The following is a 72,089-nucleotide window of genomic DNA, read 5'->3' on the forward strand; positions in this document are numbered from 1 at the left end:
ACACTAGGCGTCCTCAGAAGTACGAGGGATCGTCATGAACCTAATCGGTATTCACCTGATAGGTACGTCTTGATAATTGATCAAGAAGAGCCCTCAACCTACAAAACTGTGATTTCAGGTAACGAATCTGAAAAATGGCTCGAAGCCATGGGCGTCGAGATGCAATCCATGTATGACAACCAAGTTTGGGATTTGGTTGAACTTCCTCCCGAATGTCGGACTGTAGGGAGTAAATGGGTTTTCAAGTTGAAAACTGACATGGATGGGAATGTGCAAACCTATAAGGCTTGGTTGGTTGCTAAAGGTTTTACTCAGACTCAAGGAGTTGATTATGAGGAAACCTTCTCGCCAGTAGCCATGCTTAAGTCTATTAGGATTCTACTAACCATAGCCGCGTATTATGACTATGAGATATGGCAAATGGATGTTAAAACCGCGTTCCTAAATGGACATCTTGCAGAAGATGTCTATATAGAGTAGCCTTAAGGTTTTGTAGATCCTAAGAATCCTAAGAAAGTTTGCAAGTTGAATAAATCCATTTATGGATTGAAACAAGCATCTCGAAGCTGGAATCTTCGTTTTGATCAGAAAATCAAACAGTTTGGTTTCATTAAAAACGAAGATGAGCCGTGTGTTTACAAGAAGGCAAGTGGGAGTTCTATTACTTTTCTCATCCTGTATGTAGATGACATACTTCTCATTGGAAACAATATCCCGATGCTGCAGGACGTTAAATCCTGGCTTGGTAAATGTTTCTCAATGAAGGATCTTGGAGAAGCTGCTTACATTCTAGGAATAAAGATTTATAGAGATAGATCTAAGCGGGTACTTGGACTTAGTCAAAGTACATATATCGATAAGGTCATTCGGCGCTTTTCGATGCAAGATTCCAAGAAGGGTCTCTTGCCAATGGCAAGTGGAACTGTACTGAATAGTCATCAGTGTCCCAAATTGGACAAAGATAAAGAGGATATGAAAAAGGTTACATATGCCTCTGCTATCGGTTCCGTCATGTATGCCATGTTATGTACTAGACCGGACGCATCGTTTGCTCTGAGCTTGACTAGCAGATATCAACAGAATCCTGGTAAAAGTCACTGGATTGCTGTGAAAAATATCCTAAAGTACTTAAAAAGAACTAAGGATATGTTTCTGATATTTGGCGGTTTGGAAGAAGAGATGAAAGTAAAGTGTTACACTGACGCAAGCTTCCAAACAGATCGTGACGATTCACGATCTCAGACAGGCTATGTTTTTACTTTAAATGGTGGAGCTATAACTTGGAAGAGTTCTAAGCAAAGCGTGGTGGCCCAGTCGACCACTGAATCAGAATATATAGCGGCTTCAGAAGCTGCTAAGGAGGCTGTTTGGATGAAAAGTTCATTGCTGATCTCGAAGTTATACCAAGCATACAGAAGCCTATCGAGATATTTTGCGACAATACAGGTGCAATTGCTCAGGCAAAGGAACCAAGGTCGCATCACAGCACGAAGCATATTCTCAGAAAATTCCATTACATACGGGAAGTTTTGGAAAGAGGAGACATCGTAGTAGAGAAAATTGATACTGATCAGAATCTAGCGGACCCGTTTACTAAGCCTATACCTCAAGTGAAACACGAGAAGCATGCAGATAGTATAGGTCTTAGATATGCTAGACAGTGGGTCTGATTTTGTAATTTAGTAATTTGGTGCATTTTGAACTGTAAACAGTATTTTATGTTTATTTGAATTTAATGGTTGAATGTCTTTTAAACTATTATATCTGTGTTCAAATATTAGTACGTTAAGTATCTATGAATATTGTATTTTAAATGTCCGTAGTCTATCAGATTCGTGAGAACCAATCTGATAAAAGACTATTGTGAATTAGATGGTTGATCCATATAGTGGATACTCAAAGTGTTGAGAACCATATTCACTGATATGATTAGTTGAATCATATTGGGCGTAACTCGTTTCAAAATGATCTTCATGGATCTTAGTCATAAGACGTTTTGAATAGGTACGATCATTGTATCCTTAGACCTGCGGTACATACTAGAACTAACTTAAATGAATGGTTGCTCTTTGATTCTATCTAACGCTGTACGTAACTGGCAGTAATAAGGATAGTTTTGGGAATGATCTGAAGTTTAGTGGGAGTTGTTTGTAGCCAAAGGGATCTGTGCTTCTATACTTAGGAAAGGAACACTCTGGCGCCTTTCGTTGATTTGAACTGGTGTTAAACGCGTGGCCACGCTTGAACTAGTAATAGTTTGATAAACCACTTCAAATCAGGAACGAAATTAGAAATGGTTGAATGATATATGAGAATGAATTGGATCCATGTCTCATGTTCAACAAGTGTTCAATACAAAGGGATAAATGAGTCGATTACCAGGGCTATAGTATTTGCATAACCAAAGAATTGACTAGTGCAAAGAATTAGTTGACATAAATTTGTCATACCTTACCGGGGGCAATATGATGCAGCTAGGCACCCACTATTGTCTACATTGAAACTTAATCGGCCAATCGACCAAGTGGGAGATTGTTGGATATAATGTTCAATTGTCTGATTAAAATTCGAAGTTGCCGTCAAGGTACGATCCAAAGAGTTACACTTTGGGCAATGAACATTTAGCGGTGTTTTAATCGTTAATCACCGGATCACGAAATTATAAGCGTAATGAAAGAAACGAGTAATTATTTGGAATAATTACGGAGAGCCGATTTAATATTATAATTAATTTGTTAATTATAATAAATCGTGTATATATATTGTTAATTATCTAGATAATTAAAATGATTGATAATTGTTTTAATTATGAGATAATTGTGGAGGAATTGTGTTTAGAATACAATTGGTTTAAACTAAAAGATATATATATATATATATATATATATATCTTTTATATAATAAACTCCCACAGTAATCTCAAATTAAACTCTAATAATGATATATATACGGACTTTTCAAAAGGAATTGGTTTTTTTTGGGGTGCTAAGGTATATATCAAAAAGAAAAACTCTCAGTTCAAGGATATATAACAAAACGAATATATATGGTTGTTTTGGGGGCTCTCCTGCTAGTTTTTTTTACGGTGATTGTCACTTGCAATATATACAAGGGGATACATAAAGTTTTTCTTTCTTTGATTACGCAAAAAGGTAACTAAAGCTTTGAACTTTATTTCTTTAGATTATGGTTTCGTTTGAAATCGTTTCAAACGAACAAATATGATTTTGTGGTCAACGATCATCTAGCGAGATCGTTCGTTGAACCAAGGTGTCTCACTTGGTAGTCACGATTCTTTAATTTTATTATAACCTATTTTGATTGTAAAGAGATCACTGGTGGAAACGGTTTAGAACCGAACCTCGTGTACATGTTTTCCGCTGCGTTCAGTTTGTTTGACAAATTGACTAAAAATTATTTTCTAAAAGTTACACGAAAAATCCAACATTTTATTCATGAGAGGTCTTTCCGTCCTTTCCTAAACGGGAGGTTGGCACTGGGCGTATCCCCGTCTTCAGCCCCCTAGTCTGGGCTTTTGATAGGCATTGTCCTTTAATGGGCCAAACTTTTCAGAACTCACCAAAAAATCATGTGGTCCAGATGCTCCACCTCGCGCTACATTTCCTCCTCTAAGTTATGATGGTCTAGAGCCGTCTGCAGGACGCCTCTTCTCCCATTGGTGTCGGTTACTTATTATTTTCCCAGTTATTAATTAAAGTGACAAATAGCCATTTCACATTTTACACATCTCCTTCACCAAATTTTCTCCTTTTTCTCTGCATTTGAAGATCAAGCCAGGTTAGTATCTTCTTCTCTTTCGGTTCATTGTTATAATGGTTGGTATAAAGGATAAGAGCATTAGGTTTTCACGAATGACTAGTTCATCTTCGCCCGACCACTGTCTTCTTTACCGCATTACCGAGGAGTTTGATCCCAGACTTCCAGAAAAAATCATTGGGTTGAGTCGATTGTGGTTGACTTTGGCTCAGAAGAAGCTGGTGTTCACCAGGAACACCCGAGGTTAGTAATAGCGATATGGTTGTGTTTTGGTTCTTGCCTTGCTATGCTGCTTATGTTATTTTTCTTTGCCTGTTTTACAGAAATGAGTCTGTTGGAGATCATGTTCGATGAGGGTCTTGAAGACATTGAATTTGAATCTCGATATCTAGCCAGGGGGAAGCACATATTGACTTCCATGCAGGGTGCTTACTATGATAGTGGGTTATTTGAAAATGTATTTGCCCTTGTTGGGGATGGCGACCTTCCCAACCCTGACCTTATGTCAGTTGTTCCTGTTGGGGATCCTCGTGCTTCTTTTGATTTTGCTACGAAGAAATCAACTAAGAGGAAGAAAAAACGGCTCCTACTATGAGCCATGCACAAGCCAAGAAAATCAGGCCATCCAAGGTGAAGCTCAACCTGGTGGATGAGCCAAGTGACAATGTTCCAAATTAAGTCCATCGTTCCCGAATCTTCCGTTGTAAAGGAGAAGAAAGGCGAGTTTGTTCACGAGAGTGAGGGACACTTCTGTGCCAAGACTAATCAAGAACTTGAAGGGAACGTTGTGGATGATCTTCCTTTCGTCCATTCCTTCCTTGTCTTTGACATAGGAGCAGTTTTGGGTGTCGAGAAGCCGTTTTGGGTATGGTTCCTCCCGCTGAAAGGCTAGCCATTGGCAAGCTTGACCTGTCCACTATGATCTCTATGCCCGCATGGGGTCCGTCCTTTCTGAAGTTTTGAGGCTACCCTTTGTAGCCAAGGACGTGTTGAGAAGCAGAATTCCCGAGCATTTGTTCTTCAGGGCAGGCTTTCTTCCAGCGAGGCTACTGTTAAAGAATTGAAGGAAAAATCCAAGTTTTGGAAACTAGCCATGTTGATGATCTAGGTGTTGTTGAGAAGTTGAAGCGGGAATGTTCTTCCCAGGTTGAGAAGTTAAATGCCAAGATTGAAGGAAGAGAACTCTAAGTTCGACACTCAGGTTGCTGCTCTTGATCTTGAGAAGGATTCCGTTCAGGAGGTGAAAAAGATTTTAGAGGCTCGTGTATACGATTTGTTGAAGGAGAAGCGTTGGCTGGTTGAAGGTGGGTTTTTCCATGTTGTTGGTTACCTTCATCGTAGTCTTGAGCATGTTCACCCCATGTTCCTTGTTCAGAAATGTGCCAAAAGCTATGGTTTTAATGAGGGTTGGTTTTGAGGGAGCTGCTCAGACAGTTTCTCTGGAATTCATCAAGGGTTATGACCCTCGTGCTAAGGACAAGTTTGTCTCGAGTGCCCATGCCTATGAGGGGACATCCTTCACCTACCTTTCCTTGTTAGCCTCCTGCGCTAATAAGAAGGGGGTGTTTGGGATTGCTTATTTTAGGCAACTTATAACTTATTGAGTTTTTGAAAAGTTAAATGGTATTTGGTATTTGGTATTGTGAGTGTATGTGAGAAAAAAAGTTATAAGAACTTATGAAAAGTCACCGTCGTGATTTATTAACTTTTTGAAAAGTCATAAGAAATTTTCATAAGCAATCCTAAACACCCCAGAGTATTGCTGAAATTCAAAACATGGAGCCTATTGGTCTTAACAAAATACAAGAGCTGATAAACACCTACCTTTCCTTGTTGGCCTCCTGCGTTGATAAGAGTATCGTTGAAATTCAAGCCATGCAGCCTGTTGGTCTTACAAAGTGAAAGAGCTCATAAAATCTTGTCATCATTTGGCCGCTAACCTAATATTTTTTTCGTATATAAAATAGAAGTCGGAAATAGGTTAATTTACTAGAAAGGAGACACAAAGCTTAACGTCTCAAATTCAACCTTTTGGGCTTTAGGGATCTAAACATATAAAAAAAGCAATAAATTAAAATTTTGAAGAAAACTTGCAGCCTAAGTAACGCCAAAGAGAGTATTTTTGTAATATATGTCGCTAATTTTTGTTTCAAAATACATTGCCAAATATATAACTAGTATTATTAATTAACTAAAAGAGTAAATTGTCAAAATCGTTCCTGAGGTTTGGGCATGTTTGCCATTTTCATCCAAAACAACTTTTTTATACCATACAGTCCTTCACTTTTTGGATTTTTTGCCATTTTTATTCAAACGTTTGACTTTTTTGCCAAAATTGTCCCTGAGATTTGGGATTTTTTGTCATTTTCATCCAAATGTTTGATAGAAACAATAAAGAAAATTAGATGCTTGAATAAAAATGACAAAAAATCCCAAAAGTAAAGGACTATATTGTATAAAAAAAATATTTTGAATGAAAATCACAAACATGCCCAAAACTCATTGACGATTTTAACAATTTACTCTAACTAAAAACTAAGGATTCAATTACAAAATAAATGACATGAAAGGTGAGTGACTATTCAACTTAATATGACAAAGTGAAAAAAAACCAATTCATAAAATTTGTATAACACGTCAAAATAAATGACATGAAAGGTGAGTGACTATTCAACTTAATAGGACATAGTGCTAAAAAACCAATTCACAATATTACCTATATATATTAAAAACATAATTGAATAAATAGTAACACCACTAAGAAATAAGCAAATGATATCGGGTACTGGTAAAGCAAATGATATCGGGTACTGATACCGATATTAAATTTATCAAACCGGGTGTATTTTCGGTACTGGTTCAACACCGGTATTTATTTGTATAATACGTCTAAGATGATTATTTTTATATGGGGTTGAGTTATAATACAAAGGGGTTTAAAAATAAGAAGTGTAAGAAGTCACCATAGAGTGACAAGTGTCCACAAAAGAATAAAGTGGGAATGGTAATTTTGTCCCCAAGAGAAAAATAATATGCACATTGTCACATCCCAACCATGTGGAACAATCAAACGTGGCGGAAACGTCGGGGAGTGTTGTAACAGAATTAATTGTTTCACAACCACGGCATGCAAAGTTACGTTTTATTTATCAACAATAGAGTAACATTGTTTTAAACATGAAAACCAAAAGTACATAACATAGTTAAACTAGTTCTATCTTCATTTTAAGTCTCTAAGGCACAGGTCCGCCCTAGTGTCACGATCATCGTCCTACACAAAAGCTCCTGAAAACACATGTGAAAATAGGTACGTCAGCATAAAAATGCCTGTGAGATACATAGGTTTTGCGAAAATAGGATTCATGACTTAAGATTTAGAAATGTTTAATAAAATTCAGTCATGAACCTTGTAAATTGTTTTGTTTTGTAAATCATTTGAAAAGCGATAAGATCAGATGATATGTATACATAAAAGAATAATACATGGTTAAATAAATAACCAAGTAAAATGAGTTGTATAAAAGAAGTTGTTTGTAAAGCAATGTCTTGTGGAAGATATGTTATTTGTATAAAATGTTATATGTCTAAATTGAAATGATTCAAATAACGCTACGATATGTAATACCATACAAACACTTATATATAGGAAGTACCAGCGGCGTATCCACCATGCTTGTATCATATTACACACGTCTCGTTACTTAAATCACTTAAACAAACCACCAATGTATAAAGTCCATGTTTAAACCAATTGTCAAAAAGTCCTCGTATAAGCCAAGTCAAATGTTAAAAAGTCCAAATGTAGTCAAGTAATGTGTAACAAATGTTATGTATTGTAAGTAAAGTATTATCACAGATGTAGAAATGTACAAAACAAAGTATTTTGAATATATCAAAAAGTTATGTTTTGCAAAGTAAATGCATGTTACATTGATACAAACATTTATGTGGTAAGTTAACACATACATTCAAGCCTTGAGACAGTCGGATAACCCTAAGTCAAGGTTATCAAAAGAAATGTTTTCGGATTCAGTCATTCCTTACATCCAAACAAACCCGGGATGTCAGGAATGAGATTTGTCAAGTCCTATGGTACCACTACTTACTACCGAGAGGCGTAGCTAATGTTAATGAACGTATATAAGTCCCGTTTGTGCAAAGCAAATGTTATAGCAAATATAGACATGTTATACGAAAGCAATGTACTAAGTATGCTAAGTTAACATACAAAGCAGAAAAGTCATGCAAATCAATGTGCTAGCATGCTATCAGTCAACATACATAGCAGTAACGTAAAGTAAAACAATGTACTAAGTATGCTAAGTAAAAATACCTAGCGAAACAATGTAATGTAAATCATGTACTAATAGTGTACTAATGAGCATAGCAAGTATATGATGTGAAAACATGAAAGCATGAAAGTAACAAGTAGGCACATGTGTTTCACCCCAAAACAGTTTGGAAAACAGTAAAAGAGGGGTCTATGTACTCACTTGAGATTGCTTAGAAATCCTTGTGTAACAACCAAACAATGCTAGAGATCACGGATATCAAACGGCACCTAATATAGGTAACTATGTTAATATACCGGACCTAAAATCGGAGGATTGGATAGAATGAGGGTTCGTAAACCAAATGAGTATGGAAACTCATGCAACATGGTTTAGCAAAGCCCACATACTTAAATGAAACCTAACCTAAGTGCTTACGACCCATTACGACCCGTTTAGGTAGCTTATGCTACTTTAACGCGTCGTTCGCGTAAAACGCGTTCGGAACGCCTAACTAGCCCTATGATAAGTAAAATATGCCTTAACATGTCTAATATTGTTGCCAAATCAGTTTAGATACCAAAAGTTATGTTACATATGCTTAATATGAATTTTGGCGTAAAAAGGGCATTTTGGTAATTTACCTAAGGCATATATACTACCTATCATACAACTACTCAAATGATGTGACCATAAGGTATAACCTCGAAAGGTTATTCCCTATACAACTATGGTCACCTAATGCGTTTGGTCAGATCCTAATGATCGACCAAATGGGTCGGGTCCTAAAGTATAAGCGATTGTTTAGATCGCTTACCTTACGACCCTATATAAGCACTAAACTAAAAGTGACGAGCTAAGCATGTTAAAACATGCTTAACTAGGTTTAGAAAACAGGTTTGGTATCAAAACAAACGGTTTTGATACCTATGGGTAGTTTGGTTACAAAATACGCAAGAACGCGCATTTTGGCCGAAACTACGACTCGTCACTGAGCCTAGATAACGTGGTAATTAGTAGGTATAGTCGCTATGGACTATAACCATCGTGATCACGCTCACGTTATGAAGTTCAAACGAACTTCGCATTGACCATAAACTGGTCAATGCAGAAAGTCGAACAAAGTTTAACTTTCGGACTTGAAAAGCGATAAAAGAACGAAAGAACACTTACGAAGGGTCCCTGAAAGCTAATCTTGATCCAGGAGCTTAGGTATGAAGCAATGGCATCAACTTAGAGCTTTTAAATCAGATTTGTGGGTTTTAAACAAGAATGGGGGGGGGGGTATTTATAGGATATGCAAGGCCGTTAGGATCGTTTATCGATTTACGTGCTCGAATCTCGTCCGTACAAGTGTCGCAATGTTGTGGTATCATAATGTGACCCCAACCCTAGAGATTTGCAAGAGGCATTGCCCTTTGGAGGGTTGAAAAGCTGTTTACAGCAGTTAAAACGACCTTTGCTGGTCTGAAGGGCTGTCGCGGGCCGCGTAAAGGATTACCCTGGGCTTACGCGGGCCGCCTGGGTGTTCTGATCAGAAAACAACTTTCAAAAATGACAGTTTAGGTCCCTGTTGTGGTTTAAGGCTATTTCCGACATGTTTAAGGCCCGTTAAGCCATCTTTAAGGCCCTAAAATGATGCTTAAACATTGTGGACATGAAACATGCTCAAAAATATGCCGGATGTCGGTTTGTTTGGTCGTACGATCGCGATGTTCGGTTAATTACGATGGAATGCGCATAAGCGCGAAAAACGATCCAAATGACGCGACGAATGGATTTTTCTCATGCCAAACACTAAGGCATAATATTATGATGCTTACATAAATTTTTGGATGTCCGGATGTATTCAGAACGTAAGTTATGCGCGAAAGTGCAAACTTATGCGCTTTTTGACACTTTTAGTCCCTGAATGATCCAAAAGTTTATTTTAGCACACCGAACCCCTCAAAGCCTATTTCTAAGCTATATAAAGGATATTTAAGGTGTGTTTAACTCATGGTCATGTTCCGGAATGTCTGTTACAGTTCAAATTGGCATACTTTTACAGTTTGTCAAGTTTAGTCCCTGTAAGCGAATTAACTTGTTTTTGCCATACCAAAGCCTTCAAAACTTATTTCTAAGTTATGTAAAGGTTATTTAAGGTATGTTAAGTATATGTTGATGTTCCAGAGTATTTGTCGCATTAAACTGAGTACGTTTACGCACCAGTTTGCGTATAATTCTCCAGAAAACGATGTAGAGTTTAAAATCGAACAAAAGTCAAAACATGGAAAATGTAAAACATAAACAAACAAACAAACATAGGGATCAAATAACATTGTTTTATTGATAACTGAACTGTTCACAATGATTTTAAGCACAAATGTTACACACATGCAAGTCACATGTTATTTCTCCTTCCATTTTTTAAACATCTGTAACTTTTTTATACGTCACTTGTTTTTTTAAAAAAATATACCATAAAATCAAACGTCTTTTTATCTTTAATACGAGTACCATATTGTTATATTAAAAAAAATCAAAAACCCAGTTGCGTATTACACAATAGACATGACGTAAAACACAATGGAAAGTATACCAAAAACACAATCGATGACAACAGGTAAAAGACACATTAGACTAAAACACAATGGACATAACGTATAACACAATTGACATAAAATATAATACAACTGATGATCAAACTAAGGTGGTGTTTGTTTTTTCAGATGTAAAAGATCTGCAGTCTGCGGACCACATCTGCAAACGTCTGCACGAGAAGAGGTGGACCAAATGTCTGCAGAGTGTAATAAAAAGAGTGTTTGATTATCTCACCTCTTTTTAAAACCCCACATATGCAAACAGAGCATCACATTGTATCAGTAACCGAAAAGCTCTCCTTAAACACAATAGGCAACATCTCCCTCAACTCTTTCTTCACCCCTAACTCCACTTGCTCCTACACAGTCAACAACCAGATCACAAACAACATTCACAACATAATTAGGGTTACGGAGGAACAACAAAGTAGCAATAGGACAATTCGATAATCATCAGATAACGTACCTAATAGTGGTTTCGTTCTGTAAAATTGGGGAGTATATTTTTTATGAAGAAAACCTCAATCAAAGACTAGTAAACAATCACAGTCCATACATGTATATGATATTAACAGGAATAAAACAAACAGAGCATAAAACAAAATCAATCGATACCTGTTAACTCTGAACAGATGCTTTGATTGTGGAAGTTTTTGACTCGGTATTAGGTTCCGGCTGCTGTACGGACCAGGGCGACGTACGGTGGGGGCGGCGAAGGCGAAGGTAGAAGAGGTAGAAGGAGAGGATGATGATGGAAGTTTTTGACTCGGTATTAGGTTCCGGCTACTGTTGTATCGGTTGATTGAGATAAAGATGAAGTAGGTGTAGAACAAGCCATTTGGGATGTGGGGGGGGGGAGGTGTCTGTGTTTTGAGATTAGGAGGAGAGGGGTGGAGAGAGGGTTGGAAGAGGTTGGAAGAGATGGGAAGACATTGGACCATGTCTGCGTGGGGAAGAGGACACGCAAAGGTTTGAAGACATTTTTTTTAATGAAATCTCTTTTAAAAAACAAACGGTCTACAGAGCTAAACGTCTGCGCGTGGTCTGTGCGGCGCATACATAAGGGGTCAGAAGAGGTCTTTCTGAAAAAACAAACACCCCCTAAAAATTGCAATGGAAAGTAAACTAAAAACACAACTGATGATAGCAGATGAAAGACACAATTGATGTCAGCAGATAAAAGACATAATGGACAGTAGACTAAAACATAATGGATAATAGACTAAAAACATAATGAACAACAGACTAAAACACAATAACAATAGATTAAAACATAATGGATAACAAATTAAACACAATGACCTTAACCTATAACATAATGTATAAAAACCCAGATATAATACAATCTTCATTATGCCATACATTATGTTATTTGTTTTGATAAAAACGCAATTGATAGAATCCAAATTAACAGTGGGTTATAAGTTTTGATAATAACATAAGGTATAGAAACCCTGTTAAAAACGTATTGACCAAAACCCAACTGAAAGACACAATGAGCAAAACATTTAACACAATACAAAAAAAAACTCAGTTAAAATGATTTTTTTTATTTTATTTTTATATGATAATATCATACTCATATAAAAGATTAAAAATACCCATTATTATGGTGAAATTTTATTTTAAAAAGAATGTCGTATGAAAAAATTATGAATGTTTTAAATTGATGGGAGAGAGAGAAAATTCATAAATGTAGGATCCCCTTTATGCGTTTCCATTATATTCCTTTCCATAAAATTAATCTCAACCCTTCGAATACAAGATGAATGGATTATAATCCTTCTTACTTATTTTACCCTTTGTATTTGATCCTAATCAATACTTTTATATCCGATTAACTTTAGTTGTTAAATTTTATATCTGATTAACTTCAGTTTTCAAAGGATGTTATTATCGTTATGTGGTTTTAAAAAATAAAGTAGGTGTTACGTTTATACCTTGCAGAAAACGGTACTTATTTATTTAGGGTTCCGGTAGATGGATCCGGATCCGGATCCGGGTCACGAACCTTCTGGCAACGCAAACAATCCCCTAAAATTTGTAGGGAAAGACACATTCGCACGCCATCATATAAACCAACACCACCAACAAACTCCTCTTCTTAAAACAAACACATTCCAATCAATACATTCACACAATCTCCTCTTTCTATTCAATCTCCCCCAATTTTATACCCTAAATCTGTTATGGAACCCGTTACCAGCGATTTCCAACCGGAAGGAGCTGCTGCGGCGCCACCGCTGCCACCGCCGGAGCCCACTCCTCCGGCCGAAGACGACGAGGAAGACGACGAGTATGAGGATGATGAGGAAGAAGACGATGAGGATGATGACGAGGAGACTAATAACGAAGATGAAATTCTGATTGCGAAAGCTCAGGGACTGATAGACAAGATCACCGCCGCTCCTGATAACCCTAAGCCGCAGTCTCTTCATGCCCTAGCCTCTATTCTTGAAACTCAAGAAGCCAGGTCTCTATATCTCTCTCTATATATCTATACGTATTGTTGTTTGTATACCTATGGTCCTATATGCTTATTTAGGTTGAATGATTTTTTTTGGAAGTGTATTGATGTGAATTAGTTTTGTATTTTGTTTGTATACAATGTTTAGACGTTATGAATACTGGTGTTTCAAGTTGAAGCAAATTGAAGAGGTTCTCTGTGGTTTTTTATTATGCATATGACTTAGGGCATAGTGTATTGATATGAATTGATTGTGAATTTTGTTTGTATACACTGCTTAAACGTTATGAATGCTGGTATTTTAAGTTGAAGCACATTGAAGTGGTTTTATGTGTTTTTTTATATTATGCATCATATGATTTAGGGCATGGTTAGGGGTGGCTAGGATATAGGAGAAGGTTAAGGATGGGAAATTGAGATTGTTTGGGAATGTGAAGAGGAGGCAGAAAACGGAGCCGGTTAGAGCAGTGGAAACCTTACCGGGGAGGGGAGGAGTAGAGGCGGACTGAAATTGACTTTGGATGAGTGGATTAGGCAGGATTTGATAGAGTTGTACATCTTTGAGAACATGGTCCGGGGTAGGAGTTTGTGGAGATGTAGGATTAAGGTTAAGGACTTTTAGGAGAGTGTATAGACGTGTCTTAACGACTTAGCGACTTAGCGTTGTTTCAGGGGATTGGACTTTTCATATGCTTTATGTGGACTTTGAGTGTGATATATGTTGTTTGATGAAGTATATCTGTTTCTGTATTACTATGAGTCTATGATACGCTTTCACCACTTCTTTTGCTTTGGGTAGCTTTCTATTTCCATTAGCTTTGCACTTTGTGGGATTTAGTGGGTATAGTTGTTGTTATGTGACTTAAGGCATGGAAGACTTGGGTTGCTGATATATCTTCATGTATATGTATATATATAGGTACATGGAAGAGACTGGTCATACCTCTTTAAACAACGGTCGAGCTTCACATAATATAGGACGCCTGGGAAACTTACTTCGGGTAGTTTGCATTTCTTCTCTTTTCAGTTTGTTGTTTTGCTGTAAATGTTTTGTATTTGAAAAGGATCTTGTTTGTTGACCTGATTTTTTTTACAGGATAATGATGAGTTTTTCGAATTGATATCTGTGAAGTTTCTCTCTGAAACTCAATACTCAGTATCCGTTAAAGCAGCTGCTTTAAGACTTCTCTTTAGTTGTTCACTGACTTGGATGGTATGATCTTTAATCAAACTTGAAGTTATCTCTATATTTTCTCTATATGAATGAATTTATCATTGTTTTCTAATGAGCTACAATGGCATGCAGTATCCACATGTTTTTGAAGAAACTGTTTTGGATAACTTAAAGGGTTGGGTGATGGATGGGACATTAAGGTCTGTTACTGAAGATCTTAAAGGGAAAAACGGGTCTGGTGTAAGACAAGCATCGGATTCCGAAATGCTAAAGACCTATTCAACTGGCCTTCTAGCAGTATGTTTGGCTGGGTATGTCTTGTAACCTTCTTTTGTTTGTGTTATTACATTTTACCGATTACATTATGTTAACATTATGTTATGTTGACTGCAGTGGAGGTCAAGTAGTTGAAGATGTTCTTACATCTGGATTATCCGCCAAGCTTATGCGGTATCTTCGAGTTCGTGTTTTAGGAGAACCTAATACAAGCCAAAAAGATACTAATTATCTACCGGACAACAAAAGTTCATCAGCCGCTACTTCCATTAGGTCTAGAGAAGATAGTAGGGGTAGGTTTAGGCATGCTCTAGAGACATCTATGGTGGAACCTCCTAGACTAACCGAAGAAGGTTCGTCAGATGATCAAGTTATTGAAAGAGATCGGGTCAGAAGGTGGGCTGACCCACCTGATGGACTGGATGAGGATAACGAAACCCACGAGGGAGATATACGTGATGGTAAAACGAAGGTGAATGACAGAAGTAGATCTTTCCGGGAAGATGAACACAGGTCAAACCGTGGGTCAATAAGATCTAGAGGGAAAGGAAGGGTTAATGAAGGTGTTGTCGAGAACGAACATGTTTTAAACTCCCCGGGATCTGGAAGTAGAGTTGGAGGACAAGGAAGGAGCATTAAGGATAGGAGTTTGTTAAAAAGTTCAGAATCAAAACGTATGCCAGACAGTAAGAAGTCTACTGGAAGAAGTGGTGCTGATGATATGATTCTTGAAAGAGATGATAGCGATGATTGTTTTCAAGATTGTAAAGTTGGATCAAAGGATATTTCGGATTTGGTGAAGATGGCTGTAAGAGCCGCTGAAACTGAAGCCAGATCAGCAAATGCTTCTGTGGAGGCCATTAAAGCTGCTGGTGATGCTGCTGCTGAACTTGTTAAAACCGCAGCATTGGAGGTATGTATTTTAGGTTATAGTCTTGAACCCTGTGTTTTCCTTTCTAAATCTATGTATATGTAGTATGAATAAGCCATTAAGTTTTTTGTCTCTTATGATTAGGAATTTAAAAAGACAAATGATGAAGAAGCTGCAGTTCTGTCTGCATCAAAAGCTGCATCTACCGTTGTTGATGCAGCTAATGCTATTGAAGTGTCTAGGTTGGTTATTATATCTGTTCAATGTGTTTGTTTTATTTTAAAAGTAGTTTCTTTTTTCATAATTATCTAATTTCGTGTTGATGTATCATCGTTGATTATAGGGCCAGTGCTGATGTCAGCGAGCCAGCTAATTCGAAAGAGCCAGAACCCGAGGCCAATGAGGAAGTTGAGGAGTTCTTCATCCCCGATAGTGAGTTCCTGGCAAAGCTAAGGGAAAAGTTCTGTATTCAATGTCTGGAGATTTTAGGAGAGTATATTGAGGTTCTTGGTCCCGTGTTACACGAAAAAGGTGTTGATGTTTGTCTTGCATTGCTGCAAAGAAATTCTGATCTTAAAGAAGCATCACAGATTGCAGTGCATCTACCCGATGTATTAAAACTAATCTGTGCATTGGCTGCCCATCGTAAATTCGCTGCGTTATTTGTAGATCGCGGTGGGATACAAAAACTTCTTGCACTTCCAAGAAAGTCAGTCACCTTCTTTGGGCTTTCTTCTTGTCTATTTGCAATTGGGTCACTCCAGGTACTGTTGGAAAATAAGTTATTGAGTTAAATGCCATTTTCGGTTTGTCCAATTACGTCAGTCCAGGCCAAATTTCAAATTCGTACCATTTCCATCCGTGCCATTCTTGAAACATGTCAGTTTAATCCAACAAGTTAGCGGTCATTAACTTTTGACTGTTAAATGAGGGGTGAAAAGGTAATTTTTTATTTTTATTTTCTTTTTTAATTTTTTTACACCTTATCAATAGACACACATGTATATATATGTGTGTGTATAAATATATATTTTGTATAAATATTTATATATGTGTATGGTGTAAAAAATTAAAAAAGAAAATAAAATGGAAAATTACCTTTTCCCCTCATTTAATAATCAAAGTTTTCGACTGTTAACTTTTTGGATTAAACTGGCATGTTTCAAGAATGTCAGGGACGGAAATGGTACAAATTTGAAATTTGGCCTAGACTAACATAATTGGACAAACCACAGGGACAAAAATGACAGTTAACTCTAAGTAAGTTATTTAACTTTATTCAGTATGTATTTTCATGCTTATGTTTTAAAGTTTCTAATTTATGCTGGTGTTTAGGGAATAATGGAACGAGTATGTGCCTTACCTTCAGACGTGATTCATCAGTTGATTTCATTAGCTCTTCAGCTTTTAGAATGCTCTCAGGACCAAGCTAGAAAAAACGCAGCTTTGTTTTTCGCTGCTGCTTTTGTGTTTAGAGCAGTATTAGACGCTTTTGATAATCAAGATGGTCTTCAGAAACTTCTAAATCTGTTAGGTGAAGCAGCATCTGTTAGATCCGGAGCTAGCTCAGGTACGGTGGGCCAATCTACTTCAAATTCACTTAGAAATGAGCGGACCCCACCGGAGGTATTGACATCATCAGAAAAGCAGATTGCTTACCACACAACTGTCGCGTTGCGCCAGTATTTTAGAGCACACCTTTTATTGCTTGTGGATTCAATACGCCCTAGTAAGAACGTTCGAAGTGCAGCACGGGTTCCAAGTAGTCGGGCTGCTTATAAGCCGCTTGATATTAGTAACGAGGCTATAGATGCTGTTTTTCGTCAAGTACAGAAAGATCGTAAGCTGGGTCCTGCATTTGTGAGAGCTCGTTGGCCCGCAGTTGATAAGTTCTTGAGTTGCAATGGGCATATTACCATGTTGGAGTTATGTCAGGTGTGTTTTTTTATGAAGCTTTTATAGTTTGCTTTATTTCTTCTCAGTTATCTTCTACTGTCAGAGTTATAGTTTGCTTTATTTCTTCTCAGTTATCTTCTACTGTCAGAGATTTTTTACTTTTATTTTCATATTTCTGTTTAGGCACCACCTGTTGAACGATACTTGCATGACCTGCTTCAATATGCATTGGGTGTTCTGCACATTGTGACTCTGGTTCCTTACAGTCGCAAACTGGTTGTAAGTGCTACTTTGAGCAATGATCGTCTAGGTATAGCAGTTATTCTTGATGCGGCCAACGGTGCTGGTTTTGTTGACCCTGAGGTATGTACTTAATGAACTATGAGCTTTTGTTTTCTCTAAAACTTACATTATTGATCTATTTCAATAATTTGAGTAAAATGCCATTTTGCCCCTGAGGTGTGGTCGGTTTTGCAATTTTCGTCCAAAGGTTTGTTATTCCGCATCTTGATCCAAAAGGTTTGAAATCTTGTCATTTTCATTTTCGTCCGGCTTGTAACAAGCATTTAGCATAACGTGCAAGTATTCAAAATACCCTTACTATATAAAAAACAAAAAATAGGTAAAAAGACGGAAATACCCTAGACAAAACGTAGAAAAATGGATGGAGTTAACAAGCTGGATGAAAATGGCAAGATTTCAAACCTTTTGGATCCAGATGCGGAAATCAAACCTTTGGACGAAAGTCGCAAAACTGGCCAAACCTCAAGGACAAAATGACATTTTACTCATAATTTTATATTGAAATGTTTGACCCATTAGTCAACTCATATTCTTGTAACTATGATTTGTGGCTTTTTCTGTCCAATAAATGTAAAACTCATACTGCGTGCACAGATTATTCAGCCAGCACTGAACGTTCTAGTAAATCTTGTTTGCCCTCCGCCATCAATCAGTAACAAACCAACTATGCCAGCACAAGGACATACGTCTTCGTCTCAACCTCCAAACGCTCCTACAGAGGCAACTATCAACATTGCCAGCTTGAACGAGCCACGCGAACGGAACGGAGATTCCAGTCATGGTGCTTCATTTACAACTTCTGGATTAGTCGGTGACCGTAGGATATCCTTAGGTGCTGGCGCTGGTTGTGCGGGCCTTGCTGCTCAAATGGAACAAAGTTTTCGCCAGGCAAGGGAGGCGGTCCGGGCCAATAACGGTATCAAAGTTCTACTTCAGCTCTTACAGCCACGGATAATAACACCGTCAACCGCCCTTGATTGTCTTCGTGCTCTCGCATGTAGAGTCTTGCTTGGTTTAGCTAGAGATGATACAATTGCACACATTTTAACAAAACTTCAGGTATGATTATATAATTTATATCTACATAAAACTTGAATGATTTCTTTAGTTTCAAGTTTCATATCTTAAGATTTTTTTTTGTTTTAGGTTGGGAAGAAGTTATCAGAACTTATTAGGGATTCTGGTAGTCAGACGCCAGGTGGCGAACAGGGTAGGTGGCAAACGGAACTATCTCAGGTTGCAATTGAGCTGATGGCGGTATGTATATGAAGTCTTTTAAAAGCACTGAAGAGTTGATCACTCACCACTGCATCATTAAGTAAATTGATCGTGTTTTAATATCGCAGATTGTAACAAATTCAGGACGAGCAAGCACATTAGCTGCTACTGATGCTGCTACACCTACTCTTCGGCGCATTGAGAGAGCTGCAATCGCTGCTGCTACTCCTATTACTTATCATTCCAAGTACTTGCTAACATAATCTTTTAACTTTTTAAGTTGCTAAATATTTGTTTTTTCATCGACATGTTTTTGTTTTAAAATCTTTCAGGGAACTTTTACTGCTAATTCATGAGCACTTACAGGCATCTGGGCTATCAACAGCTGCATCTGCACTTCTTAAAGAGGCCCAGTTAACACCACTGCAATCATTAGCCACACCGTCATCTTTGACATATCAAGCCTCCGGTCAGGAGAATTCGTCTGTACAAATTCAATGGCCATCTGGACGGGCCCAATCTGGATTTCTCACTGCAGAAAAACCAAAACAACAAGAAGAAATTAACCTAAAACAAGATTCAGCTTTGTCTGCAAAGAGACGACCATTGGTTATATCATCTACATCTGGAGTCCAGTCAAAAATGACGTCTTACTTTAATGAGCATCCTTCTCCATCAAGCAACAAAGTTAATAATTCTTCTAAGAAACCGCCTGTTGGTCCAGTCGCATCAGAAGAAAATCAAGTGGAACCAGATAGTGTTATGAAAACTCCAATAATATTGCCATTAAAGCGTAAGTTGACTGAATTAAGAGAAGTTGGACCATCACAATCAAACAAACGTCTCAACACCGGCGACCTAGGGTTTCGTTCTCCTGTGTGTATAACGCCAAACACCAGCCGTAAAAATAGTTTACTAGGTGATACTCCTATGTTCTCCGCATCAGCTTCTTTTAAGGATCATTTAAGAACACCTGCAAGTGTCGGCATATCTGATGGTTTAGATGATAACCAGAACGCACAAAACGCTAATACTGAACGGTTGACTTTGGATTCCATTGTGGTTCAGTATCTTAAACACCAACACCGCCAATGTCCCGCTCCTATTACCACATTACCGCCTCTTTCCCTTTTGCACCCACACGTATGTCCGGAATCAAAGCGAAGCCTTGATGCACCATCAAACATCACCGCCAGGCTCAACACGCGTGAATTTAGGAACGTGTATGGTGGCATTCATGGTCGTCGAAGGGACCGCCAGTTTGTGTATAGTAGATTCAGACCATGGCGGACATGTCGGGACGACACTGGTATTCTGTTGACTTGTTTGACTTTTCTTGGCGATTCTTCCCAGATTGCCGCCGGTAGCCACTCTGGGGAGCTCAAGGTTTTCGATTCAAATACTAATAACATGTTAGAAAGCAGCGCGGGTCACCAGTTTCCTTTGACCATGGTCAAATCCTTCTTTTCTTCAGATACTCAATTACTTCTCTCTTCAAGTTCACATGATGTTAGATTGTGGGACGCACCTACGGTTTCAGCCGGACCTAAATATTCATTTGACGATATTAAGGCGGCAACGTTTAGTCATTGCGGGACCATGTTTGCAGCATTATCTTCTGAGTTATCAAGACGGGAGATCTTGTTATATGATGTTCAAACATGTAAATCTGATTTGAAACTCACTGATCAATCTTCTAGTGCTTCCAGTAAAGGGCATGCTTATTCTCAGGTTCACTTCAGCCCTTCGGATATTATGCTTCTATGGAATGGTGTTTTGTGGGACCGCCGGGTTCCGGGGCCCGTTCATCGGTTTGATCAGTTTACCGATTATGGAGGTGGCGGTTTTCATCCAGCGGGTAACGAGGTATGTTTTAAGTTGTTTACACCAGTAGTGAGTATTTTGCTGCTAAGTATGATAGATTTTTATAAAAACTTAAATGCATATTATTGTTTTAACAGGTGATTATAAATTCAGAAGTATGGGATCTTCGAAACTTTAGGCTTCTTCGAAGTGTACCGTCTTTGGATCAAACTGTAATAACTTTCAATGCTAGTGGTGATGTGATATACGCGATTCTAAGACGAAATCTAGAAGAAGTGACATCAGCATTCCAGACTCGACGTGTTAAGCACCCTCTATTCTCTGCTTTCCGGACACTAGATGCAGTCAACTACTCAGATATCGCCACCATTCCCGTTGACCGCTGCGTTCTCGATTTTGCAACCGATTCTACAGACTCCTTTGTTGGGCTGGTAACGATGGACGATCAAGACGAAATGTATTCATCAGCTCGAGTGTATGAAATCGGGCGGCGAAAACCTACAGATGATGATTCTGATCCCGATGATGCTGAAAGCGAGGAGGAAGACGAGGATGATGAGGACATTGACGACGAAGCGTTGTTGGGAAACGATGAAGACGGTGATGATATGAGTAACGATGAAGACAGTTTAAGCGATCTTGACGATGATGATGATGATGACGGGGATGAAGATGGTGATTTTGTGATGGATGGTGTCGACTTTGGCGGCGGGGGTGGGGGGATATTTGAGATTGTGAGTGAAGGGGAGGATGACGATGATGGTGAGGATGACGATGATGAGTTAATCGAGTCTTTGAGTAGCGGTGATGATGAAGAATTCTTTGGTGGATTCTAAGTTACAGTCTTCTGTATCATATCTATGATTATTTTGGTAAGCGACAGAAGAAGAAGAAGACTAAACAAAGACATTCGTATCTCCAAGTTTTGACACAATATCTACAAAATGATGTTTTTTATTTTTATTTTCGATGAAAAAGAAACGATACTGGTTGGTTGAGTTGTTCATGGTTTACATCATTGCTGTTTCAATCAAAGATGTTATTATATTAGCATTTGATAAAGTAGGTAAGTTCAACAGCAAACAATCGTTTCATTTCACATTCTTATATTTATTCTTCATAAACATAGATACTAAGTTATGTAATAAAATATATGAGAATTACATAACACTAGAAAAGTAAATAAAAAATAAGTGACTAATAAAATATATAAGAAACTTGGTTTGTATTATACAAAATCACCATTGTGGTTATCTAGTATTGATTTTCTAGTATTGATTATCTAGTTGGGCTCCTTGTCTGGGCTCTCATTATCCATAATCAAGCAGCCCATTATTACTGAACACCAATTGGGCCCAAGTCTGATAAAAGGACCAAAGGCCATAAGCTGAGCAGGAGACCTCAAGGAAAACACGACTCCCATAGCAGATCATTGTGCCGATGAGGATGACCGGTGACAGGACTTCTCATCAGCATTAATTGCATGTAAGAGAGAAGAAGTTGAGGGCGGCGAGGTTGCTGAGATCGGGATGCTTATCATATAATGAAAAGATCTTTTGAGATCCCATAAAGGAGACAGGGAACTGGCTTATGCCCAGGCATTCCTTATGCCCGGCGATTTGTCCGTCGGATCTTAACAGTAGTGGGTCCCGTCTGATAAGTGAATCTCCCCATATAAGCCAAGGAGGAGATCAACATGAGGCAGGTAACTCAAACCTTAAAAAAGCCATTTGTATTTACTCTCAAATACATTCTCTGAGGAATCACTGAATCAGCTTATAATAAATCCACACCATTTACTCCGACCGATTTATCATGTCTGAAACTCTGATTATTACCCCGGCAAGCTTTCTTATTCTCACACCGGAGTTTGGTCACGGATTCCCCCTCGGGGTCCTCCGTGACGAGGCTAACTGTGTTCTTTTTTTTAGTGATCTCGGAGCTAAACTTGAAAGTTGACGAATCTTCATAATCTGCTGAGCTCACTAATCCTTAGGGATTCAACAATTAGTAATACCATCATTTTGAAATTACAATCATTTCACTTTATCATTTTACCTTCTTACGTAACTTATGTAAAATATACAATGATAAACATCTAAAATATCGTATAAATTGATACAGATGTTATAAAAAGTGAATATCATCCCATACTTGTATGATTTATCAAATTACGTATACGTGTTTAGACAATGGCGTAGCTTTGTAGCGGCGGAAACGACCGACCCCCCGAAGTGTTCGCTCGTTAGTGGAGAGTATGTAGTTTTCGTATAGAAATTTTTGGATATATACATTTTTGACCCCCCGGTTTTTTAGAAATTTTTGGTATACACGTTTTCGACCCCCGGTCGGTAGGGGTGTTCATGAGCCGATCCGATCCGATCGAGGGTCTGCTCGTTCTCGGATTGAATTACAACTGATCCGATCCGATCGGATCGAATTTGCAAAACCAAGCACAAAAGTGATGCTCATGCTCGGATTGAGTTTGAATCGAGCGGATCATTTTCGCTCGGTTTCGCTCAGCACCGAAATTAAAACATGTGTAGCAAAAAAAAAAAAAACTGAAATCAAGACTATTATAAGGCTACATTCAACAAACACAAATCCTAACTTAATTAAAACATGTACAACACCTTACTAACAAAAACAATACATATCTAAAATCATGATTCTTAAAATGTTCTTAACAATGTTAAGAAGCACAAAATAAAGTGCGAAATACAAATTGTCATTTAGATCAAAAGTTACAAACTTCTTCTTTAAGCTTGATCATCACCATCCAAAAAATTTAACTTCAAATCAAAATATATAACCTATAAACACAAGCATTAAACAAAACCATTAAGTTCTACACATTACATAACAACTTTTATGGTTTGTAAATTATAAAAATACCTTTCATTTATTATCAGACTCGTCTGGAGTTAACACATCAATTTCCAATTTTTCTTCATCTCTTGCAGCTTGCTACACATTAACGACCAGAAGACTTCCTCAAATATTTGACACCTTCTCTAATTTTTACAAGACAAGATTCGATAGTTTCTAAACCATCTTGCACTACCAGGTTTAATTAAGATGTGAGCACAACATCTTACATGAAAAAAAACAAACCATCAAAGTAGCTTCCCCTTTCCCTTTGTACAAACCCTGGACATTTACAAAATGTAGATGCACATCGGAAGAATCCGGTCACTGTATCAGCTACATCGGTATCAGGGATTTAAGGTTAGATTTTGGTATTAAGTTAGGCTGGTCTTTTAATTTTGGTATTAAGTTGGGCTAAGATTTTAATATATATATAGGTAAAGAGTAAAATACAAATGCGCTTATCGTACGATACGTACGCGATCATCCCAGTCGTTCGATCAGGTGCAGATCTGGTGCGAATTCAATACATATCGCATGTGAAAAAATGGTTAACATGGGGTAGTGTGAAAAATGGCATGGGGTGTGTAGATGGACAAAATCGCATGTGGAAGATTTGAATATCGCATGTGAAAAAATGGCATGGGGTGATGTGAAAAATGGCATGGGGTGTGTAGAATCGCATGTGGAAGATTGAATATCGCATGTCAAAAAATGGCTAGCATGGGGTGTGTAGAATCGCATGTGAAAAAATGGCATGGGGTAATGTGAAAAATGGCATGGGGTGTGTAGAATCGCATGTGGAAAATTGAATATCGCATGTGAAAAAATGGCTAGCATGGGGTAATGTGAAAAATGGCATGGGGTGTGTAGAATCGCATGTGGAAAATTGAATATCGCATGTGAAAAAATGGTTAGCATGTGGTAATGTGAAAAATGGCATATGGTGTGTAGATGGAGAAAATCGAATGTGTAAGATTGAATTCGCACAGCTCGTACAATTCGCATGGAGGTATTAAATCGCATGGGAGATGAAGATCTGACGGCTGGGGTTATCGCGTACGTAATGTACGATAAGCCCTATTGTACGTTAACCGCCCTATATATATATATATATATATATATATATATATATATATATATATATATATATATATATATATATATAATTGTTTAATAAAAATAATTCGAGCGAAACCGAACGATCGACGAGCGAGCGGACCTTTGCTCATGTTTGGATTGAATTTGAATCGAAACGGTCCGAGCGGCTCATTTACAAACTGAGCGAGAACCGAACGAGCATTTTTTGAGCGATCATCGAACGATCCTCGATCGTCGAGCAATTTGGACAGCCATACTGGTCGGAAATCTCAAGCTTCACCACTGCGTTTAGAGACCTGTCGTAACATACGATTCCTCAACACTATTATTCAATAGTAATCAGTTTTTTCGTCTTAATTATTATAACATGTTGAAGTGCGAGGTTGGTTAAGCAATGATAAATACGATATAGATTAATAAACTGCTACTATATAATATTAGTAATTTTTTAAGGCTATAATACTTTTTTTCATATCCTCAGTTTATATATGTGATGAATAAATATTTTAAATATGTTTTTATACTTGTTACTATATATATATATATAGGAAGCCACTAAAATGAAAACCACCCCCAGTTGTAAGAACCGCGAGAACCATTCTCCACCAATCAGATTTTACCACCTCAAAGGGTATATTGGTCATTTACTTAAAACCTGTCATGTGTCATTTTTAGTCTGACTTACAGACATAAATCCGTCACCCCACAAAAAAGCTATTCATTTCTCTCTCTCCCAAATAAGCTTCGTTCACAAGTCCGGTACCCCCTTCCTTCTCCGCCCCTCCTCCCCTCCTGTACCCCTTCCTTCTCAGGTCCACTAGTCCGGTAAACTCTGTATATTTTTTTGCTTCACCACCATCTGATCACTACTACCACCCGGCTACCCCCCTCTTTCTACTTTCTCTCTCTTCGTTTCACCGTCAAACTTTATGGGGGGTTGCTCAGATCTGAACGGGTGTGGCGACAGTGGTTAGAAATGGGTTAGGGTTGCTCAGATCTGAACCGGTGGCCCAAAACAGAGGCGGAAGGCGGTGGTGGGGGCGGTGGTTTGGTGGTGGTTTTGTGGGGAGAACGATGGGGGTTTTGTGCAGAGATCGGTGGTTTTGTGGGGAGAACGGTGGCCCCTCCGTTTCTACAGTAGTCGGCCGGCCACCTAACCGTGGTGGCGGCGCGTGATGCCGGCGGTGGTCTGTGGGGGTTGCGGGCCTGTAACGATGCCGGCATAGGGTTAAAAATGGTGAGTTAAATTTACTTTTGTGTGTGATTATTGGATTATGTGGGGAGATTGAACGTTGCTTTTGTGTGTGTCAATTTTGATTTCAAAATAGATGGTTTTGCAAGTTGATTTCGAAGGAAAATTTTTGCAAATGGATTGTTTTTGCAATTGCTGTTGAGGTTGCTGTGTGACTTTTGATTTTCAAATATATATTCTTGATTTCATATAGATATTTGATGTTGTTGACATTTGCTGTCGAAGGGGAAATGATTTGAATGTCAATTTTGATGCTCTTGACATTTGCTGTTGACATTTGCTGTCGAAGGGGAAATGATTTGAATGGTGCCCGCCGATGCCGGTGGTGCCCCGTGGTGCTCGCGTTGGTGCCGGCGGAGGTGACTTTCACCGATGATGCCCGTCGACCTTTAGTTGTTTGTTTACTGTAGTTGTTTTGTGATTTTGGGTGGCGATGATGAAAAAAAAAACGTAGATTTAGATGACGATGGCGTGGCAAGGACGGCAGAGGGTAGGTTTTTTTAACCTGCAACCCCACTTTTGCAGCCTTTTTATTATCGGATAATCTGAGCCAAATCCCGTTTTTTTTTTCGAGATACACTTTGTTTTGATGTTTTTGTATTTTTTCCACTCTAGTCGATGATGATAACGATATATCTGAGAGACCTCCCGAGTATGCGATTTCTGGGTGCGTTCGTTTTTGCGTAAAAAAGTTTTTGTAAAAAAAAAAAAAGCTAAACCGTAAACTTTTTAACGTAAAACGTAACTGTTTAACGTAAAAACGTAAAACGTAAAACGTAAAAAGTTTTACGTAAAACGTAAAAAGTCTTACGTAAAACGTAAAAGGTAAAAAGTTTTACGTAAAACTTACAACGTAAAAAGTTTGCGTTTTCTGGGTGCGTTCGTGTTGCGTAAAAATGTTTTTGTAAAAAAAATGTTAAACCGTTAAACCGACGCGTAAAACGTAAAAAACCGACGCGTAAAACGTAAAAAACGGGGCGTAAAACGTAAAAAAACCGACGCGTAAAACGTAAAATATCGTTAACGCAAAAAACCGGCGCGTAAAACGTAAAAAAACGTTAACGTAAAAACCCGGGGCGTAAAACGTAAAAACGGCGCTTTGAAAAAACGACGCGTGCAAAAACCGACGCGCAAAAAAAATTGTCTTTTTAAAAAAATCTGAATTTAAAAAGGTTTTTAATAAAAAAATCGTTTTAAAAAACTAAAAGGTAATATAATAAAACCACAAAGTAATATAAAAAAAACAAAAAAGTAATTAAAAAATAATAAAGACAAAAAGACAAAAAAGAGTTATTTTACTAAACTACCCTTTTAGATTAAAATATTAAAGACATAATAAGACAAAATGTATTTAATATTAATTTTTGTTACTTTTAATCTCATCCATCCATCATGTTGATCTAAATGCTAGAAAGTGGTTCCCATGGTTTTTACAACTAGAGGTGGTTTTCATTTTAGCGATCCCCTATATATATATATATATATATATATATATATATATATATATATATATATATATATATAATGTAAGTATCTATAGAATACCCACTTTAATTTAGAAAACCCGGGAAACTCAAAGCTCCCGATTTTTTTTTTCTTGAAAAAATTTACACATGTTATATACATGTTTTTAAGGGTTTTGGGCAAAAAAAAATCAAAAAAGCGCCAAGTAGATATTTTTAAAAAAAATAAACAAGTTTTGGTGTAACACATGTTACAAATATGTTAGATGAATGTAACATGTATTACACCAAAACTTGTTTATTTTTTTAAAAAATATCTATTCGGCGTTTTTTTGATTTTTTTTGCCCAAACCCTTAAAAACATGTATATAACATGTGTAAATTTTTTCAAGAAAAAAAAACATATGGAGCTTTGAGTTTCCCGGGTTTTCTAAATTAAAGTGAGTTTTCTATACATCTTTCCCCTATATATATATATATATATATATATATATATGAGGGTTATTTGAGAACGATATATATTGCAAGAACCGTGAGAATGAATGAGAAAACCAATCAAAAATGAAATTTTTATAATACAAAACTCATTCTAATTAAAATACAACATCAAAAAATAATTCACAACATCAAATAATTCATTTCTCCTCTCAAAATCACTCTTACTAGATTTTTTACACATGCGTAAATATAACAAATTTACACATGTGTAAATGACAAACTTACACATGTGTAAATTTTCATTATTTATGAATTCATGTAAATTTAAACGTGTAAATTTAATTTCTAACATTCCATTCGAATTATAGTGATAAGTGTAAAAAGAAATTTTGAATTTGAATTGTTTTTGACAAAGTTCTCGTGGTTTTTTCATTCATTCTCACGGTTCTCGCGATATTTAGCGTTCTCATTTAAACCTCTCCTATATATATAGCTAATATTAAACAATAATTTAACTAATCTAATTTTGGTTATTATATTAACGTATGTGATACTACAAAATAATATTTTTTTTCTTTATGATAATCCGAGCAAAAGAAAAAAAAACATCGACAATTTGACTCGATGATATTAGCTTAATAATATGAAATACAATGTTTGGAAATAAACAATAATTATTAATAAAGTATCAAATAACATGTATAAGTATATATAAATTTATTAATAATATAACTTCGTTTCTCAACTATTTGTTTTATTATTTCTAGTTAGTAACAACCATCATCATATATTTTATTGATTTAACCCCGTATTTTACACGGGTTTCTAACGTAAATAAAAAAAAAGTACAATGTTATAATTTAATAGTAAATCAAAGTTCATTTTTACAGACAAATCTTGAACTTGAAGACTATATGTGTTAACCGATTACATTATATTTATTCAACCCGTGCAATATATAGTCTTTTTTTAAAAGATATAAGTTTATTTTATTACTTGGTATACAAAATTACATTTATTAACTTGTCTAATGCACAAGGTTTTAAAATAACATAACTTGACATGACGTAAGATTATATTATTTTGATGAAATTAATTGAAAACCACAAAATGTTATTTAGTTATTGCCATACTAAACTATAAGCGAATGCATTTATTCACCAGTTATGAAAAAATGGTTGTTATTTAAAGTGATGTAATGTAATTGAATTCCAGAATTTATATGAATTTACTGAATTCACATTCTAATTTTATTTCAGGAAATATAAATACATTTAATTAAACTTTTTTCTTTAAATTAATTTGTCGACGGATTAGTGAGGGTTTAGCCGTCGTAATGTTTGGAATATTTCGTTAATACATCAGTAACATTGTCTACCGCCACTGGAGAAGACTTCTTAAGAAAACTTATTTGTTGGTAATCCGTCGCTAAGTTGGTCGTCGGTAACCCGTCAAAAACCATATACCCACACCCAAATTATTGAAGCAGCATCACTGATGGATTATCTTTGGTAACTACTTTCACCAGTGGCTTTCCGATTAAATGGATCATGACACTAATTTGTTTAGTAGTGATACCTGTAACTAATGATTTGTGGAATGTTATCAAACTAAAATTGATAATCACCTTCCATCACCGTCCGAAACCACACTCTTACCATACCTTTTAAAGCTAAGGGGCTCAACTTTTGAATTGTTAAGTACTGAACCAGGAAAAGGTCTGAACCATTAAGTGCTGAACCAGTAAGATATTTGAACCATTAAGAGTCAGTATAATACTTAACCATTCAGAGGCAAATGTCTGGCCAATTCAAATTAGAGGTTTTAACCATTTAGACTCAGTATAATACTTAACCATTCAGAGGCAAATGTATGAACCATTCAGACATTTGCTCGTGAACAAACAGTCTGAACCATTAAGGGGGGAGGGGGTGGTTATCACTTGCAAAAATTCCATCACGCACAACATCCAATCAAGTTCCGCCATATCATCAACCATTATTCTATCACTCACAACCATTTTTAGTGGCAATAGTCATCACTCACAACCATTTTTTAGTGGCAATGGTCATCACTCACCACACTTAACAACCCATCACTCACAACCCTTCAACGCGTGAAGAAATCCACGAGTGATAGTGTATAGTGGTGGCGGTGTTTGGTTGTTTTCCACGAGGGATAGTTTGCCATCACGCCGCCACCCCTAATCTCCTAGTGCTGAACTAGTAAGATGTTTAAACCATTAAAAGATTCATTAAGATGTAAACAAACAGCGGGTAAGACTTTGACCTTTTATTTGATGCACTTACCCTCACCCCTTTGTATATGTGACGTCTCAAAAGTTGACACTTTTAAATGTCCGCTACTACCAAAATGGCTTTTGCTGATTTTTAAAGATATTTTTAAAAAGTAAATGATAGCTTTACTTTTTTAAGAAAACAATATTTAACTCTCGAATTCTACTCCTAAATCATATTTTTTATTCATTATAAGGATTAAATCCTCAACAATTAGAAAAGTAAAACCATGGGATTGCTTGACATCCAATAATTTGATATTGCTTGGTGAAAGGCCGTTGCATGATAATTTTATATAGAAAATAAATTACAAAATAATTCTTAGGCTATATGGTGTGGGATAAAGCCTCACGCCATATTAGTGATACGTCAGCGTCAACTGTACAGAGACTCCATTGTTAACTAGCTTGCAGTGACATAAAGCTCTACAAATCCCATGTGATCATTACTCAATTTTATATTTTTAGGTAGATTTTTAAATTAATAAACATATTATAAAAATAATATTAAAACAATATAAAAATAAAACGTTTTATTAAACTAGAATAAAATAAATGCAACCCAACTTAATAAAAAACAATACATTGAAATTTATTTAAAATAAACGGCTTAATTGTTAAAATGGGCACACAAAATTCTCCAAACCGCAAAATGATGGAAGCTTCTGCTCTTATGTAGTTGGTGGTCCACACAGGCTGCCTCAATCATTTGTTCTTCTGTTATGCCCTCTTCGCAGTTCATGACATTGATAAAGAGCATCTCAAAAAGCCCACGAGTTACTTGCATCAAAAGAAGCATTCTGATAATGTGATTCAACTTACGATTGTTTACACCCACTTGTTAACAATAGTGCGTCAAAATCGCGTTCCAAGTAGCAACCTAATCTAAGGGGTGCCATTGCTCCGCAACATGCACCAAACTTGTAGCCAAAACGATGTCTTCTTCCTCAGTCCATCGGTTCGCCATAAAAATGGTTGAAAATATGATAAAGATGATCCAAATTGTAGTGTGAATGATGATGTGTTATAAAAAGGGTGAAGATTGGGGATTTATAAAAGGGATAGTAGGGATAGGATATTATATATATATATATATATATATATATATATATATATATATATATATATATATATATATATATATATAGGGAGCCGCTAGAATGAGAACCACCTCGAGTTGTAAAAATCGCGAGAACTACACCCCACGGAGCGCCGTTCGCCATGATTTTTTTTTACAAGTAGATGTGTATATTATAAACACAGCCGTAAAAATCATGGCGAACGGCGCTCCGTGGGGTGTAGTTTTTTACACCACAAGTTTGGTGAAAAAAAAAAGAAAAAAGAAAAAAAAAATTAAAAACACCAAACTTGTGGTGTAAAGAACTACACCCCGCGGAGCGCCGTTCGCCATGATTTTTTACGGCTGTGTTTATAATACACACATCTACTTGTAAAAAAAAATCATGGCGAACGGCGCTCCGAGGGGTGTAGTTCTCACGGTTCTTACAACTCGGGGTGGTTCTCATTCTAGCAGCCCCCTATATATATATAGGGGATCGCTAGAATGAAAACCACCTCGAGTTGTAAGAACCGCGAGAACTACACCCCACGGAGGGGCGTTCGCCGCGATTTTTTTTTTACAAGTAGATGTGTGCATTATAAACACGGTCGTAAAAAATCACGGTGAATGCCCCTCCGTGGGGTGTAGTTTTTTACACCTCAAGTTTGGTGTTTTTTAATTTTTTTTCTTTTTTCTTTTTTTTTTCACCAAACTTGAGGTGTAAAAAACTACACCCCACGGAGGGGCGTTCGCCGTGATTTTTTTACGGCCGTGTTTATAATGCGCACATCTACTTGTAAAAAAAAAATCGCGGCGAACGCCCCTCCGTGGGGTGTAGTTCTCGCGGTTCTTACAACTCGAGGTGGTTTTCATTCTAGCGGCTCCCTATATATATATATATATATATATATATATATATTGGGTAAGTTGTTAGCTACAGTGTAAGCTATATTGACACGTAGATGACTCACAAACATAATCTTATCCATCCATGTAGAATGTGATGTCATCTTAAAAATTCATACATATTTTACATAAATAATTTAAATTAATAATGTTGTAATTTTCATGACTTTTGTATTTATTTATTGAATTTTATTTGTTTGAGGCAATTTCTATAATTAAAATAAATAATACATAGAATTAATTTTTGTGAAGTCATATAGATTTAATATTTGTGTTGTGTATATATTTACTAAAAGTCTACAATTAATTGAAAAGTTTGACTTGCAACGGTTTATGAGACCAAACTACGATTACTAAATACAAAACTGTGATAAGACGTGGATTCAGTATTAGGATTAATAAATGCAAAATATATTTACAAAACTACGATTAATTAATTTTTGTGAAGTCATATAGATTTAATATTTGTGATCGTAATAATGGAGGTGTTAATCCCCTATGAGGGCACCTTCTGGAGATCATGTTAAGTTGGTCAAATGATGAGTCAAAGTTTTATTAAATAAAGAGTCAAAACACAGTTTTTCGTAATTAACGTAAAATGAACTTTTAAGTATCAAAACCCTAATTTTTGACATTATATCAGTTTGTATAACATATTAGGACATGTTAGATCATGTCCAACCCGTCATATCCTGCTTAGAGCTCGGTTCGCAACCAAAAGTCAAACAGTTTGACTTTTGCTTTGAATTTCGATTCTAACCCGTTTAAGTTAGTTTAGCTACTGATTTGAAGTTGTTTTATGATCATGTTATTGTATGGAATAACCCTCTGAGGTTATACCATTTGATCATATCGTTTGTCGGGTTTTTATGCAAGTTCACATTATATGCCTAAATAATGACTAAAATGCCCTTTTTGTTGCTCATAAATTGGCTTTGAAACATAATGAACATATAAACTGAGTTTGAAAGTTATGTAACATTATATTAAACATGTTTTGGAATATTGGACTTAACATAGACTCACCAATCACCAGATGCCGCCTATGCGCGTACGTTTGACTTATATAACATAGTTTATATAAGTTAGTTGAATAAGGTCAAAACCTTTCTAAATCAGTTCTAATCAGAATATACGATTGTTTGACCCGTATTATACGAGTCATAGTACTCGTGAGGGTGCAAACCATTTTCTGTCCGGTCTCCGCTTAATCTAGCGAACCGTACCTATTTATTATAAGTTATCTGGTCCAAGTCATATGACTTGAATAAGACCCGTTAACATTCTAACTGATCATAGTTCCATCCATTCCAGACTAGGAGCCTCCAGTAAATTGCGCCTGTATTAGTTACTTTGATTTAACGGCTGTGCTTAATATATCTTTGGATTGTAAAGATAAGCTTAGGTAAATACTCTTAGCCTATTTTCCCTATACGAGTTTGGGATACGGTAAAATATTAGCGCTTGGTCGGGAATGGGATCAATGACTAATGATGTCCAAAATCCAAATAATTCGTTTTAATCCATTATGCTTGATAACTTAAACATTGGGGGTTAATGCTACTGTGTACTGGATATCCACGGCTCACTTAATTGCAAGTGGCCACGACCTAAGCGCGGGGTGTCGGCATACACTTTCGTACACTTTTGTTAATTGCATATTGGAATTTGCAACTGTCACACCCCGATCTCCACGTGTCACCGGTGGGCCCGGTGTGGGGTACAGTGACGTAGTTGGCATCGTCATAGACAAACAACACAACATAATAATGCACAGCGGAAGCAGAAATAGATTCATTTCAACTTTAATTAAAATGTAATAATAAATATCACAAGTAGTTGAAACGGATCCACAGGCGGATCAAATAAAATAAGATATATTGTTCAACAGTTTATTGTCGTCCGAGCTTGCGAGACTATTGTGGACGCTCTTTAGGAAACAACCAGCCTAGTACGTATAGTACCTGCACTTAACCTTTTGGAAAAATACGTCAGTTTACACTGGTAAATACAAATTAACTGACTCATTTTAAAAATGATTGAAAATTTATTTAAATGCACATGGCATAAAATATTTTTATAACTTGGGATAATTATGCAACATAAACTTGTGAACGAATTACATGCTACTCGTACGTTTGGTAGCCCGGGATCTTGTCCGGGTTAAAGATTAATTGACACACCACATTAATGAGTTATACATGACGAGTGTACGCCTACACCCCATGCTCAGGTCGTGGCCATCTCGTAAGATAATGCCAAGGATATCCGGGACACGGTCAATAACCCCCCAAATGCTTAAAGTAAAACAAGACTGTTTAAACGAGCCGAACAAACTATTCCAACTGGACACCCAAGGGTGCAGGATTTGTGCGCTCGATCAAGCGGTATTCTATATACCGTACCCCAAGCCCGTATAGGGAAAATAAGTCAAAATGTATTTACCTGAGTAAGTATGAATCACAACTGGTAAGTGTAGATAGCTTTTACTGGGCCTCCTATTCTGGAACAAAGGTTTATATTAACCTATTAGATTCCTAACGGGTCTTTATTTAAGCCTAAGCTTAGACCGGTTAGTTTTAATGACGATACGGTACAAGTGCACGATTAAGCGAAAGACCGGATAGAATGTGATTTAGACCCGACAAGCTTGAATACTTGTATAATATGGGTATACTAAATACATTCTGGATTTTGAGATAAAAATGATAACGTTTGACCCGTTTCGGTCAATTTACGCAAACTAGTTACGTAAACCGAACCGAGCGCTAAAGAGCGTTACGGGTAGCCAAATGAGTCATATGCAAGTTCCCTGAGATAATATGCTTTAAATGTGATATAATATCAGCAAGTTATGTTCTATTATGCCACGAATGAATTTAAACTCAATTTATGCCTTATAAGGGCATTTTGGTCATTTAAAATGTTATAAAAGAGTCATATTGAAAATCTGAGTTACGGGTCTGATTTGTACAGTAAATATACTTAGTTTGACATGTTATAACAGTAGGGTATGACCCATAAACAAAACTTATCATTTAAAAATCAAACTATGCACCGTAGGGGTATTTTAGTAATTTCACAAGGGCTAAAATATCAAAACTGGAAATCTGAGTTCAAAGACTTATACTTACTGTTATTTTATAAAAATATACTAAATACATCAGTAGGTATGAGTCTTATATGTTTAATATGAGTATAACGCTTAAAAATGCGATTTAGAGCCGTTTCCGGGTTTTCAAAAGAAAGCTGAGATTTTTATATTTCCAGAATGTTTAAAACAATCTATTTAACAAATAAAATCAGTGGAAAAAGGTTTGGGGTCAAAAGAATGTATAAAACTCATTTTATGGCTTAAACGGTCAAAACCGGCATTAACCGAATCGACTTAGCGACCTATGATACGATCAGCCAAAAATTAAATAAAAATCTTCAAAAATCCCAAAATATTATATAACATCAGTGGGTAAAAAGTTTTATATCAAAACGTGGCCTGAAATAGGTTATACGCGAAATGCGCCGTTTATTAAACATAAAGATATAGTTTTACGATATCGGCCATAACTCAAAATCTGGACCACCAACTGATCTCAAATTTTCGGTGCAAGTTTATAAATTAGTAATAAAGATTTCTACTCTTTCACTTTTCCAAAAATCACGTTTTATATCAAAAAGGGCAAAATAGTCAACTTTTAAGCATAATCGGAAACATGCATATGAATCGGTTAAGTATAGACTCAAGATGTAAAAATTCCAGAAAGTTAAACCAAAATAAAAATGGTCAAAAATAAACTCTAATACAGATCTCAAAAATGCATGCACGGATCCGAATCGATAGTCTACGAAAAAGTCGTTTTTATAAGACTTTCGGTTCCGATCCGAGTTTATACCAAAGATTGTCGAGCTAATCATGATAAAACATATTCTTACATTTATTATAAAGTCATTTTGATGATCAAACTGATTGCATGTCATCTACATTACCATTTATGCTATATTTCGCAAAAACAATTTCTGTTGACTTTTTAAGAACAACTTTGACTCGACAAATAGCATGCTTAGAGTGGGAATCAGAGAATACCCTTTTGAGGGTTTGTTTCCCACTTAAATACCAACTTATAAGTGGTTTCAATTTGAGAAATGACAGAGCCAAACTCGCTTAATCGAAAAGTCAAACTATATGAACAACGGTTTGACTTTTAACTAATAATCAAAGCTAGAACGAATTAGAGGACGATATGAGTGCTTACAAAGGTCCTAATGAAGCCTAGAAAGCACTTGGAAGTTGCCTTGCCGACCAGAATGCTCCTGGAATTGCCTTGTGAGGTTTTGAAAGTTTGGTGTTCTTGTTTCTCTAACACAAGTGCTCAAATGTGAAGCTTTGATCAACTTAAATGGGGAATTCAGGTGTTACAAGAGGCTCACAAGTGTCCCTTATTGCATGTCCATCTATTGGTGAGAAATGGAGGTGATCACAGCTGTTTTGCACTCAAATTCGGACCCAAAATGACTTAATTCGCGAATTCTGCATCTGGGCTTGGGTCGCGGCCCGCATTAGGCAGCCCAGGCGGGCCGCCTGGCTTCTGCAGCTGTCAAACTTTTGCCAAACTTGGCAGCTTTGGTCCCTGTCTTTGCAAACGAGGTTTCGGCTATTTATCTTGACTCGTAAACCCTCAAACTTGGTTTCTAAGAACCTTGGGACATTTACCAACATGGTAATATCCTCGGTTAACTTTGCGCTCACCCGAAAAGCCATGAAATTCGACGTTGACGCTTTTAACCCTTCAAGTACGGTTTTGGCCATAACTTTCTCATACGATAACGAAACTTCACGAAATTTTTACCCCATATTCTAGTGAGTACATTTTAGCATTACAAAGCTTCGGGTCTGCCAAAAGTTCACTCAGAGGTATAAATTCAACATGTTGACACTTTTGGCCCCTATAGTTTGTAATTCCTCACTTTTGTGCAATTTCCGCTTCGTATGATCCATGATCCATCCGTTTAAGGTTATAAACATTATGTAGGGTTATCATAGAGTCTATTTATCCATTGTTGACACTTTGGACCCTTACGTTCCATAGTTTTCACTGTTTGTCAACTTTAGCCCCTCTAAAGTATGTTTTCACATACCGGAACCCTATGACACGTGTCAATACATTATTGGACGCAACTTTTCGAGGTGTTACATCCTCACCCCCTTAAAAGAAATCTCGACCTCGAGATTTACTGAAACAAATGAGGATATTTCTCTTTCATCGTGGATTCCACTTCCCACGTGTATTCGGGACCTCTACGGGCATCCCATTTGACCTTAACAATAGGCACATGCTTCCTTCGAAGCTTCTTCACCTGTCGATCCTCAATCGACAAAGGTTTTTCCACGAACTTCAAACTCTCATCTATGTGTATATCTGTGTGCGGTATAACCAATGATTCGTCAGCGAAACACTTCTTCAAATTACAGATGTGGAACACATTATGAATAGCGCTAAGTTCTTCAGGCAAGTTTAACTTATAAGCAACTGCCCCGACACGTTCGATAATCTCAAAAGGTCCTATGTATCTCGGGCTTAGCTTGCCTTTCTTACCAAATCGCATCACCCCTTTCCAGGGCGATACTTTGAGCAATACCTTATCACCTACATCGAAGTGAAAATCCTTGCGCTTCGGATCCGCATAACTTTTCTGCCTATCCCTGGCAGCTTTCAAACGATCGCGAATCTGCACGATTTTGTCCGTCGTCTCAAAAACGATATCTGGTCCTGACAGTTGGACATCTCCAACTTCTGCCCAACAGATGGGCGATCTACACCTTCTACCATATAAGGCCTCAAAAGGCGCAGCTTTTATGCTGGAATGGTAGCTATTGTTGTAGGAGAATTCAATTAGTGGTAGGTTCTTATCCCAACTACCACCCAAGTCGATCGCACATGCACGCAGCATGTCTTCCAAAGTTTGAATAGTATGCTCACTCTGGCCATCAGTCTGAGGATGATAAGCCATACTAAAATTCAAACGAGTGCCCAATGATTGTTGGAAACTCTTCCAAAAATGCGACGTATATCTAGTATCTCTATCGGAGATAATAGATACAGGTATACCATGCAACGCTACAATCTTATCAACGTATAACTAAGCTAACATATCGGAGCTATACGTCTCCTTGATGGGTAGAAAATGAGCTGACTTAGTCAGTCTATCTACTATGACCCATATGGTATCATTTCCCTTTTTCGTCTTGGGCAACTTGGTGATGAAATCCATTGTCACCATTTCTCATTTCCACTTGGGAATTTCAGGTTGTTGAAGCAAACCTGACGGCTTCTGATGCTCAGCCTTGACTTGCGCACAAGTCAAACATTTAGCTACATGCTCAGCTACAGACTTTTTCAAACCAATCCACCAGTAGTTTGACTTCAGATCCTGGTACATCTTGTCAGCTCCAGGATGAACGGAATATTTAGAGCTGTGGGCTTCCTGGAGGATAACATCCCGAAGTCCTCCATAAACTGGAACCCATATTCGTCCGTTCAGTCTTAGCATTCCTTCTTTGTCGTAGGATAACTGCTCCTCAGTTACTCCTAACTTCTCTTCAGGATAGTTAGCTTCCAACACAGCTTCCTTCTGTGCGGCTAACACCCTTTCATTCAAATTATTCCTTATTTCAATGCGCTTGGCATTGATTCTGATCGGTTTCACCCTTTCTTTCCTGCTTAAGGCGTCGGCAACTACATTGGCCTTGCCTGGATGGTATCTTATCTCACAGTCATAATCATTTAAAGTTTCCATCCATCGCCTCTGACGCATGTTCAATTCTTTCTGATTGAACAGATGTTGAAGACTCTTGTGATCCGAATAAATTATACACTTGGTTCCATACAAGTAATGTCTCCATAGCTTCAATGCAAATACAACCGCACCCAATTCCAAATCGTGGGTGGTGTAGTTCTTCTCATGCACCTTTAATTGTCGAGAAGCGTAGGCAATGACTTTGCCTCTTTGCATGAGTACACAGCCCATACCAGTGTGCGATGCATCGCAATACACCACAAATTCTTCTATGCCATCGGGTAATGTCAACACTGGCGCATTGCTCAACTTCTTCTTCAAAATGTCAAAGGATTCCTGCTGCTTAGGGCCCCAATCAAACTTAATCTTCTTACGAGTCAACGAAGTTAGGGGCGCAGCAATTCTTGAAAAGTTCTCAATGAATCGCCTATAGTATCCTGCCAATCCGAGGAAACTGCGAATCTCGGTAGGCGTCTTTGGCTCCTGCCAATTCATGACTGCTTCTACTTTAGCGGGATCTACTTGGATACCACGCTCGCTTACTATATGTCCAAGGAACTGGACTTCTCGAAGCCAAAATTCACACTTCGAAAATTTGGCATAAAGTTTCTCCTGATGCAGAAGTTTGAGAATACAACGAAGGTGTTTCTCATGGTCAGCTTGGTTCTTCGAGTAGATAAGGATGTCGTCAATAAAGACGATGACGAATTTATCTAGATAAGGCTTGCAGACGCGATTCATGAGATCCATGAATGCGGCTGGTGCGTTAGTGAGCCCAAAAGGCATCACTAGGAACTCGTAATGTCCATAACGAGTCCTAAACGTTGTCTTGTGCACATCTTCATCTTTGACTTTCAACTGATGATAACCTGACCTCAGGTCGATCTTTGAGAAGTAGCTTGCTCCTTGCAGCTGATCGAACAGATCGTCGATCCTGGGTAACGGGTACCTATTCTTGATAGTGACTTTATTAAGCTCACGGTAATCGATGCACAGACGCATCGATCCATCCTTCTTTTTAACGAACAAGATTGGCGCTCCCCAAGGAGACGAGGTAGGTCTAATAAATCCTTTAGCTAACAAATCATCCAACTGCGTCCTCAACTCCTTCATCTCCGTTGGTGCCAATCTATATGGTGCTCTTGCTACAGGCGCTGCACCTGGAATGATGTCTATTCGAAACTCCACTTGCCTGTCCGGTGGCAAACCGGGTAGTTCTTCAGGGAATACTTCTGGGTATTCTGAGGTAACGGAGATATCTTCGATCCTAGGCTTCGGCTTATCAATAGTGACTTGTGCCATATAAATGACACATCCCTTCTGCAGACATCTGGATGCCTTGAGCATGGACACTTGCTCAGGCAATCCATGCTGGGTATCTCCCTGGATAGTAAGTGTCTCACCCGACGGAGTCTTCACTATCACTTGCTTTCTGTTGCACAGAATCTGGGCTTGGTTATGCGATAACCAATCCATGCCTATCACTATATCGAATCCAGCTAGCTTAAAGGGAAGCAAGGATAACGGGAATGAATGATTCCTAATGGATATAACACATCCATCTAGAACAGTCGAGGCGGTTTCTATGGTTCCATCGGCTAATTCCACCTCATACTTCACACTTAAGGTTTTAACAGGTAGGTTTAGCAATTTACAGAACTTATCATCTACAAATGACTTATCAGCTCCTGAATCAAATAGGACTCTAGCAAAAACATCGTTTACAAGAAAAGTACCTGTAATGACGTTGTCATCAAGAACTGCTTCCTTGGCGTCCATTCTGAAGACTCTCGCATTAGTCTTCTTTCCCTCATCGGCTTTCTTCGCATTCTTTGGGCAATTTGGCCGGATGTGCCCTTTCTCATTGCAACCAAAACAAGTTGCATCCTTAAGCCTCTTGCAATCTAATGTCTTATGGTCTGGGGACTTACAAATCCCACATAATCTCTGCTGAGATTGAGATTTGGACTCCTGCCTGCATCTCCCAAAATGATGCTTCCTGCAAACTTTGCACCTGGGTTTTTCACCCGACTGATGATCTCCTTTCTTGAATCCCGACCCTTTCCTGTGGTCGTTGTTCCCTCGGTGTCGTTTCTCCGACCTTCGTGAGGTGTCGTCCTCACGTTTCCTCTTGTTTTCCTCCGAGCTCTTAATAGCTCTCAATCTGACCACATCCTGAGTGAGTGAGAGAGATAGATCAGCTACTGATCTGAATGTCGTAGGCCTTGATGCCTTGACGCTCGCCTTGATCTCTGGTGCCAAGCCCCCAATAAAACGGGCGATCCTTCTTGGCTCTGGGGTTACCAAATATGGCACTAATCAAGATAAGGTGTTGAAGGTGGTGAGATATGCCTGACAGTCGAGGTTCTTCATTACCAGGGATACGAAATCTGATTCGATCCTTTCGACTTCGTGCTGAGGGCAGAAATTTTCTTTGATCAGGGCTACAAACTGATCCCATGTCATACCGTACAGTGTGGCCTTACCGGCAGCTTGTAGGAGTGATTTCCACCATGCTAGAGCATCTCCTTTGAATGACTGGGACACGTACTTTACTACGTCCCGATCAGCACACCCGCTGATATCAACGACCGTATCCATCTCATCTAACCACGTCATGCAATCAACTGCTCCTTTTTCCCCAGTGAAATCTCTGGGTTTGCATGAAACGAAATATTTGTACGTACAGGACTTGCTGTGCGCATCATGCTTCTGCTTGATTTCTTGCTTTGGGACACTGTTGTGGTTGGAGGATTGATTATCCTCATCATTCTTCTTCGGCTCATCTTTCATAGAAGGCGGCTTACTATGAGCCTCCGAATGAGTCTTGGGCTTGACGTGCGATATGGTTCGGGTCCTACTCCGAGTCCCGCTAGATTCTCTGAATTGCCTATCAATAGCTTTGGCAACAGCGTTTTCTACCAGTGCTTGCAGTTCCGCACCAGTTACGTGAATCTTTGTGTTATCTGGGTGCTCCCCAGAACGACTGTTTGTTTCTTCCGATTTTGCCATGTAGCTTTAAGCTACAATAAAGTAAGGACAAGGTCTATTTAGAAACCTAACAGTATTATCGTTCTTGACGAATTATTAACCATGGTATTAATAACCATAATAGTTAATTTATTTAATTTCATTCAGCACTTTTAATAGCAACTATATCATAGAATGAAATATATATATTGGCATAATAGGCCTAGTCACTTCGGACAACTTCTAAATTTTAAATTTAGATTCTTATAGGATCAAAATTTGTATAATTAAACAAATAATCCTTTACTTGGCAGGGAGTCATAAACCACAACTGCCTTTTTGTTTTATATGACATAGTCATAACCCGTAGGCATCAAGTCATTACCAGACTTGTATACAGATATAATCTGTAGATAATGTATTAAAAAGGGTGGCTTGTGTGATTTTACAGATCACGCTTGGCCAAGAATGTTAACATGTTTACAGATGTTAACAGGGAATCGAATCTTTTTAACCAGGTTTTACCATATTGGCCAGGCCTTTTAATAAGACATTCAAGCTAGGTTTTACCTTTAAGATCCTTGTTAAATGGTAAATCAAAATAACAATTGATATTTTTCATCTATTTGAATATTATATTCATGCACATAGATAAAATGAAAAACTTAAATTAACCATTTAAATAAAGTAAACTAGTACAACTTTGCCCTAAACGGGACTTTTAATTCGAATAACATGCCCACGCATGGGCTAAACCAAATAACAAACAACAAACAAACAAAACAACAAAACAAACCCACGCAGGGGTTAAACAGAAACAACATACCCACGCAGGGGTAGAACAAGAGAAATATACCCACGCAGGGGTAGAATACAGGAATAAATGTCCATGCAGGGACATGAGCAAATGAGCTAACAAACAAAGGATTTAATAATCCTTCTTACCCTTACCCTTGATCAAGTCAACCATCTTCTTAAACATTCCGCGGTTGTGTCGGCGATCTTCCCGCATTTCCTGTCACAACTCACGTCGCACGTCGTTTATCCCTTGCAGGATTTCTTGGACTTGCGGTGGCGACATCATTGGCGCCGGCGGCGGTGGCTGATACTGCTGTGGCTGTGGAGGCTGCGGCTGCTGGTATCCCGGTGGGAATCCAAAAGTAGATTGCCCCGTGGCCCAAGTGCCTCCAAATGGACCTTCAGGTGGGAGAGAGCTGTAGTTTGACGCTATCCAGTACGGGTCTCCTGTATAATCATAACCCTGAGGGTATATCTGCTCAAATGGGTTGAACGGTGCCGAGCTAGCGTAAGCCGGGATTGGCTCTCCAAAGTTCTGCGGCGGCAGTGGCGCGATCGGTGCAGAAGTAACCTCTGAGACGAGATGCGGGGACTCTCCCATCTCTGACTCCTCGTGGAGCGGCGAGTAGCGGCTGCTACCAACATGCGGAGGGGTGCCAATGCGAATCCCTCCTCGCGTAGACATACGGGCGTTCCTCCTTGGCCTCTGAGGCAGAGGAGGCAAAACCGGTGGTGGTGGCGGCGGCGGAGTGACCACGTCGCGCCAGAATCCCTCAGAAGGATCCTGCTGCTGAGGTTGCTGCTGAAGCTGCTGCTGCTGGGAGTGATGCTGCGAGTGCACGGGAGAGCTGTGGTAGGACTGGTGCGTGGGAGCGTTATGGTAGCTAGGGGTATAAGCCCAGTCGTGCTGCTTAAACCTCTCCTCGTAGCTGTCAACACCATTGTAGGGTGATCCCCTGAACGGTGACCCATCAGATATCTCAATGGGGTGGTTTGGAGTGCCAGACGGTGGCATGGAGGGATCGGTGTCCTCATCGACCTCCATCTCATTGCCACCCGAGAAGTGGTCTTCAGGTCCGAGTGGGTTATGGCCCACTGGTTCTTCCAAATAGGCATCATGGTTGTACAGGCCCTGATAAACGGGTGCTGGGTAGTCATAAGGTGACTGGGGTAGAGGAATGAAGGATCCGGGGGAGTTGTGGGGCCCATTTTCAGAGTGAGGCCCAAAAGAGTGGGGTAGGGAAGGTGAGGTACTCAGTGATACCGAGTGTCTGGCTGGTTCAGCAAATGATCTCCAAAGATCTTGGGCAGCAGTGTTGTGGGATGCTGATGGGGTTCGCCTATGCGAAGGCCCTGCCTCGTGGTCATGTGAGGTGACGAATCCTCCTCGTCCCCTTCCTCGTACTCGTGGCGGCATTTTGAACCTGTCACAAATCAAACAAGTTGCACAACAAAATATATATGAGACAAAGCTAGAAAATAAAAATAAACGAAATTTTGAACATTTCCTAAGTTCTTTGTCTAGACTCGAAAATCGAGGAATGTGCAATTGTGTAACTAAGATTAAACACAAAAGACTAGTGTTTAATTCACTCAGCGTTGGCTCTGATACCAACCTGTCACACCCCGATCTCCACGTGTCACCGGTGGGCCCGGTGTGGGGTACAGTGACGTAGTTGGCATCGTCATAGACAAACAACACAACATAATAATGCACAGCGGAAGCAGAAATAGATTCATTTCAACTTTAATTAAAATGTAATAATAAATATCACAAGTAGTTGAAACGGATCCACAGGCGGATCAAATAAAATAAGATATATTGTTCAACAGTTTATTGTCGTCCGAGCTTGCGAGACTATTGTGGACGCTCTTTAGGAAACAGCCAGCCTAGTACGTATAGTACCTGCACTTAACCTTTTGGAAAAATACGTCAGTTTACACTGGTAAATACAAATTAACTGACTCATTTTAAAAATGATTGAAAATTTATTTAAATGCACATGGCATAAAATATTTTTATAACTTGGGATAATTATGCAACATAAACTTGTGAACGAATTACATGCTACTCGTACGTTTGGTAGCCCGGGATCTTGTCCGGGTTAAAGATTAATTGACACACCACATTAATGAGTTATACATGACGAGTGTACGCCTACACCCCATGCTCAGGTCGTGGCCATCTCGTAAGATAATGCCAAGGATATCCGGGACACGGTCAATAACCCCCCAAATGCTTAAAGTAAAACAAGACTGTTTAAACGAGCCAAACAAACTATTCCAACTGGACACCCAAGGGTGCAGGATTTGTGCGCTCGATCAAGCGGTATTCTATATACCGTACCCCAAGCCCGTATAGGGAAAATAAGTCAAAATGTATTTACCTGAGTAAGTATGAATCACAATTGGTAAGTGTAGATAGCTTTTACTGGGCCTCCTATTCTGGAACAAAGGTTTATATTAACCTATTAGATTCCTAACGGGTCTTTATTTAAGCCTAAGCTTAGACCGGTTAGTTTTAATGACGATACGGTACAAGCGCACGATTAAGCGAAAGACCGGATAGAATGTGATTTAGACCCGACAAGCTTGAATACTTGTATAATATGGGTATACTAAATACATTCTGGATTTTGAGATAAAAATGATAACGTTTGACCCGTTTCGGTCAATTTACGCAAACTAGTTACGTAAACCGAACCGAGCGCTAAAGAGCGTTACGGGTAGCCAAATGAGTCATATGCAAGTTCCCTGAGATAATATGCTTTAAAGGTGATATAATATCAGCAAGTTATGTTCTATTATGCCCCGAATGAATTTAAACTCAATTTATGCCTTATAAGGGCATTTTGGTCATTTAAAATGTTATAAAAGAGTCATATTGAAAATCTGAGTTACGGGTCTGATTTGTACAGTAAATATACTTAGTTTGACATGTTATAACAGTAGGGTATGACCCATAAACAAAACTTATCATTTAAAAATCAAACTATGCACCGTAGGGGTATTTTAGTAATTTCACAAGGGCTAAAATATCAAAACTGGAAATTTGAGTTCAAAGACTTATACTTACTGTTATTTTATAAAAATATGCTAAATACATCAGTAGGTATGAGTCTTATATGTTTAATATGAGTATAACGCTTAAAAATGCGATTTAGAGCCGTTTCCGGGTTTTCAAAAGAAAGCTGAGATTTTTATATTTCCATAATGTTTAAAACAATCTATTTAACAAATAAAATCAGTGGAAAAAGGTTTGGGGTCAAAAGAATGTATAAAACTCATTTTATGGCTTAAACTGTCAAAACCGGCATTAACCGAATCGACTTAGCGACCTATGATACGATCAGCCAAAAATTAAATAAAAATCTTCAAAAATCCCAAAATATTATATAACATCAGTGGGTAAAAAGTTTTATATCAAAACGTGGCCTGAAATAGGTTATACGCGAAATGCGCCGTTTATTAAACATAAAGATATAGTTTTACGATATCGGCCATAACTCAAAATCTGGACCACCAACTGATCTCAAATTTTCGGTGCAAGTTTATAAATTAGTAATCAAGATTTCTACTCTTTCACTTTTCCAAAAATCACGTTTTATATCAAAAAGGGCAAAATAGTCAACTTTTAAGCATAATCGGAAACATGCATATGAATCGGTTAAGTATAGACTCAAGATGTAAAAATTCCAGAAAGTTAAACCAAAATAAAAATGGTCAAAAATAAACTCTAATACAGATCTCAAACATGCATGCACGGATCCGAATCGATAGTCTACGAAAAAGTCGTTTTTATAAGACTTTTGGTTCCGATCCGAGTTTATACCAAAGATTGTCGAGCTAATCATGATAAAACATATTCTTACATTTATTATAAAGTCATTTTGATGATCAAACTGATTGCATGTCATCTACATTACCATTTATGCTATATTTCGCAAAAACAATTTCTGTTGACTTTTTAAGAACAACTTTGACTCGACAAATAGCATGCTTAGAGTGGGAATCAGAGAATACCCTTTTGAGGGTTTGTTTCCCACTTAAATATCAACTTATAAGTGGTTTCAATTTGAGAAATGACAGAGCCAAACTCGCTTAATCGAAAAGTCAAACTATATGAACAACGGTTTGACTTTTAACTAATAATCAAAGCTAGAACGAATTAGAGGACGATATGAGTGCTTACAAAGGTCCTAATGAAGCCTAGAAAGCACTTGGAAGTTGCCTTGCCGACCAGAATGCTCCTGGAATTGCCTTGTGAGGTTTTGAAAGTTTGGTGTTCTTGTTTCTCTAACACAAGTGCTCAAATGTGAAGCTTTGATCAACTTAAATGGGGAATTCAGGTGTTACAAGAGGCTCACAAGTGTCCCTTATTGCATGTCCATCTATTGGTGAGAATTGGAGGTGATCACAGCTGTTTTGCACTCAAATTCGGACCCAAAATGACTTAATTCGCGAATTCTGCATCTGGGCTTGGGTCGCGGCCCGCATTAGGCAGCCCAGGCGGGCCGCCTGGCTTCTGCAGCTGTCAAACTTTTGCCAAACTTGGCAGCTTTGGTCCCTGTCTTTGCAAACGAGGTTTCGGCTATTTATCTTGACTCGTAAACCCTCAAACTTGGTTTCTAAGAACCTTGGGACATTTACCAATATGGTAATGTCCTCGGTAACTTTGCGCTCACCCAAAAAGCCATGAAATTCGACGTTGACGCTTTTAACCTTTCAAGTACGGTTTTGGCCATAACTTTCTCATACGATAACGAAACTTCACGAAATTTTTACCCCATATTCTAGTGAGTACATTTTAGCATTACAAAGCTTCGGGTCTGCCAAAAGTTCACTCAGAGGTATAAATTCAACATGTTGACACTTTTGGCCCCTATAGTTTGTAATTCCTCACTTTTGTGCAATTTCCGCTTCGTATGATCCATGATCCATCCGTTTAAGGTTATAAACATTATGTAGGGTTATCATAGAGTCTATTTATCCATTGTTTACACTTTGGACCCTTACGTTCCATAGTTTTCACTGTTTGTCAACTTTAGCCCCTCTAAAGTATGTTTTCACATACCGAAACCCTATGACACGTGTCAATACCTTATTGGACGCAAATTTGCGAGGTGTTACAGCAACTCCACGCAAAAGCCTAGTAGTCTAGATATTCATTTTTTTTGTTAATTTCCGATCCGCCTGTGGATATTTCGTACACTTCCCGTCTGTATATTATTTTGAACTTTCAGACACTTGTACTTTGTGATAATTATTTTATAATCCTAAGACTTTTGCAGTGCTATATGTGAAAATCTATATAAATCGTCACGCATAAACCCCAAGTCCGGGCCTACAGGGAAATCAGGGTGTGACACTACCCCCAGGGCTGGCTCTTGGGCAGGCCAACCCGTGCCGTCGCTCGAGACCCAAATTTTCAAAGGGTCCGAAAAGTTTTTATAAGTTTTATATTTAATATATGCATTCATTTATTATACATAAAAGTCTTGGTGGTGGAGTGAAAAAAACCATCTTGGCTCAACCACCAAGGTCTTATTTTTTTTTATTCATTTCCTCCTACTACAATTTTGGGCCCAGTTTTTTATTTCACCCGAGACTTAATTATTTTGAGAGTTCTCAAAGACTGCTCTGAATACCCACACCGAAAAGCCTTGGTATAATATTCAGTAATATATGTAACCTCACATAATGAAATTTCCGTGACATCACACGGAGTTGACCAGAGTTTCTATTAAACAAGTAATGATGCTCTAAAATAAATGTAGCATTTATATGTGGAAAGGAGCATTAAATTAGAATTGGTTGACTAAAAATCCAACTTCTATAAATTTGTGGTAGATGGGTTACTATGAGTTCACATTACAAACGTGTCTTAAAGCAACAATATTCTAAGGGAGATGGCGAATTCTTTGTTCAAAATTGTTCTTCTTGTCACATTGGTGCTTAGTACTCCTGGTTATTCCCTTCATTCTCTAACTCTATTTCAAGATTTATCAACATGTACCATTTTTTTAACCAAAGAATCCATAATAACATATGTTAGTCATCTTTTGCTGTTGCAGTATTAGGAGCTAAAGTCGAAAAACCGTCTAATACGGTCATCAACGGTGTTTCAAAGTTGATTAAACCCGCACCTGCTCCAAATACTTTCGAGCGTAGTCGTCCTTGTTTAAGAAGGGTTCCGGATTGTTTCACATTCTGCCCGCAGTTTACGGTTCCGTTATGCTTGGACCGATATTGTCGATGCATTTATCCATAAGAGTCATGTTGTACATGGTGTTTGATTGTGCAGATGAAATCTGAATCAATTTAAGTATGCCCAAGATTATTAATGAACGAAAACAAATTTTGGTGCAAAGTTTGCTTACATTTTCTTTAAAATTATTATATGTTGGGTGATAGGGAAAATTACGCAAAATAGCCATTGTGTGAGTGTTTTATACTTTTAATTAAATTTGTAGTCTATTTACATTTACTTAATTATCATTTTAAGTTCTGTAACATTACACATACCATAAATTAGTTATGAAGTACCACTACTAAACAAATGAGTATCACCGACGGTTCATTCCGTCGGAAATCTATCCGTGAAGGTAGTTACCGTTGGTAATACATGCATGGGTACATGGACTCTTTCTTGTGAATATATACAAAGCATATGTGCTTTGTTCAGACACACATAAAATTGTACATAAACCGTAAACGACACAAATACCCAGAAAAATCTCTTAACTTCTCTGCGCCGTGTTCACCTAGGTAGCGCGAAATCTATTTTATGAGAACCTTTTTCTAAACATAATTCCTAGCAGGGGCGGACCTAATGAAGGTCCAGGCGTAGCACGGGCTACGGCTCAACTTTTTTCCGATAGTGTAATTTTTTTTTTTTTTGATTTTTATACTAAGGACAACTCTAAACAACTACGAGGACACTCCTAAATTTTTTTTTTTACAAACCAATAATAAGCCCAGTTGGTGATGATGATACAAACCCAAATCATAAGCCCAAAGAACTAAATAATAGCACATTAGATTAGCCCAACTAAGTAAAAGATTTTTCGAAATCGAAGCTTGTCAAGACGGATTTGCGCAATCGAATCGGCCCGGAATTTTTGAACGATGCTACGGTTTATGCGGTCGAAAAGAATTTTTTACTTTATTTATTTATTGTTGTTTTTTTAATATTGTATGATTGCACGGTAAAAAAAATTGGGATACCCCTGAATTAATGTTCTAGTTCCGCCACTAATTCCTAGCCATCGTTACTTTATTTTTTGGTTGTTTTCTTTTATTGTAATTTGTTTAGTCCTTTAGTTTATGTAATTGCTTAACCTGTAATCTGTATCTCATTACTTTGTATTGTAATTCAATTTATATGTTTAGTTTATTTTGCATATGTTCTTTATTATCTATGAACGGTTGTACACATTACCTATTATTAGTCATTAGTCATTACTTATTACTCATTAGTACAATTATCATGAGGGAGAATAATGTATTTATTACTACAATGATCGCGAGGGGAAATAGTGTCAGACAACTATCCTCTTATTGGTCGTTCCTTTTAATATTTAATTTTTAAACATTCAACTTCGCTAATATACGTGTCTAGCTCCTATATTGTTAAAAGAATTTTTTTTATTGGTTATCTTTGTTTATATGCATGTTTAGTCCCTCTGCTTTAACTTTGGTAGTGTACATATTTAGTCCCTCTACATTTAATTTTTAGTAATTGATCGTGGATTTTTGAATTTTACTTTTAAACCTTCAACTTCGCTAATATATGTGTTTACCCCCCGTTTTTTTAAAATCTTTCTTTTCATTGGTTAACTTTGTTTATATGCGTGTTTAGTTTGTGTGCTTTAACTTTAATAATGTACATGTTCAGTCACTCTACTTTTATTCCTTTTAGTATTTCATCTTTTAGCCTTTTCCCCTTGCTATCGCAACGAACCAACCCGAAGGATTAGTGACCGCTTGCTATTGGTGGACAAACGCTACCATTCCTGGACTTTAATAAAATTACTCTATGACGAACATATTTTTAATATGTCTCGGTGTAATTTTTTTTAAGATCGTGTTATGAGTAGTATATTCAAACAACCAAAACACGAACGTACATGTTATAAAACGGAGAAATATTCCGCTTACTGCCCGCAGTAATTACAAAAACCATGAGAGGACTAATGATAGGCAGCTGCTTGGCACCCCCTCTCTGGTCGTTTCTGTAACACCCTAACACGCTTAAACTTAAAAGACGCAGCGGAAATTCGTACTATAAAATTTCTTTCAATAAATACGTTTTTGACCTACTTGCAAGTTCATTATAAAATACCTTCTTACAATAAAATTATCTTTTGTACATATTTACAAAATAAAAGCATAACTTATAACAATCATTTTCATTTTACATAATCAAGTATTCCCGTACAATCTAACTTGTGACTCGGTCTTCGATCTCCGCTCCTCAGTGATCCTCCGTGACTCATACAACCTACACTTACCATACAATTTCAAACATTAGTACACAACATGAACGTAACAAGTTTCATACACTCTTACTTTCTATTCCGTTATCCCTTTTATAATTAGGCATTTCCATCTGAGTATCCATTCTCCAGAGAGACTTCATCATTGTACCTGTACTATTCTTCATTCTCAAGGTACACTGTTATTTGCATCAAAACATAATCATATAGAAATCATATGAACATACGTACTTACCTTCTGGCATTCGGTTATACATGCATACTAGCATCCGCATATATATATACGTTCACACCTACACGCATATGCACCTTCATATATACTTACCTACGTACATATCTACATACTTACACCCATACTTAAAACGAAACATAACTATACACATACATACATTCATTAGTGAAATCTATACATAAATACATACATACATACATACATACATACATACATACATACATACATACATACATACATACATACATACATACATACATACATACATACATACATACATACATACATACATACATACATACATACATACATACATACATACATACATACATACATACATACATACATACATACATACATACATACATACATACATACATACATACATACATACATACATACATACATACATACATACATACATACATACATACCCACGTACTTAATTCGTTACCCCGCATACTCGCTTACATACCCCGATCTTATTCGCACGTCTTAAACGCTTTCAAAAATATCTATCGGGTATGTTTCGGTTCTTAAAAATGAGTTTCATACTCATCCATAACTTACCAAGCCATTTAGTAGGGTTAGGGATCATTATAGAAGCTTAACAAGGCTTGGAATGGGTCTACGGGGTCCAAATTCGAAGGAAAAACGAAGAATTACACAAACTTTACATTTGTACCTGACCTCCACCGTAAGCTACGGTGGCTACCGTAGCTTACGGTGGCCCCCAAAGTCTTACGGCAGTCTTATACTGCCTTACGGCAGAAATCAAATCCCCAGCACCCACCGTAGCTTACGGTGGGCACCGTAAGCTACGGTGAAGCCCAGATCAGCCTTCCTTTTTCACACTAAACTTCGCATAACCAGCTCGTTTCGCATCCGTTTCACTAGAAACTTGTTCCTAAACATCCGTAAAACAATTCCTTACATATTAGCCTAAGAACCCTTGCCCGGATCCTTGATCATTACATATTTTATTACCAATTCCTCACTTATACTTATTTATTCGACCCGTTTGGTCCCACGAACTACCTTCGACTAACTACATCAATACTTGTCTTAATACTTTCAATCATTTCATAATCATACATGATTTCCTTTCATTTGTAAACAAGGAAGTCCTTATGTATACTAAGAAGTGAGCCGAAAGTCACTTACCTTAAGCGTTAGTGTCCATGCTTGCTCCCTCGCTTCCGCTTGACCCGTTAGCTTTCCATGCTTGGTCCGTGTTAGTGTGGTTCCTATTCTTTCATGCCGTCATGCCATAATAATGTTAGTATTCATACTCATTCATATTAACATACATTTTTCCAACTCTTATCTACATTGACTTTCACTAACACGCATACGACATGATTTGTCAACCACATAGACCATATTATTAACATCATATTAATTTCATACATAATGTTGTACAACTGTAACACCTCGAAGCTGGGCCTTTTGAGGCATTATATGGTAGGAAATGCAGATCGCCTGTTTGTTGGGCGGAAGTAGGGGAGGTCCAACTATCGGGACCAGAGATTGTTTTCCAGACGACGGACAAGATTGTCCAAATCCGGGAACGTCTCAAGGCTGCCCGCGATAGGCAGAAGAGCTACGCTGATCCAAAGCGTAAGGATTTTCACTTCGAAGTAGGTGAAAAAGTGTTACTTAAGGTATCACCCTGGAAAGGGGTGATGCGTTTCGGCAAGAAAGGCAAACTGAGTCCGAGATACATAGGACCTTTTGAGGTCATTGAACGGGTCGGATCAGTTGCCTATAAGTTGAACTTGCCTGAAGAGCTCAATGGAATTCACAATGTGTTCCACATCTGCAATCTCAAAAAGTGCTTCGCCGACGAATCGTTGGTGATTCCACACACAGATGTGCATATAGATGAGAGCTTAAAGTTCATAGAAAAACCTTTGTCGATTGAAGATCGACAGGTGAAGAAGCTTCGCAGAAAGCACGTACCGATTGTAAAAGTCAAATGGGATGCTCGTAGAGGTCCTGAATATACGTGGGAAGTCGAAGCTACAATGAAAGAAAAATACCCCTATTTATTTGAGTAAATCTCGGGTCGAGATTTATTTTAAGGGGGTGAGGATGTAACACCTCGAATTTTTGTGTCCAATGATGTGTTAACACGTGTCATTTGTTTACACGTGGCATCTATAATAAATAAAGGACTAATTTTGACAAACCTTGAAAGTATATAAATTCGAGGGTTATAAATGTCAACAAGGGTAAATATACTGTATAGCATCCCTAAATAATGCTTAAACCTTCAAACGAATAAATTATAGATCGTACAAAAACAAAACGCGGAAGAAAGTGAGAGATTACAAACTACAGGGGTTAACTGTGTCAACATGTTTAATAATACCTCTGAGTGACCCTTTAACGTTCCAAAGACTTTGTAACAGTATTATACCCTCACTAAAATAATATATATGAATTTCGCGAAGTTTCGATATGAAACGAGAAAGTTACGATCGAATTCGTAGAAGAAGGGTTAAAAGCGTCAACAGTGAAAGTTAAGGCTTTCCAATATAATTACTAAATAACCGGGGACTTAATAATGCGGGTAAATAACACGAGGCCCCTATCGGTAAATAACCGAGGGCCAAACCGCAAAGTTACCCCTTCAAACCCGAAAGGTCAGGTAAATCATTACGAAAGATTTCGTTATTAATGGCCAGATTCTGTAATCATAACAAAAGATTTAAAAATTCTGAAATCTTAACCTCTCGCGACCCGCGTGAAGGTTATGTTTAAGTTAAGGCGGGCCGCGAGCCACCTCAATTACGCATCTGATTTATTAAACTCAAGCGACCCGCATTAAAATGCATGGGAACTCCCATGCGGGCCGCGTAAAGTGCCCAGATGCAGAATGTTGATGTTTTCTTGACTTTTGGAGCCTTGAACGATCAATAACCAACAAATGGGGCATGGGCACCCTATGCTCAACCCATAACACTTAGGGGACACCTACCATCACCTCTGGTCTGATTGTAAGTGTTGTAATGATCATGTTTGCTTGGCATTGGCTATAAATAGCATGCCTTAAGCTCATAACAATTCACACAACTCAAACTCACATCTTTGATCATTCTAAGTGCTCTCAAGTCCTCATCTCTGCTCCATAAGCAAGAACACAACCTCTGTAAGTGATCTAACCCTTTGTGGTTTCACATTTCCTTAGTAAATGGCTAAGAACCAAACCGTCGTAAACACGGTTTGACATTAAAATAACTCAGCAATGGTTCAGTCTTATGACGAATCAAAAATGGTTATGAGTTGGTATTTATGTGGGTAATAAACCTCTAAAAAGGTTCCCCCTGATCACCACTCTAACTATGTCAAATGTCGAGTCAAACGTGCGGTTAAAAAGTCAACAGAAAGCTATTTTAGCGATTTATGCATAATCTGTAACGTATATGTTATGGAACCTGTTTTGACAATCATAAAACATGATAATAAGCATATAAACTTGTTTGCGCTCGTTTGAATCGATCATTTGCTATATTGAACCGGTTCGGAGCCGAATGTCGCAAAAGTTTGACTTTTGCTTTGACTTCAGTTCTGACCCGTTTTAGTGAGGTATAAATATACCTTAGGACTCTCTTAGGACCAGGTCACATGTTGGTATAAACCTCTGTGGTCGGTTCATGAGTTATCCGAGTCTTTTGCGCAATTCCGTCATTCGCCTAAAAGTTGACCGTAACGGCCTTTTAAAATTAAAACGAGTATTTCGGACACATGAACGGACCAAAACCTTGCTTATTAAATTATAAGCATGTCCTTAAAGTTTCACGTCAATCCGAGGTTTAGAATGAGAGTTATGCTAAAAGGCGCACTTTTAAGAAAGTTTTGTAATTAACGGCGCAATTAGCATAACGCCCATCTAACCCAAATTTTCGTCACCAAAACTTTTACCCACTGTGGTAAAATAATATTTTGGGAATTTTAAAGATTTTTAATAATTTTTACCTTGCTCATAACCTGCGGTTATGGCTACGGTTCGGTAAATACCGAATATGCCCTTTTTGGCCAAAACGGGAGTTCTACAAGGTCTTTTGACCCGATTCCAGTTGCCACTGGTTTTAAATAATAAATAAAGTATTTTAAGCTTTATAAGCTGTTCGGGAAACTCAGATTTCCTGTAGAACTCGAAAAGCCCTTTTAAAGTCTTTAAAATGACCGAAAAGCCCCTACGGGGCATAATATAAACTTAAACTCGTTACGGGCATTACGGAAGGTATCCTACTGATACCAAAATACTTTTAAGGCATATTGACTTAGGAAATAAGCGTAGGACACTTATGGTTAACCGTTTCGCCTATTTGCGCACACGGTACGGCTCATGGAACTAGTTTTCGTGCAATAGCCGATATGGGTCAAATTATATTATTTGAACCCCAAAATCCAGAGTATGAACTATAAACCCATATAAAACAAGTCACTGAACTTGTTGGGTCCAAATCATACTCCATTCTCGGTTTTCGCTTTTTCGTGCGAATTAACCATATCTATGTATCGGAATCAACCGGTTTAAGCTACGGCTAATATAAGGACCGTTAGGATTCTAAGAGGTTAATTAAAACCTTCGTTCCAGATTAGGAGCCCCAGTAAAAGCTATCGGTGACTTGATCTAAATTAAGGATTTATACTTGCAAAGGTAAATACTTTAACTTATTTCCCCTATATGGGCTTGGGTTACGGTATATTAATACCGCTTGATTGAGCATTATATAATTCCATCGCTTAGGTGGTTAATTGATTAAATATGATCGGCTCATTTAAACAGTTTTGTTGCTTATAAGCCTTTGGGGGGTTTAATGACCGTTGTCCCGGATATCCTTGGCATCATTTTACGAAATGGCCACGACCATCGACATCCCGGTGTAGGCGTACACCCGGTATAAAGTGTCGACATTAAAATTAAAAGACGTAGCCGTTGGTTTTTATACTACGGTTTTACGCAAACGTGGTGTGTCTATAAATCTTTAACCCGGCACGACCCGGGCTACTGAACGTATAAAAGAACATGTAAAACGTTCACAAGATCATTATGAATTTTCCCAAGTTATAAAAGAGTTTGTGCCTTGTGCATTCAAATCAATTTTAATAAACATTTTCAAATGTGTCAGTTGAATGTATTTACCAGTGTAAACTGACGTATTTTCCCCAAAAAGATTAAGTGCAGGTACCTAAACGTAAATTGGCTGGTATTAGCTCCCTAGCGTCGGGATAAGCCTCGCAAGCTTGATTGCAGTATCTGATGGAACAATACTTTATGTTTACTTACGATCCACTGTGGATATATTCAACCCCTGTAATACATTTTGATATTACGATCAGAGGTTGAAATTTATATATTTATCATATGCTTCCGCTGTGCATTATATAATTGTGTGGTTTGACTATATTGTTGCCAACATCGTCACGGTAATCCCCCACCGGGCCCACCGGTGAGACACGTGGAAATCGGGGTGTGACAGGTTGGTATCAGAGCCAACATTGAGTGAATTAAACACTATCCTATTGTGTTTAATCTCAAATGACACAATTGCACATACTTGAGTCTAGACGAGAACTTAGGACAAATTCGGATTATTACTCCTTTTTGTCTTTATTTTCGATTTGATTTTTAATAAGTTTTGGAGCAGGAAAATGCCGCCTGTTATATTCCGAGGAAGAGGAAGGGGAAGAAGAGGCCGAGGAGAAATCGTGACACATCACGATAAAGAGGCTGGACCATCTGGTACAAGACATCCTTCGATGACACGGAGCGAAGAGCCACAACGACGAAGAGATCTTTACGAACCCGCGAGACATTCCACTTCGCACAGCTCGACGCCATCCTACCGGCACTCCTTTGGGCCAGATTCAGAAAATGATCCCAACAACCCACAACCTTCCTTCATACCTCTACAACGTTCGGTTTCGCACCGAAATTACGACGACCCTACTCCATACTACATAGGTCAGTTTAATCCGGCTGACTACATACAGGAACCTTCAGGTTTTGTTCCACTAGGGCCACAAGACCACTTTTCGGAAGATCCCATGGAGGAGGATGAGGATCCAACTGAACCAGCTCGTGGTACGCCCACGCATCCGATAGAAGTTTCTGATGGGTCATCCTTCCATGGAACGCCCTACCAAGGACCTGACAGTTTCCAAGCGATGTTTGACCGACATGAATGGTACTACACGCCATCTCGACAGACATCTCAACAACCGAGACATCCACAGGATCCCTCTGAGGATTCACGCTTTGAGGCAGTTACGCCACCACCTCCGCCACCGGCACAACCAGTAATACCTGATCCGCCGAGGCGTAGGAGGACAAATGCTCGTATGTCTACACGAGGAGGAGGGGGTATCCACTTCAGCACTCCTCGACATTTTAGTAGTAGCCACTATCCGCCGCTACAAGAAGAAGGACCTTCAAGTCCTATACAGGAGGCGAACTCCGCACCAGCTGCACGAAATTCGCCACCATTTGGGTATGACCAACCCATACCTGCTTATACGGGTCCGACGGCTTACAACCCGTTCGAACCGTCACAAGCACAATACAACTACGGCTATGAGCGCGACCCCTATGTGGTGTCGGCAAGATATAATGCGCGCTACCCTGACGGAGCACATGGAAACATGGGACCACCGGACTACTCGGCTCATGGGTATCCAATACCTCCCAGACCTCCAGTTCCGCAACAAGCGCCACAACCACGTTTCTCTCCTCCTGAACAGGAAGAAATACTCCATCGACTAGATCGTGTGGAGAGAGAGTTCGAGGAAGAGAAGAAAAGCCACCGAGGATTTCTCAAAGGCTTGGCGAATCTACTAAAGGGCAAAAAGAAGAAACGTGACCATTAGCCCTTAATAGTTGTACGAATGTAATTTCTACTTTAAAATAAGTCCCTGTGTGGACAACTTATCGTATTTCAGTCCCTACGTGGACTTATCTTTAGTCCTTGCATGGACACCTATCTTGTATTAGTCCCTGCGTGGACTTGTCACTTATTTTAAAACCTCTCTGGAGGTAAGTATTATTTGAAAGACCCGTTTAGGGCAATATGTAATTGTATTTGAGATTTTGGAATGTATGTTATGAGTTTTGTTTTAATATATATAAAATAAATCAAAACCATTCCTTTTACATTGATCTGCCTAGATAAAGAATCTTAAAAGGTGAAACCTAGCTTGGGGTCTTTTAAGATCTAGTCAAGATGGTACGACCTAATTGAAAAGATTCTGATTCCCTGTTAACCTCTGTACGCATGTTAACAATCATGGCAGATGTGATTCGTTAAAATCACGCACGTCATTCTTATACAATAATCCTTTAAGGATTTTAAAACCCAACTAAATGATATATAAATCGTGGGTTAAATCACCAATGAAGGTGATCAATATTATAAAGACATCCATTAGTGATGCAATGCCTACGGGCCAGTATTATAAAGACATCCATTAGTGATGCAATGCCTACGGGCCAGTATTATTAAAACATCCATTAGTGATGCAGTGCCTACGGGCCAGAATTATTAAAACATCCATTAGTGATGCAGTGCCTACGGGCCAGAATTATTAAAACATCCATTAGTGATGCAGTGCCTACGGGCCAGAATTATTAAAACATCCATTAGTGATGTAGTGCCTACGGGCCAGTATTATTAAAACATCCATTAGTGATGTAGTGCCTACGGGCCAATATTATTAAAACATCCATTAGTGATGTAGTGCCTACGGGCCAACCATATTAAGACATCCATTAGAGGTGTAGTGCCTATGGGCCATAATAATTGTCTTATAAAGACAAAAGGAGTGGTAGTCTATGACTCTCTGTCAGAAGGAGATGAAAGAACTACGGTTCAAATCTCTATGCCTTTGATTCTCTGAAATCTCGGCTGATATTATAAAACATCATCATAATTAGGCTTTATGCCGCCAATACTATTTATATAGTTGAAATAGGAGATATTCAGATCCTAATATATAATGAAATGATAAGTTAACCAAATATGGTCTTTGTACCATGGTTGACAAATTGTCATAAAAGACAATTATATAATAATCTTCTAAATAAAATTTTGTTATCTTCTGTAACAGAATCAAGTTACAATGGCGGATCCCAATGGAGAGAACAGCCACACAAATGAAGATGACTATGACAATGCGTCAGTGCATTTGACAGGCGCACAACTGAAGGCTCTAATTGACACTGCTGTTCAGGCAGCTATTGATCGTCAAAATACTGAGTCCCAAGGCAGAACTGTGTCGAAACCACCCTCTAAACCAAAGACACACTCCAAACCACCCTCTGAACCCAAGAAAGATGACGACAAACATTCGTCTACTGAGCACAGCGTTCATCGCGATAGAGAATATACTGATGCGTCAAGTGCTAAGGGTTGCACCTACAAATACTTTGTATCATGTAAGCCCCGTGAATTTACAGGGGAGAAGGGTGCGGTTGATTGTATCACCTGGCTGGACGAGATGGACACGATTGTGGACATCAGCGGGTGCGCTGAGAGGGACGTGGTTAAGTTTGTGTCCCAGTCATTCAAGGGCGAGGCCCTGGCATGGTGGAGAGCTCTGGTGCAGGCTTCAGGTAAGTCTGCCTTATACAAAATGTCATGGGGGGAGTTTATTACCCTCATAAAAGAAAACTACTGCCCTCAGCACGAGGTTGAGAAGATTGAGGCAGATTTTGTCTCACTAGTGATGACAAACCTGGATTGTCAAGCATATCTGACAAGTTTTAACACTATGTCACGCCTGGTGCCATATCTTGTGACACCAGAACCTAGAAGGATTGCCCGTTTCATTGGGGGCTTAGAGCCGGCAATCAAGGCTAGCGTAAAGGCCTCTAGGCCAACGACCTTCAGGTCAGTTACTGACCTCTCCTTGTCTCTTACACTTGATGCTGTCCGTCTGAGGGCACAAAGGAGCAAGGAGGCTGAAAAGCGAAAGCGTGAGGATGAAACCTCACGAAAGTCTGGGAAAAAGCACCGTGGAAACGGTGAAGGCAAGAGAGGGTCGGAGGCAAAGAAGGAGGGGCAAGCTGATGGAAGACCTCACTGTAAGGTCTGCAAGAAACCTCACTCCGGGAAGTGTAGGTTTGCATCTGGTTCACAGTCGCAACAAAAGACTTCATCCTGTGGGCTATGCAAGTCCAAGGATCACAAGACCGTGGGGTGCAAAAAGATAAAGGATGCAACCTGCTATGGTTGTAACGAAAAGGGGCACATAAAGAGTAATTGCCCGAAGTATGCCAAGAAGGCGGAAGAGACGAAGAAGTCAAATGCGAGAGTTTTTCGCATGGATGCAAAGGAAGCGGTTAAGGACGACAATGTGCTTACAGATACTTTTCTCGTAAATAATATATTTGCAAGAGTACTATTCGATTCTGGCGCTGATAAATCCTTTGTAGACCAGAAATTTTGCCAACTACTAAATATGCCAATCAAAACCCTTGACGTGAAATACGAAGTAGAGTTAGCAGACGGCACGATAGAAACCGTCTCTACTGTTCTAGAAGGATGTGAAATGTCCATTAGGAACCATTCTTTTCCTTTATCTCTACTTCCTTTCAAATTAGCGGGTTTTGACATTGTGCTAGGCATGGACTGGTTATCCCATAATCAGGCCCAAATCATCTGCGGCAAAAGGCAGATAGTTTTAAAGACTCCGAATGGTGAATCTCTTACCATTCGAGGGGATACGCATTACGGATTGCCCGAAGACGTATCAATGCTGAAAGCTTCAAGGTGTTTGAACAGAGGCTGTGTAATTTACATGGCTCAGGTAATAATAGAAGAACCAAAGCCGAAGATCGAGGATCTTCCTGTCATTTCTGAATACCCCGAGGTTTTTCCTGAAGAACTACCTGGTTTGCCACCAGATAGACAAGTGTAGTTCAGAATAGACATCATTCCTGGAGCAGCTCCGATAGCCAGAGCACCTTACAGATTAGCTCCAACGGAAATGAAAGAACTGAGGACCCAGTTGGATGAACTGCTGGCGAAAGGTTTTATCAGACCTAGTTCATCTCCCTGGGGAGCGCCAGTTCTGTTTGTAAAGAAGAAAGACGGATCAATGCGGTTGTGCATTGATTACCGTGAGCTGAACAAAGTTACTATAAAGAACAGATATCCTTTGCCAAGGATCGATGATCTGTTCGATCAGCTGCAAGGAGCGAGCTACTTCTCAAAGATCGACTTAAGGTCGGGTTATCATCAACTAAGGGTCAGAGATGAAGACGTACACAAGACTGCATTTAGGACTCGCTATGGTCATTACGAGTTCCTAGTGATGCCTTTTGGGCTCACAAATGCACCGGCTGCGTTCATGGACCTCATGAACCGCGTTTGCAAGCCGTATTTAGATAAATTCGTCATAGTCTTCATAGACGATATCCTGATCTATTCTAAAAACCAAGATGACCACGAGAAGCACCTCCGTTGCATTCTCGAATTACTACAGCGTGAGAAACTCTACGCCAAATTCTCGAAATGTGAATTCTGGCTACGAGAAGTCCAGTTTTTAGGACACGTTGTGAGCGAGCGTGGTATCCAAGTGGATCCCGCTAAGGCAGAGGCAGTCATGAACTGGCAAGAGCCAAAGACGCCTACCGAAATTCGTAGTTTCCTGGGTTTAGCAGGATACTACCGAAGATTTATTGAAAACTTTTCGAGGATTGCTGCGCCCTTGACTTCTTTGACCAAGAAGAAAGAAAAGTACATTTGGGGCCCAAAGCAGCAAGAGTCCTTTGAAATACTGAAGCAGAAGCTAAGCAACGCACCTGTGCTGACATTACCAGAAGGTACAGATGAATTCGTAGTCTACTGCGATGCATCACACACGGGCATGGGGTGTGTGCTTATGCAGAAGGGCAAGGTGATTGCCTATGCTTCAAGGCAATTAAAGGTGCATGAAAAGAATTACACCACCCATGATTTGGAGTTGGGTGCCGTTGTATTTGCACTTAAGTTGTGGAGGCACTACCTTTATGGTATTAAATTTGTGATTTATTCTGATCACAAAAGCCTCCAGCACCTGTTCAACCAGAAAGAGTTGAACATGAGGCAACGCCGTTGGATGGAAACCCTGAATGATTATGACTGTGAAATCATGTACCATCCCGGCAAGGCGAATGTGGTCGCCGATGCCTTGAGCAGGAAGGAAAGGGTAAAACCCATTCGAATCAATGCCAAGAGCATTGAGGTTAAGAATAATTTAATTGAAAAGATATTAGCTGCACAGCGAGAGGCTGTGTTGGAAGCTAATTATCCTAATGAAAAGCTGGGCGTAACTGAGGAGCAGTTGACTCTTAGCAAGGATGGAATTCTTAGACTGAACGGACGTATATGGGTTCCGATATATGGAGGACTACGAGATGTTGTTCTCCAGGAAGCCCATAGTTCCAAATACTCAGTCCATCCTGGTGCTGACAAAATGTACCAAGACTTAAAGGCAAATTATTGGTGGATAGGCTTGAAAAATTCTGTAGCCGCCCACGTAGCAAAGTGCTTGACTTGTGCTCAGGTCAAAGCCGAGCACCAAAAGCCATCTGGCTTGCTACAACAGCCTGAAATTCCCGAGTGGAAGTGGGAATGCGTAACTATGGACTTCATAACCAAGTTACCCAAAACCAGGAAAGGAAATGATACAATATGGGTCATAGTCGATAGGCTGACTAAATCAGCTCATTTTCTACCCATCAAGGAGACGTATAGCTCCGATATGTTAGCCCAACTTTATGTTGATAAGATTGTAGCCTTACACGGCATACCTGTGTCTATTATCTCCGACAGGGATACTAGATACACGTCTCATTTCTGGAAAAGTTTCCAGCAATCTTTGGGCACGCGTTTAAACTTTAGTACGGCTTACCATCCACAAACAGACGGTCAAAGTGAGCGTACTATTCAAACGCAAGAAGACATGCTTCGTGCATGTGCGATCGATTTAAGTGGTAACTGGGATAAAAACCTACCCCTGATCGAATTCTCCTACAATAATAGCTACCACACCAGCATAAAGGCTGCGCCTTTTGAGGCATTATATGGTAGGAAATGCAGATCGCCTGTTTGTTGGGCGGAAGTAGGGGAGGTCCAACTATCGGGACCAGAGATTGTTTTCCAGACGACGGACAAGATTGTCCAAATCCGGGAACGTCTCAAGGCTGCCCGCGATAGGCAGAAGAGCTACGCTGATCCAAAGCGTAAGGATTTTCACTTCGAAGTAGGTGAAAAAGTGTTACTTAAGGTATCACCCTGGAAAGGGGTGATGCGTTTCGGCAAGAAAGGCAAACTGAGTCCGAGATACATAGGACCTTTTGAGGTCATTGAACGGGTCGGATCAGTTGCCTATAAGTTGAACTTGCCTGAAGAGCTCAATGGAATTCACAATGTGTTCCACATCTGCAATCTCAAAAAGTGCTTCGCCGACGAATCGTTGGTGATTCCACACACAGATGTGCATATAGATGAGAGCTTAAAGTTCATAGAAAAACCTTTGTCGATTGAAGATCGACAGGTGAAGAAGCTTCGCAGAAAGCACGTACCGATTGTAAAAGTCAAATGGGATGCTCGTAGAGGTCCTGAATATACGTGGGAAGTCGAAGCTACAATGAAAGAAAAATACCCCTATTTATTTGAGTAAATCTCGGGTCGAGATTTATTTTAAGGGGGTGAGGATGTAACACCTCGAATTTTTGTGTCCAATGATGTGTTAACACGTGTCATTTGTTTACACGTGGCATCTATAATAAATAAAGGACTAATTTTGACAAACCTTGAAAGTATATAAATTCGAGGGTTATAAATGTCAACAAGGGTAAATATACTGTATAGCATCCCTAAATAATGCTTAAACCTTCAAACGAATAAATTATAGATCGTACAAAAACAAAACACGGAAGAAAGTGAGAGATTACAAACTACAGGGGTTAACTGTGTCAACATGTTTAATAATACCTCTGAGTGACCCTTTAACGTTCCAAAGACTTTGTAACAGTATTATACCCTCACTAAAATAATATATATGAATTTCGCGAAGTTTCGATATGAAACGAGAAAGTTACGATCGAATTCGTAGAAGAAGGGTTAAAAGCGTCAACAGTGAAAGTTAAGGCTTTCCAATATAATTACTAAATAACCAGGGACTTAATAATGCGGGTAAATAACACGAGGCCCCTATCGGTAAATAACCGAGGGCCAAACCGCAAAGTTACCCCTTCAAACCCGAAAGGTCAGGTAAATCATTACGAAAGATTTCGTTATTAATGGCCAGATTCTGTAATCATAACAAAAGATTTAAAAATTCTGAAATCTTAACCTCTCGCGACCCGCGTGAAGGTTATGTTTAAGTTAAGGCGGGCCGCGAGCCACCTCAATTACGCATCTGATTTATTAAACTCAAGCGACCCGCATTAAAATGCATGGGAACTCCCATGCGGGCCGCGTAAAGTGCCCAGATGCAGAATGTTGATGTTTTCTTGACTTTTGGAGCCTTGAACGATCAATAACCAACAAATGGGGCATGGGCACCCTATGCTCAACCCATAACACTTAGGGGACACCTACCATCACCTCTGGTCTGATTGTAAGTGTTGTAATGATCATGTTTGCTTGGCATTGGCTATAAATAGCATGCCTTAAGCTCATAACAATTCACACAACTCAAACTCACATCTTTGATCATTCTAAGTGCTCTCAAGTCCTCATCTCTGCTCCATAAGCAAGAACACAACCTCTGTAAGTGATCTAACCCTTTGTGGTTTCACATTTCCTTAGTAAATGGCTAAGAACCAAACCGTCGTAAACACGGTTTGACATTAAAATAACTCAGCAATGGTTCAGTCTTATGACGAATCAAAAATGGTTATGAGTTGGTATTTATGTGGGTAATAAACCTCTAAAAAGGTTCCCCCTGATCACCACTCTAACTATGTCAAATGTCGAGTCAAACGTGCGGTTAAAAAGTCAACAGAAAGCTATTTTAGCGATTTATGCATAATCTGTAACGTATATGTTATGGAACCTGTTTTGACAATCATAAAACATGATAATAAGCATATAAACTTGTTTGCGCTCGTTTGAATCGATCATTTGCTATATTGAACCGGTTCGGAGCCGAATGTCGCAAAAGTTTGACTTTTGCTTTGACTTCAGTTCTGACCCGTTTTAGTGAGGTATAAATATACCTTAGGACTCTCTTAGGACCAGGTCACATGTTGGTATAAACCTCTGTGGTCGGTTCATGAGTTATCCGAGTCTTTTGCGCAATTCCGTCATTCGCCTAAAAGTTGACCGTAACGGCCTTTTAAAATTAAAACGAGTATTTCGGACACATGAACGGACCAAAACCTTGCTTATTAAATTATAAGCATGTCCTTAAAGTTTCACGTCAATCCGAGGTTTAGAATGAGAGTTATGCTAAAAGGCGCACTTTTAAGAAAGTTTTGTAATTAACGGCGCAATTAGCATAACGCCCATCTAACCCAAATTTTCGTCACCAAAACTTTTACCCACTGTGGTAAAATAATATTTTGGGAATTTTAAAGATTTTTAATAATTTTTACCTTGCTCATAACCTGCGGTTATGGCTACGGTTCGGTAAATACCGAATATGCCCTTTTTGGCCAAAACGGGAGTTCTACAAGGTCTTTTGACCCGATTCCAGTTGCCACTGGTTTTAAATAATAAATAAAGTATTTTAAGCTTTATAAGCTGTTCGGGAAACTCAGATTTCCTGTAGAACTCGAAAAGCCCTTTTAAAGTCTTTAAAATGACCGAAAAGCCCCTACGGGGCATAATATAAACTTAAACTCGTTACGGGCATTACGGAAGGTATCCTACTGATACCAAAATACTTTTAAGGCATATTGACTTAGGAAATAAGCGTAGGACACTTATGGTTAACCGTTTCGCCTATTTGCGCACACGGTACGGCTCATGGAACTAGTTTTCGTGCAATAGCCGATATGGGTCAAATTATATTATTTGAACCCCAAAATCCAGAGTATGAACTATAAACCCATATAAAACAAGTCACTGAACTTGTTGGGTCCAAATCATACTCCATTCTCGGTTTTCGCTTTTTCGTGCGAATTAACCATATCTATGTATCGGAATCAACCGGTTTAAGCTACGGCTAATATAAGGACCGTTAGGATTCTAAGAGGTTAATTAAAACCTTCGTTCCAGATTAGGAGCCCCAGTAAAAGCTATCGGTGACTTGATCTAAATTAAGGATTTATACTTGCAAAGGTAAATACTTTAACTTATTTCCCCTATATGGGCTTGGGTTACGGTATATTAATACCGCTTGATTGAGCATTATATAATTCCATCGCTTAGGTGGTTAATTGATTAAATATGATCGGCTCATTTAAACAGTTTTGTTGCTTATAAGCCTTTGGGGGGTTTAATGACCGTTGTCCCGGATATCCTTGGCATCATTTTACGAAATGGCCACGACCATCGACATCCCGGTGTAGGCGTACACCCGGTATAAAGTGTCGACATTAAAATTAAAAGACGTAGCCGTTGGTTTTTATACTACGGTTTTACGCAAACGTGGTGTGTCTATAAATCTTTAACCCGGCACGACCCGGGCTACTGAACGCATAAAAGAACATGTAAAACGTTCACAAGATCATTATGAATTTTCCCAAGTTATAAAAGAGTTTGTGCCTTGTGCATTCAAATCAATTTTAATAAACATTTTCAAATGTGTCAGTTGAATGTATTTACCAGTGTAAACTGACGTATTTTCCCCAAAAAGATTAAGTGCAGGTACCTAAACGTAAATTGGCTGGTATTAGCTCCCTAGCGTCGGGATAAGCCTCGCAAGCTTGATTGCAGTATCTGATGGAACAATACTTTATGTTTACTTACGATCCACTGTGGATATATTCAACCCCTGTAATACATTTTGATATTACGATCAGAGGTTGAAATTTATATATTTATCATATGCTTCCGCTGTGCATTATATAATTGTGTGGTTTGACTATATTGTTGCCAACATCGTCACGGTAATCCCCCACCGGGCCCACCGGTGAGACACGTGGAAATCGGGGTGTGACAACAACACATACAACTACACGATCACCTAATCACATACACAATATACACAACCAATTTACACATACATATGCTTTTATAACTCTACATTCGATAACCGCATTATTCAACATTCACTCAATCAAAATTATCATCTTACTTATGTACACAACATAACTCCAACATTATCACTAACAATAAACTACGCATTTCACATTCGTACACATTCATTCGTAATCACCATAAATCAAGCACATCAATTACATGGCGAGCATCACATCATTGGAGCATAAGGTACAAGTTCCTAATGCATGATTTTACCAAACCATACATTCAAATCCGAGTTTTCGTATGGACTCCACCTTAAGCATACTTAACTTATTATTTTGCTAACGGCTACACCATAAGCACCTTCTATACATAATTACCCACAACCTTCATACAATTTCACAATTTTGCTCTCTTAGGCATTTCATCAAACACTTGGCGGGTGTACTACTAACAAAACATTATGTACAAGCATTCTTTGCATATTCTTACTAACTCATATCAAGATCATCAAATTTCCCCTAACCTCACCTAACTTTCATCCTAGATCAAGGTCATTAACAATAATCCACAACATCCAACTCATATATATATCAAAACTATGTTTGATTTAGCACATACAACATCACCATCTTCATAGCATTACTTCTACAAGTGGGTTTTTTCACAAAAACCTCAAATAACATCAAAATCGTGTATAATTCGCATTCCATACTATATCCTTAACATATAATCATGCTTAATTTCACACAATTTCAAGGATTGATCATAACCCAATTCATATAAACATCATCAAATCCAAAATTACAACTTACCGTGTATTTGTTAGGGCTAGATGGCCAAGAAATCAAGTTCATGCATTGGATTTGAGCCTAATTTCCTTGTCAAATTGAAGCTTTCTTGAGAACTAGGGTTTCACCCCTTTTTCTTCTTCCTGATCGTTCTCACGCACACACCCATCTAGTGTGTGTGAGATTTTGTTTTTAATTAAATTCAGATTCATATTTGGCAATCTTAGTCCCTCATGTTCTCTCTTATCTATTTGACCCCCCAATGTTTTCCATTCTTAATTTATAGCTAGCACTATCTAATCAAGTTAGATAACTTGGTTATTAGTGAAATATCCCACTTAACCAATAAATCCTACTTACTTATGCCAACCTAATAAAATGTCCAAATAAAATATTTAGACCCGAGTTTTGGGGCGTTACAAATCTACCCCCCCTTAAATGAGGTTTCGTCCCCGAAACCTTTCTCATTTCCATTAGTCACTAACATCCTTTCCTTACTCTATCAACACGACCACTGGCCCATCTTAGTAATATCCCTCTATATTTTAGAACCCATCTCGGAGTTCTTATTAGTGTCGCTTTCACTAATAGCGCTAGCTTCCAACCCATTCCTTAGCTATTGGTTCATTTATCATTTTAATACCCCTGTATCATGTGCATTAGATATCTTTTTGTTCACCTCAACATTCCTATTACTTTCGTCAACTATACAACCTTATTTCAAAATTTATACACACACATATATGTCTAACTTTGATTGGTACCTCATCATGATAGGTAACTACCCGTCCTTGTTTCATAAATCATTCATATAACTGACTTATTCCTAATAAGCTCTTACTATCCATACTATACTTTCACATAACATTCTCATTTCCTTGACCGTTTGCAACAGGTCAATATTCATATCTATTTGAACTTGCACTAACACTTTCATTCATATGATCCGTTTATGACGAGTCTAATACCTTCATCTCATTTCTTAAATTTACATTCTATACGTATATCATATAACATTTAGTTCTTGTTTTGTTATCGCAACAAAACTATTAATTCATAGTCACCTATACATGCTTTAGCTACAAGGTTGACATCATTTTATATTTCTATAGTTACTTGTATCATACGTACCTTTACGTTACCTTCAAATTACCCCATTCATCTGACATTACAACTACCCTTAATTCCTGCATTACTTAATCTACTTAAGTAAACATGTCGTGCAAATTCATACATTGTTGACTTTTCAGAAAGTCAATCATCTTACCTACATACTTTCATCATATGATCATGTACTCATCTAAACCTAGTCGGCCACACCAATGATACTATTTACATTTCATAATCATGGTGAAAGACACACATGTACATAAGTACATGATCAACTAATTACATATATGCACCTGTATCACCATTTCAACTCATACTAACATATTCGAAATACTATAGTTGACAATCATATTCAAAAACTAAAAATTTGACATAATCTTAACACCATTCCTTACTAGTAAGTTCATATTTCTCATACTTTATCTTCAACTTACCTCATTTGTCCTACATTCTATTCTTCTCAATTCATGCATCACTAAAGTTGCCTACACAAGCGCATCATATAGGTTCTTCATACGAGAGTCTAACCCATACCCGAAGGTTTCGCTCATAACTTATAAAACGTAATTCTCAATGACATGGTTCTCTCCTTATGTTAATTATAAGGAATTAACCATTCCATACTATACCATACTCCTTTCACCACTCAATTTGCAGGGCGATTTCGATTTGCTAATTCATACTTATCCGTCATAAATTAAAACACTTTACTTACCTCGATTTCATTCCATACTACAACGATCTGTAAATCAGATCTGTCCACCTTCTTCACGAGTACTAGCCAGACCAGGCTAGATTCCATTCATCCATGTAATGTGCCTCCATTCGAACACATCCCTTCACCAATTCTGTTGGTTTCATCACACCAAAGATTCTAACATTACCATCAAGAAATTTAACAGGTAGTACTTTTCATTTCTCACACGAAACTTTTTCATTCTAGTTACTTAGTTCGCCAACCTTTATAATTTAATCTTTCAAGGCCAACTAACATTTCTTATTTATCGTATATGCATCGAGGTATACATTCGTACTTCTTTCCATTCATGCTTACTTACAAAATCATTCATTACGTTATTTCGGTACTCATGACCAAGCTTACCCTTTTCATTCATACTTAAATTATTGTCTGGGTCATAGCCCACTCTACATTACGACTCCTATGGATCGATTACTAACACATTTTACACATAACAGATTTAAAAATTCTTTCTTTCATTTTAAAACTTAAGTTTGTGTGTGTCATTTACGATCATTCTTTTGTTCGTTTACTTTGCATTTACTCATAGAACTCGTTTGACATAACTACGGTCAATTATTGACACAATTATGATGTGGTCAAATTTTATATTTTATATGTTTTAAATCCGTTTTGCGGATTCAAATGTAACATCCATACCTTTTACTACTTCTATATTTTGAATCCGTCTAGCGGTTTCTAACCTACCATTCATACACTTTCTTCCTTCTACGATTTGAATCCGTCTCACAGATTCAAGCATATCATTCCTGCATTTCATTCCTTGAATCCGTCTCGCGGATTCACACATTCCATTCATACTTTCATTCTTGAAAGTCTTACATTTCTTTTCACCCCCCCCCACGTCCACCTACTACCTAATTCTAACGGACATACCTGTAACAATTATCACGGTCTCACGAACGTCATATGTTTCTTGTGTACTGGCCAGGTACACAATCCACATACTAGTTTCGTGCCTTCGCGTAATCGCCACCTTATGTCCGCAGAATTAAGTTTCGGCACGTGTAACATTTTCAAAACTTCCTTACTCTGTCATTATTATGTTTCATTTGAAATTTTCTTTTACTTGCTTAATTATACCATTTCATGCACCAATAAGTTAAATCTACGTACCTCGGTCAATATGTCATATTATATACCTTGGTGCCGGCGCTAGACCGCATTTACAAATCATCCCTTCCAAACAGTCATACTGACCTTACACATAACATACTGTTAGTTATCTTCGAATACATACTTAAACACATACTTACCTTGGCTTTTATCCTTAGATCTTGATCGAGTCTTAGATTGTACGGGTCCTTAGTCACGAGAGCACACCGGTTTGAGTTCAAGTATTTACCTCCTTCTACTTGATTCTCTCAAACCAGGGCTCTGATACCAACTTGTAACACCCTAACACGCTTAAACTTAAAAGACGCAGCGGAAATTCGTACTATAAAATTTCTTTCAATAAACACGTTTTTGACCTACTTGCAAGTTCATTATAAAATACCTTCTTACAATAAAATTATCTTTTGTACATATTTACAAAATAAAAGCATAACTTATAACTATCATTTTACATAATCAAGTATTCCCGTACAATCTAACTTGTGACTCGGTCTTCGATCTCCGCTCCTCAGTGATCCTCCGTGACTCATACAACCTACACTTACCATACAATTTCAAACATTAGTACACAACATGAACGTAACAAGTTTCATACACTCTTACTTTCTATTCCGTTATCCCTTTTATAATTAGGCATTTCCATCTGAGTATCCATTCTCCAGAGAGACTTCATCATTGTACCTGTACTATTCTTCATTCTCAAGGTACACTGTTATTTGCATCAAAACATAATCATATAGAAATCATATGAACATACGTACTTACCTTCTGGCATTCGGTTATACATGCATACTAGCATCCGCATATATATATACGTTCACACCTACACGCATATGCACCTTCATATAT

General features: G+C 38.3%; 1 protein-coding gene across 1 annotated transcript; it reads left to right on the top strand.

Moving 5' to 3' along the window:
• The first annotated feature begins 12,697 nt into the window (after positions 1 to 12,697).
• LOC110930201 (DDB1- and CUL4-associated factor homolog 1) lies at positions 12,698 to 21,742 on the top strand. The gene is made up of 14 exons (XM_022173451.2): positions 12,698 to 13,103; positions 14,017 to 14,098; positions 14,194 to 14,310; positions 14,404 to 14,582; positions 14,665 to 15,460; positions 15,563 to 15,660; positions 15,762 to 16,182; positions 16,754 to 17,353; positions 17,498 to 17,677; positions 18,212 to 18,676; positions 18,764 to 18,874; positions 18,964 to 19,082; positions 19,168 to 20,701; positions 20,797 to 21,742. Exons 1-14 carry the CDS (start codon positions 12,820 to 12,822, stop codon positions 21,493 to 21,495), a joined length of 5,685 nt encoding a protein of 1,894 aa, XP_022029143.1. The 5' UTR covers positions 12,698 to 12,819; the 3' UTR covers positions 21,496 to 21,742.
• The last annotated feature ends 50,347 nt before the right edge of the window (positions 21,743 to 72,089 follow it).

The sequence above is a fragment of the Helianthus annuus genome, chromosome 3 (assembly GCF_002127325.2).
Source record: "Helianthus annuus cultivar XRQ/B chromosome 3, HanXRQr2.0-SUNRISE, whole genome shotgun sequence".
Lineage (NCBI taxonomy): Eukaryota > Viridiplantae > Streptophyta > Magnoliopsida > Asterales > Asteraceae > Helianthus > Helianthus annuus.

Coding starts and splice junctions, on each gene's coding strand:
- LOC110930201 (XM_022173451.2), top strand. CDS start 12,820: ATGGAACCCGTTACCAGCGATTTCCAACCGGAAGGAGCTGCTGCGGCG. Junction 14,099..14,193: donor GCCTGGGAAACTTACTTCGG/GTAGTTTGCATT, acceptor TTTTTTTTACAG/GATAATGATGAGTTTTTCGA. Junction 18,875..18,963: donor TTGCAATTGAGCTGATGGCG/GTATGTATATGA, acceptor TTAATATCGCAG/ATTGTAACAAATTCAGGACG.